The sequence below is a fragment of the Pelodiscus sinensis genome, chromosome 12 (genome assembly GCF_052426305.1).
Source record: "Pelodiscus sinensis isolate ZL-2025 chromosome 12, ASM5242630v1, whole genome shotgun sequence".
Classification (NCBI taxonomy): Eukaryota; Metazoa; Chordata; order Testudines; family Trionychidae; genus Pelodiscus; species Pelodiscus sinensis.
This window is the reverse complement of record NC_143063.1, coordinates 33,435,076-33,507,164: the sequence shown is the minus strand read 5'-3', so window position 1 is coordinate 33,507,164 and position 72,089 is coordinate 33,435,076. Positions and strand designations below refer to the sequence as shown.

The following is a 72,089-nucleotide window of genomic DNA, read 5'->3' as shown; positions in this document are numbered from 1 at the left end:
TGCTTTTTTTGTACCAAGCAGTACCATCACAAAAAAAAGCACTGGGTCATAACAGTATTTGCTGCTACTGTGCCTTCTTACAAATGACATTAACAGAAGTGGTTTAGGTGTTAGCCTGGAACTTGGAAGACCAAGGTTCAGATCTGTTCTACCATAGAATTCCTGTGTGATCTTGGGAAATTACAGGATCTCTCTGTGCCTCAGTTACCTATCTGTACAATGGGGATAACAACTCTGCCATAGCTCACAGGATGCAGGGAGGATATTTATGACTATGGTATCACTGTGGTAATATGAGCCACAGAAGTATCATAGGTAGAGTTGCCATTCACTCATCTGACTTTTTCTACATAGTCCATAAACCCCTATACTTTTTTCTTCATTTAATGAATTTAACTTTTTCTGTTAGGATATTGTGACCTTTGAGAGAGGAATTTAGCAGTATGTAATATGCCTGTCTGGGGTGTAAATAGTGCAGAAATCTAGCAGAGGTCCATTGAAAATTGCATGTCAGGAGTGTCCTGTCAGTTAATATCTATTCTTCCCCGGTCACTAGCAGAACTTATTTGCAACAAGAGCAAAATCACCTGTATTCACATTAACACCTTGTTGGATTATTGATTTCTTTATCATTGTACTTGGGGACATAAACTGATGTTTAGGAAAAGTGCACTAGCTCAGTTAATATGACATTCAGTTTTGGCATGACACTGGGATATGATTTCTGCTTTTGGCACAATGACTACATTTTTCATGATCTGGTTTCCCTTTCAGCAAAGGTATGTTTCTTACAGAGACTCTGATCTCCCAGTTACTCTGCAGCTTGGCAGAATTTTTGACTATTCCTGTACTTTAACTTTCCCTATCTGGCTGAAGTCCACTACCTTTCTCTCCAGCATCAGTGGGAGTATTAAAGTGCTCCTTCCTTTTTACAGAATCTGCCAGATTGAGAGAGATTCCTTTTACTTATAATGAGAAATACAGCTGGGACCAGTTGACTGTCAAAACAGAGACACTTTTTAAGCCTACCAACTGCAAGAGGAAAATTATGTTGGCTAGTGGGATGAAAACTACTATAACCCTCAGTTTCCAGTAAATAAGAATCCTTTCTATCCCTATTCTTTTTACATCTTCGCAAGATGATCTTGCTCTTTTCCCAGTTTAAAGTGAAATGTGAAGCAAGCCCTTAGTGTTATCAAGCTGTTTAGTTTTGAGCACTGATATTGCTTTCTTGAGATGCTTGCTTGACAGATTATATACCACTGAGCATGGGCAAAGATGCCACTGGTCAAAGCAATGACAACAGCAAAATACAACATACTCTGCTCACAAATGCATATAAACTCTCTACGAAAAATTTGGGTTTAAAATTAAACTATGGCTTCTAACTGTCAGAGGAATGAAATTCTGGGAACAGCCCAGCACAGTGGGGAAGTGGGGAGCAAAAAGTCTAGTTTTTTTTCAAGACTGTGCTTGACAGGTTTATTATATGATGGTGTCATGATGGTGCCTACAAAAGCAGATGTCTCTTCTATGATTACTGTTAGCAAATACCTCTGATGGCTAGAAATGGGACAGATAGGGAGGGCTCTGTGTGAGAACAGAGAATTCTTTTCCAGGTTTCTGACTGGTGGGTCTCTCTCACAAGATCAGGTCCAACTGATCACTATAGCTTGTGTTAGGGAAGGATTTTTCACCCGTGTCAGGTTGGCAGATTGCCGGGGGGGAGGGGGGGGGGGGGGGAGGGGGGGAGGATCTCTGCAGCACAGGGCATTGGTCACTTTCTGATCTGAACTGTACTAAATGATGGCTTCTCTGTAACATGAAGTCTTTAAATCTTAATTTCAGTAACTCAGCCAGAAGTTATGAGCCTATTATTGGAGTGAATGGATGAGGAACCTACACTGTACAAGAGGTTCAATTAGATCAAGCATGGGGAACTTTTTTGAGCCCACAGAGAAATCAGTTTGGGGGTTGCACACAAGTGAGAAACAAAACAAAACAAAAACGAACAAAAACCCATCACTGATGTGCCACTGATTAGGAGACACTCCCCACATTCCCCTCACACACCAGAGCCTAGGTGGACCCAGGATAGTAGATTTTTTGTGTACCCACAGGCTGGAGTGCCAGTGCAGGTTCCCCAATGCTGAGAGGGAGGCCTGATCCTTGAGGACTGGATTCAGGCGAGCTGGGGGCCATATCTAGCCCCAGGCATTAGGTTCCCCACCCCTGGATTAGATGATCATGGTGGTGATCTTCCTGACAGTCTCTATGTTTATGTAACTCTAACATGCTTCATTAACTAGCAGATCACACTTAGCGCTTGAAAGTACAATTCCCATAATATAGATTTTTTTTTCTCCTTCAATTTTATTCCTCATCAGCTCTGATATATGTGATAGGGCTCATGATAGTTCCAGGCTCCTAGAAAATGCAAGCAGCAGAGATTAGGCAGGCAGTTAAGGCCATGGCTAGAGTATCTAACAGTCCTTTTATACAGCAAAGGACCCAAAGAGCAAGCTTGCTAATCTAGTTCTCCATTCCTTTGTATTAAACAGTTAACGCTAAGGGCACATCTTCACATGCCGTGCCAGAGATCAACACTCTGGCATTAGATGTAGCAGCTCCAGTACAGATCCATAAATCGAACACTGAGGGCAGCTCCAGCCGATGCCCATACTCCTTGCAGTTGACAGAAGTAAAGGAAGCCCATGGGAGCATTTGCTCCTGTCAGCCTCCGGCAGTGGGGATGGTGCCAAGCTAAGCTTAAGGTAAGCCGACTCCGGCTATGTAGTCTACATTGCATACCATAGGCCACCCTTCCAGGTCTAGTTTAAACCTGACATAAAGGTTTGATTGGGAACCTTTTACTAATGGTGGTGAACTCTTAAACAAGGAATCCCATTGATTGCAATTTAAACAAAAAATCAGTGCTGCTTATATCAAAGCTAGAAATAGAAGCAGTAGAAGTGAGAGTGACAGAGAGGTAGAGCAACTGTTACATTTAAAAAAATTCAAGAGTGTACTCAATTTTCAGGGTTCTTTTAAAACAACAGAACAATACACAAAGCCGAACCAAGGCATTAGATAAAAAACAGTTAAGAGAGTGGAGAGTTAATAAGAAAGGATGGTTTCCTGGAACAAATAGGTTTTAGGGAAGGATTTGAAAGAGAAAAAAGTAAGTATTTGGAAGACAAGGGAAAAAAGAGAAAGGAGGAGAGAGTGGAATAAAGAGACAGGGATGATGAAAATAGTTTGGGATAAAGTTTAGGCAGAGGTAGGCAATAATTTGGAAGAGGGAGCATTCCAAGAATTTGGTAAGTGGTCAACAGACACATGTGACCCATGTACCATGTTTTGCCTATCGTGGGAGATGTATAAGGAAAGGTTTATAAAGCATGAACAGCTTCTTGCTGGCAATAGGAAGTACTTCCATAAGCATAAAAGTTATTCACTTACTAATTCTCTCCATTTAAGACAGATATAGAATTTGTCATTAAGTTGGATCTCCCTGTCAACTTCCCCCTTTGCTTTTATTTGCTTTTAAAAGTTCCTCAGTTTAAAAAGTTGTAAAACTTCTAATTTAATAGGAAAAAGTAAACCAAGACAATGACATAATTTTTATCTTGCACTTCTTCAAACCCACAGAACTGCATTTCTACTTTCTTAGTGTAGAGCATATTTATGACAATATCTGTCTCAGAGCAAGAAAATTCAGCAAAGCTCAAGAATCTCAGCAACCCTTCATTTGTATTTTATTCTAGTGTATCAATACAGATGTGGCACTTGAGTTGTCATACATTACTTCAGAATACCCTTTTATACATGGTCCTGATTCAACAAGTGAAGTAAATCAATGCTGAACCATAAGTTCATGAGTAGTCCCATTGAACAGTAAGACTACAATTTCTTTTTCACATTTTCCTAAGAATCCAGCACAGTGTTGGTCCATCAGCTCTAATCAGTTCCAAAACCTCAGTTTAGATGTACGTCTTTGAAGAGTTGCCCTTTTGAGATTGACAATAATCAGCAGAAGTCTGACCCATTACCACTGGGTTTGGAAATATAGCTTAAGACCAAACCTGTTTGGCCCATCAGTCACATATCACAGCATTATAATGTGAGAATGAAATCCTCCCTCACTGAGAATTTCCCTAAGTATCACAATAGCAGAAACATACTTTCTGAAATAATTTGGTTATGACCCATCCTGACTGATCATCAGCTTTCAACGTTTCTTGTTTCTTAGTATACTGCAAGTCAGGCTGCTACGTAAACTGTATTTACTCATAGTTTCAAGATCTCTTCAAGAATTTATTTCTCTCACAGCCTTCCAGGCACACACACGATGTTGTATTTCCTTCTTTTTATTTTGCCTAGTTGAATTTAATTAAGTCTGCCATAAGGCCAAAATGCTTATGAAGAAAAAAAGGGGAGGTTTTTGTGTGTGTGTGTGTGTGTGCCCTTGTGTGCATGTTTTACCAGGTGTAGGTTTCTTAACCATTTTCATCCCTAACAACAACTGCCTTTTTCAACATTGGGTAGCCCTAAAATAGAATCAAATGTGTTCTGGTCGAGTGGAAATAATTCATGTCAAACCACTTTTCTTTAGCCCTTATTAATACTGTCTTTTGAAAAATAACTATTATTTCACCCGTTCTTATTAAGATTGAATTGCAGGCAGTCATTGGGCCATAAGATCTCACTGATATGAAAAGATATAGAAAAGTGATTGCAAAGAAGGACTGCTTAGGTATTTCTTTATCATGACTATACCTGTATCATAGGAGGATTTAACCCAACAGAGATGAGGAAATTCTATATCAAATAAGCACTAAATGCATCCCATCTTACCAATCTTCCTGGGGAATTAGTCATCTAAAAGCTCACACTGACATGGGGAAAGGTAAAATGTTACATTTATTTCCCCCAAGTGTCTAACAAGTAGATCAAATAACTCTAAAATGAAATTGTCAGACTGGAAATGTTTTTCATCAGGATAACTTTTATACGCTATAAATAAATGTTTCAGCCATTCCGAGAAATAGTGCAGTCCAGATCTCAAAACATAGAATATCAGGCTTGGAAGAGACCTCAGGAGGACATATAGTCAACCCCTTGCTCAAAGCATAACCAAGCTCAACTAAATCATTCCAGCCATGGATGTGTCAAGCCAGGCCTTAAAAACCTCTAATAGAAATTTCACCCTCTCCCTCGGTAACCCACTGAAGTGTTTCACCACTCTCCTAATGAAATAGCTATTCCTATCCAGCTGAGACCTTCTGCACTGTAATTTGAGACCATTGACTCTTGTTCTAAGAACAGCCTAGTTCCATCCTCTTTGGAATATCTGTTCATGGAGTTGAAGGTTTCTATCAACTCCGCCCCCTTGCTCTTTTATTCTGCAGACTAAATATGCCCAGTATGTCTTCATAAGTCATGTGCTTCAGAGACTTCATAATTTCCATTGCCCTGCCAGGGGCTCTTCAATTTGCCCACATACTTTCTGTAGTAGGGTCCCAAAACTGGACACAATTCTCCAGATGTTGCCTCACCAGTGCAAGATAGAGGGAAATAAACACGTTGCTCAGTCTGCTGCGGTGTTCCTACTAATGCAGCCCAATATGCATTAGCCTTCTTGGCAACAAGGGCACACTGTTGACTCACATGCAGCTCCACATTTAATGCAATCCTTGGGCCTTTTTTGTGCTGCTCTGCTGCTGAGCCAGTTAGTCCTCATCTTATAGCAGTCCATAGGATTCTTCTGTCCTAAATGCAGAACTCCTCAACTGTTCTTGTTGAACCTCATACATTTCTTTTGGCCCAATCCTCCAATTTGTCTATGTTACTCTGAATCCTATCCCTACTCTCCAGCATATTTAACTCTACTCGCTGTTTGATGTAATCTGTGAATATGCTAAGAGTGAAATACATCCCATCATCCAGATCATTAATGTTGAACAAAACTGACCCAGAACCAGCTCATGAGGCATTCCACTTTGATACCAGCTGACAATCGAACCACTGATCACTTACCCATTGAGCTGGTGATCTAGCCAGCTTTCTATCCACCTTATGGTTCAGCCATTCAAGCCATATTTCTTTAACTTGCTGGCAAAAATACTATGGGAGATCATATGAAAAGCTTTGCTAATGTCAAAGTATAAGACATCCACTTTCCCCATATCCAGACAACTAGTTATCTCATCATAGAAGGCAACATCAGGATGGTTAGGAATTATTTGTGCTTGGTGAATCTATGTTGACTGTCCTTTTACCAAAATGTATCTGATCCCACATACATTTTATTGTACCTTCTTTTAGTAAATAACATATCTGAATTTAATGCATAATTCCAAGAACTAGATATTACAAGCTATTTTGGAACCATTTGGTTTTGGGTATTGTACCACACCAAACACATTACTACTGTTAAATAAATCATCATAATGTTAAAATGTATATGTTAGTGGTTAATAGTTACTGGGGCCCTGAATTTCAGTCTGGCATTCACTTAACCCAGGCACATACCAATGCAGTGCCCTTTTCCTGCATGAACATCAACACTAATAAGTGTGCTCTGGTGTGCCGCTCTGGCAAGGAATAGTCTACCCTCTGGGGGGTTCAGATGCAGGAGGAGGAGAGGTGCACTCCCAGCCCACCTTTGGGGCTCTCCTGCAGGCTGCTGAGCTAATCCTCTGCCCTGAACCCCTTCTCACCTGCCAGCTCTGACTCTGCATCCCTCCCCCACACCTCCAGCTCCCCAGCCCCGAGCCTCCTGCACCTCAACATTCCCCAACACCTTGCATTAAGCCCTCTGCCCTTCACCCCACACTAACATGTCTTACAAGTACTGTTGTATCACCAGTTCCCTGCAACTCCTGCCCGGAGGGCCCCCCTCCCAGGTGTTTTGTGGTAGGACAGTACATGTAAGAAACTTAAGTTGCTTTTGCCTCTGAGTCTAACATTGGTTATGAAGGTGAAATAAATTTTAATTACAACTCTTATTTGTCTCAGTGTACATGCCCAGTGTCAGGCTGCAGGCCAACTGAAAATCAGGCCTTACAATTATGTAAGGTAGAAATAATCACTGACAAAGATTGTTGTGACTATTTATATAAAGCCAGAAAGCACTGTGACATTTCCAGTGTTGGAAATATCTTTTTATACTTTGTCTTTTAATTTTCCACCTCTTGTGCTCCTGAGTCAGCAGCAAACTAACTAAGAGAAGAAAGGCGTTGCCTACACCCACTTTTAACATAAGGGCACAGCTCAGGCCTCAAATTAAAGAAAATCAGATAAAAATAAAATAAGCCATCTTTAGAAGTCTTGCTCAGAAGAATCTGCAAGGAAAAAAGTTGATGAGACAGCGCAGGAATGAAGCAACGTGTTTGATGGCCAGGGAATCCAAAGTTCAATACCGAATGCAGTATTTTAGTCAAGGACCATGGCTCCCCACTTCAGGAAACCAACCCTCCCTTTTCACCCAATCACTTAAGAAGGTGTTGCATTTGAAACACTTTCTGAGCTGGGACTTATATTTCCTGAACCAGGACTCTGTTACTGCTCTCAGAACAGGTGGGCCGGGAATGGGTGGGGCATGATGTGCAGTGGACCCACAGTGGGAGAGAGTGTGATTAACTGTGGTGCCGGCTAGGGGAAATTACCACCACTATAGAGCAGTGTTTCTCAACCATTTTTTTTTATTAAGTACCCCTTTAAAAAAAATTATAAGTACCGCCAGTACCTACAGTTTTCAGACACATACATTTTTTTCCTACGAGTGCAACTCATTTGTTTAAACAACTTAACCGTAGCCAGGTGGGTGATGAAATTTTTGGGTGTAAAAAGTACAAAAATAATATAAGTGCAGTAAAACAAACAAAAATTAAATTTTCTCCAAATTTCAGTTGTGTTCACATAACCCCCAGACTTCTCTCAAGTACTCCTAAGGGTACATGTACCACTGGTTGAGAAACACTGCTATAGAGGACTAGGGAAGCAGGGAGAAAATTGTGCCCTAGACTAGTGTCAGTGAGGCAAAATCCCTCCCAGCAGTGCCTTAGGATAGTGTAGTATGTACATCCACTCCTTGCTGTGGCATTGAGAAGATGGCCCCTTCCTTTTTAAGGCCTGTCTACACTAACCACCACCATCAATCTAATCTATGTGGCTGTGTCCAGACTCAGGGTTTTTTTCGGGAAAAGTAGCCTTTTTCCGAAAAAACTTCACCTGCGTCTAGACTGCAGCCGCGTTCTTTCGAAATTAAATCGAAAGAACGCGGCTTTTCTTTCGACGGCGGTAAACCTCATTTCACGAGGAAGAACGCCTTCTTTCGAAAGTGCTTCTTTCGAAAGAAGGCGTTCTTGAATGTAAATAGGGCTTCTTCGAAAGAGAGCATCCAGACTCACTGGGTGCTTTCTTTCGAAAAAGCGGCTTGCTCTTTCGAAAGTTCCACGTGCAGTCTAGACGCTCTCTTTCGAAAGAGCCTCTTTTGAAAGAGAGCGTCTAGACTGCACGTGGAACTTTCGAAAGAGCAAGCCGCTTTTTCGAAAGAAAGCACCCCTCCCCCACACCTTTCGAAAGAGGCTTGCAGTCTAGACCTAGCCTGTGACTTCAGCTATGCTGTAATCACCGCAGCATCTTCTGTGCAGTAAGGTTGGCGGGGGCTGTTCTCTCATTGACTCCAGGTACTTTTCTTGTCCTTGTGGAGTGCTGGAGTCAACAGGAGAGTACTCAGAGATCAATTTATCTTGTCTAAGCCGGCCCAATAAATCGATGACTGGTGGATGGATCGCTGCAGCGTCATCCACCATGTTTTGGAGACAAGTCCTTAATGTAGCATGTGTACAGATTTCAGATCTGTGCTGAGCATGCACAAAAGCAATTCAAGAATTTGCAAAGGCCACTGCTCTTTGTGTGGGTGGGCTGGGTTAGTCAGACAAACAGAGTTTACTTTGGAGTACATTAAAATACATCAACAATAAAAGGTTGAGAACATCTTTCTTACAGGCAAATGACAGAAAGATAGAGGAAGGAGATCTAAAAATCCAAAGCTGTTTTGAGAAGAATTTAAAAATTTCATCAAATAAAAAGTACTTTTATAAAACCCAGAAGAACAAAAAGGAGGAATATTGTATATTTATTTATTTTACTTTAACTTTTCAAGCAGAACTTCCAAGCTTTCTGTCTCTTACTCTGACACATTTACAGTATGAGCAAATAAAAGGAGGAAAAAGGGAAGTCAAAATGAGTAAAAAGGCAGACATCCTGAAAACAGAGCACTACAAGAGACGGATGTGGTGTGGGCTTGAGGTCATATTACATCAGAATAATGATTCAGGCTTTTCTTCTTAAAACAAACAGTAAGAAGTAGAATATGCAGTTTCTAAGAAGCACTGGTATAGTGACCAGAAAGCAAGCGTGAAAAAGCAGGATAGAGTGTGTGGGGGTGAGATGGGGGAGGGGAATAGGCACCTACATAAGAAAAAGCCTATATAAGGAAAGATGCAGGGCTAAGCAAGACAGTGTCTGAGATCTCTTCACTGGTTGGGAATTAGCTGTATATATTCCAACCTTAAAACAGAGTCTTCAAATTAAATGTATGAAAACTATTAGGTCAGAGAAATGTCACTGAATTTATTGATCTAGACCAATTTGCCAAATCTTAAAGGTCTGTCTGAGCACTACTGAAGTATCCATCAAAGCAGACAATACCATATCTTGCAACATAGCAATACCTGAGGAAGTTTTTCATTACCAGACATAATGTAAGCCTTAGATGTTGTACATTGACTTCACTCTGTTGATTTGAGCAGAGCTGTGGTGATTTATCCTGACTGAGGATCTAGCACTAAATTTAAGGAATGATGGACAGCAGAGTCAAGAGTAGTGGGTTTCATATTCAGTCCCTTTAAGTCAATGCACTATGGCATTCAAAGTCATATGATGTGTTATAAAATATTGGCAAATTGTAAGCCAACACAGCCAAAATTAGGTTTAGATTTTAAACTGCCAGACAGAGTTGGTTGGAAGTTTTTCATTAAAGCAGTTTTACAATGAAAAATTATATTTTCATCTTAATTGACATTACAACTCATTTGTTTCTGGTTTTGTTTTATTTTAAGTTTTTAATTAAAAGACATTTTGAAAATGCTGAAAGGTCACATTTTGAAAATTTTAAAATGGGTTTTAATTTTTTATATAAAAATTTTCCAAAAATGTATTAGAAGTTTAGATCCAGAGCCAAAAATTCCATTAGACCCCAATGATTTGTATTATTTATTTAGCATATTTTGTGAGAATTTTGTTGTTCTTGTTCTAGTTCCACGGCACAACAGAAAAGAAATCAAAGTAACGGAATTTCTTAAGAACTGGAAAATCCAGTTGCTGCTGAGCCTATGGGGAAGAGTTTTCTTTATTTTTCAAATGCAAATTGACATGGATCATAGTAAAATTTCCAAATGCACTTATTGATATTCAATGAGAATTGAATGAGGCAGATTTCTAAATCACTTGGTGGTTCTGAAAATGTCACCCAAGACATTAATACTTAAACCACAAATTGTCATCAAATGATTTTTTTAATTAAGCTTCCCTTCCAAACAAACAAACAAACTTCCTCCAAGTCTCATACTTAGAGAAAATGAATGAAACAGAGACTTATTTACAATTCAGTTTTTGATTCTCCAGCTAGTTAGTTATGTGACTGAAAACTTAATAGTTGCATACAATGCAGTTATAGCTTTGTAGGTCCCAGAACATTAGAGACAAAAGCTGAGTGAGGTAGTATCACAGAAGTTGGTTCAAAAAAAAAGATATTACCTCACCCACCTTGTCTCTGAAATAGCTATCAGTAGAAACTGACTCCAGGTGACCAATTTAACAGCTACTTCATTAGTTTGGGTCTGTAAAATGTGAGCCTTTGAAGTTTGCAGTCAAGGAGGTTGATCTTGCAAGGTGCCAAGCACTCACTTCAGCTCTTTATGTAGCCAGTGATGGGTGAAGATATTCAGCACATTCCAAAATGAGGCCCCAAAAAAGCCCACTTATATTAGTAGCTTCAGGGGGTAGCCGAGTTAGTCTGTACAGGATAAATTAAAAAAAAACACAACAAGTGGTCTGGTAGCATTTTATAGACTAACAAAACATATAGATGGCATCATGAGCTTTCGTGGGCACAGCCCAAGAAGTGGGCTATGCCCATGAAAGCTCATGATACCATCTATGGCTACGTCTACACTGGCCCCAAATTCCGGAAAAGGGATGCAAAGCAGGTAAGTCAGCATAGGGAAATCCGCGGGGGATTTAAATATCCCCCGCGGATTTAAATAAACATGTCCGTCGCTTTTTTCCGGCTTGGGGAAAGCCGGAAAAAAGCGTCTACACTGGCGCGATCCTCCGGAATAAAGCCCTTTTCCGGAGGATCTCTTATTCCTAGAAGAAGAGATCCTCCGGAATAAGAGATCCTCCAGAATAAGATATCCTCCGGAAAAGGGCTTTATTCCGGAGGATCGCGCCAGTCTAGACGCTTTTTTCCGGCTTTTCCCCAAGCCGGAAAAAAAGCGGCGGACATGTTTATTTAAATCCGCGGGGGATATTTAAATCCCCCGCGGATTTCCCTATGCTGACTTACCTGCTTTGCATCCCTTTTCCGGAATTTGGGGCCAGTGTAGACGTAGCCTATATGTTTTGTTAGTCTATAAAGCGCTACCAGACCATTTGTTGTTTGTTTAACTTATATTAGTGTTTGGAATAATCCTGTGTCTTCCGGACACCAGGTGAATTTATAAGGGTCTCACTAGCAACCAGCAAAGATCATAAATGCATGGTATTTTTCATTGCAGTTTGTCATTTCCTTGGTAACTCTTGAATCCTAAATTTCTAACCAGTGAATAAAACGGAGGCATTTTTTAAACTATGGTTTGATTAACAACAAGCAACTGCATCAGCTGATGTAATACAATGCCCATGCTAGGCAGATTAATGAATTCAAACTATATTTTATACACTTAAAGGCTGTTAATATATATAATTCTGATGCCAAACCTCTTCCAGAAAACAATAAAATATGTATTATATGGGCACCTCAAGTGATTCCTTTAAAAAAAAATCTTGTTCTCAAATCACTCTATAAACAAGAATAAATCAAAAACATTTCAGCTGTTCACTCCGTTGAGGTATGGTATGTACTAGTACTGTATCAAAATAAAATATGTAAGCACTTTAAAATAATTGAGTGACAGAACATTCCAAAACATCTATATTTATGTCTGTATTCATCCTAGTCCCTTACATGTGTAGCTCTTGCATAAAAAAAACTTTTTAATTACATCACACATCTGTATGTGAGCACTGGAAAATGCTTTATGTTCTGTGCAAAATCTAGTTAATATGTCTTTATTCTACTCCAGAAAGATAATGCAGGGAGATGAATAAACGTGAAATATAAATTACACAAGTGTGCTAGTGACACAAATTAAAGCTTCAGTCTACTCCAATCTAAATGGCTTCATGTGGGCTATTCAGCTGTGCTCTTGTGTTCTGTAGGAGCTACAACAGGAAAGTACTAACGAGTCAGTGACCTTTGAAATGATTCTTATATCAATGTTTTCAATCGTTTAGCCTAAACATCTGAAATACAATGAGGATTTCAGTAAACTAGAGGGGGGGAGGGAGCAGTTGCTACAGGTTGAACCTCTCTGGTGCAGAACTCTCCAGTCCTACTGGACCATGGATGTTGCTAGACTAGACATCCACAGCCCCAGAGGTTGCCAGTGGCTGGGATGTCAGCCAGGAGACAGCCTGCAGGGCCAGTGGCTTGGGGCAGAGAACCAGGACAGCAGACAGACCAGGGCTGGGTGGGGAACCCTCTGGCCAGGGCAGGGTGCTCTGCTGCTTGGAGTGGGGCAGTGGACTAGATGGAGCCCAGCTAGCAAGCGGCAGGGGAAGTGCACTGACTGGGCCAGTGGCCAGGAGGGGATCCCCAGGAGAGCCTAAGGCCTGACTTTCCCTGGTCCGGCAAACTCCCTCTTTCGGGACCATGCAGGTGCCGAGGGTGCTGGACAAGGGACGTCCAACCTGTATTAGCGAACACAAAGGGCCTGAGTGTTGAGCAGAAGTTTACTTCATGTTGACTTGAGTTGGGCTATTCATGGAGTAAGATATTCTAAAGTGTAGAGAGGGTCACAGCGTGACAGCAGAGTGGGCCATCCAAACCCAGATATACCAAGCCAGACTTCACTATCTCAAATAAATGAATGCCCCTTCAAGTAGTATCCCTTGAGAGGTGCCATTGATTGCAATTGGGTTTCAAGGAATAGAATATTACCCAGTGTAAGTGTAAGCCACAGAGAGTAATTTGCATAGCAGTAACTTTCACAGTTAGAGCTCCAAACACAGAGAAAACCATTTTGGATTCTGTGTTTGCTTAATGAGAGCTGACAGTGAGTGGCAGAGAAAATAAGGATAATTCTGCAGATATCTTCCTCTAAATTCTGTCACCTGCATTGCAATGAGCTCCAGACATTTGTGGCAGCTCTTCCGGACAGCCCTGAGATTCTGCCTGGCTGCTCTGTCTCTGGTGGCAGAGACAGGTTTCTTGCCTTCCTCCTTATGCTAATTAGAAGCATGCATGCTCTGCTGACCAGACTATGATTGAATACAAATGCTGGCTACATCCCTTCTATCAACTCAAGCATGCTCCCTTTCTCTTTCTATCCCTAGTTGCAATATGCTTCAGGCAAAAGGCAAGAGCATTGTAATAAAATGACATCTCCAGACACAGAGTCTTTTTTTCCAAGGCCCCTGGCTATCTCAGTTTCATTACATTTCTCAGGAGGGGGCATCACTCCCTGACAAGTAACATCTGGCCCAAGAGACCTCCTAATTTAAAACAACAAACTAATTATTGTCACTTCCTCTTTCCTGTAGCTTTTAGCTTTATTTTCCCACCCCCCAAAAAGAATTATATCATCAAGTATTCTATTTGCATGATTAATGCAATATTTTCCTCTTTATTATATTTATATTTCCATTGCTTACTGGAAATACTTGGTTTTGGAAGAACATCTTGATTAGAGATCTTGAAAATGACTCGATACTAAAATGACCACTCTGCTTGCCTGCATCTCATGCAGCACAATGCACTGCACTTTTTAAGTCATTGATGAAAACAAATAAGGAGCTGCAGGCATATATTTATATAGTGAGACTATTTTTTCCCATAATGTTTTGGAAAATATTAGAATCTTGATAGGCAGCTATGTGGGAATGTAATCCACTGGAATATTCTGATCTTAGAAATCTAATGTTCTAATCATAATTCTGCTAGTGACTTAGTATGTAATCACTCACCCTGCTTGTCCTTCAATTTCTCTATCTCTAAAACAGGGAAGAATTACTTAAGGGTGGTACAACACTTTGTAAATAGAGAATGAGATGGAAAATATAAATATTATCACTACTGCACACAAATTCCTGGGTGGTGGCTTCAAGGCCAACGCTTGCCAAAAGTTACTATGTGGCAGTGTTGGATAAGCCACTATTTTCTTCTGTGCTTTATACACGAGGAAAAGGATAAATGGTGAAATCTTGGCCCCAGTGAAGTCAATGGGCATTTTGCCATTGACTTGAATGGGGCCAGGATTTCACCCAAGCCTTCTATGCTGGAGCATTACATCTCAAAACTAAGGTGTCAAGGAAATATTTCCATTTAAAAAGGAATCCAGAGGAGTTACTTGGCAACTTGGCTTGGAGTCAAACATCGTATAAAAAGTATGAAAGAGCTGATGAGAAAAAACCAGAAGTTAAAAACTCAGAATGCCATTGTTCTCTGTGAAAATAAGGAGAAGAAACTGATATCAGCTCTGGAAAAGGTGCAGAAAATTAAAGGAGAAACTTTAAAAAAGGAGAAAAATATGAGGTTATGAATAATAAAAAGTGAAGTAGATGGAGAGATATTTGCAGTTACAGCCACTTCTGCTACTGGCTACACAATCACTGGAAAGCCTATTGATCAGCTTCCCAGATCTCTCTCTACATAAACAAAGTGAATACCCCGAGAGCAGACACTAGCAACTAACCATCTGTGTTCATTAAGATTGGGGCTTCTAGTCATCTTTTTTATCACATGCTGAAGTTTCTGTTCTTTGATGTATATGAAGGCTGGCTCTAGAGCCAAATGTTTTAAGGTGGTTAAACCAAGAGATAACTGACCTCAGGTTACTTGGGTTCAGTTAAGCTTCAAAGAATGTTTAAAGCTTTTAAGGAAACACTTATAATTGACTCACTTATTTTGCAAATGATAGTCATGTTTCTTCTATGCTTATGGTACCAGGCAGGGATAAGGGTTTTTCCAGCTTTAGCTGACATTTTTAAAGAAAGCATTTAATCCAGATATGTAATTCTCTATATCAGTTTGAAAAATAATGTTATGTTCCCTTAGCACTTCCATTCTGTAAAAAGATACTGTAGGATCCATGACTAAGTTTATTTATTTTTGCCAATGAGTATATTGGAAGACTCATCCCACATGCCTCATGCTTTCAGCAACAAAGGGCTCGCTTATGTTTAAAATGGATGTAGGAAGCTTTAAAATTATCAGTATAATTACTATTGTCTTTCTGAAGAACAATTTTAGTGTCACAGTGCCATTATAATAGCTATAAGAGTTCTCAAAGGTGATTTTACTTTCCTAAAGTAGGTTTTTTTCAGTTCATGCCTGCCTACACCACAGAGCTGGAATACGTACTATAGTCTGTCTTTTGTTTGGCATTCGTAGGCCCCAACCTCCTCCCCCCTCTGGAACAATCTGTGGGAGGAAGTCAGGGAGGAAAACTTTTAGTGGACTGTTCAATCACTCATTTTGGGTGGCAGGACGGGGTTGTTCCAAAGAAGAATGAGTCAGTGGCGGGAGAACAGTTTCATGCCCATATCCTCAGTTGCTGCTGTTCAATAGGAAGCCAGGACTATCCACATGGAAACTAGGAAGGTCTTAACTATTAGAGGGTTTGGGATTCCTGTGGCTTCCATGCAGTGCAGCTCCTCTGCAGTTTTGACACTGGGGTTTCCATACTGGAAATACCCCCAACACCTTGAAGATCCTAGTGAAAGAAGGGCTTGGAGAGGGAGAGGTAACCTGGTTACCATACACAGAGGTAATGAAAACTAAGGCTATATTAACTCTCATAGGGTACGTCTACACTTGCCCCCTACTTCAAAGTAGGGAGGCAAATGAAGGCGACCAAAGTTGCAAATCAAGCGTGGGATTTAAATATCCCACACCTGATTAGCATAGTCGTGGCCGGTCGCCATTTTGGAAATTGACTAGCCTGATTTAAACTTGCAGCGTATAGACACGGTACTCCAAGAAAAACCCCTTAACTCGAATTAACTGGTACACCTTATTGTACCAGTTAAAGTACAATGTTAAGGTACATTGTACCAGTTAAGGTACAATTGAGGAGTACCAGTTAATTCGAGTTAAGGGTTTTTTCTCGGAGTACCGCGTCTATACGTGGCAAGTTAAATCAGGCCAATTTCCAAAATGGCGACTGGCCGCGACTATGCTAATCAAGTGTGAGATATTTAAATCCCGCGCTTGATTTGCAACTTCGGTCACCTTCATTTGCCTCCCTACTTTGAAGTAGGGGGCAAGTGTAGACGTACCCATATAGAGGTTTTCAGCATGGACGGGGTTCCATGGAAGAGTTAATATGGCCCCAGTCTGCATTAACTTTTTATATTGTGACCAGGGGACAAATTCCTTCTTCATCTCCTCCCTTCACTAAGAGCTTCAACTCCATGCAAAAGGAGACCCATGCGCAGATGTGTGTGAAAATCCCAGGGAATGAGCCCAAAGCAGGTTGTTGTGTGTGTTAAGATTCTATGGGGTATGGTTTCTAATAAACCAGAGAGTATTTAGTGATAAATGCCCCAGGATTTCCCTCATACACATTTGAAATGCCTAATTACCTGCAAAGTGAAAACAGAGGTGATACAGCTATCCACTGCAGATGAAGAGGGGCAGGAAGTTATTTTATCATGTCCCAAGCTTATAACTTTGAATTCCCTTGGCTCCCAGCACATGCTTGCCTCATCTTTGGTCTGTGTGTTTGGGATAAAAGTTAGTTGTCATTTACAACTTACCCAGATAACTGGTGCATGCCAAAATGATCTCTCATACATTTTCCTTTTCTGGGGTTGGCTTTTTGCTCATACTGCAATGACCTTAAGAATAGTGCCAGCAATGATGCCACCTCTGTTTTTAAAATACTTGATTGCATAGATTTAAGTGAATAATAACTATAATTTTACAGTGGTTCTTGATAACACTGTTACAGCTAAGCATCATTTCTATTATAGAGCAGTTTGCAATGTGGCAGTTACTGATCAAACAGGTCTGAACTTTGGTATGTTAATTTAAACAAATATATCATAGACTAACAATTTTGTAAAAGGGAAAAAGAAAGAAATACCTTAAGTATAATAACAAGTCTTAGAGGAATAGCTGTGTTAATCTGTAGCTGCAAAACAAAACAAAAATGAGGAGTCCTGTGGCACCTTAAAGACTTTATTTGGGCATAAGCTTTCATGGGTGAAACCCGATTTTGCATCCCATAAAAGCTTATGCCCATGTATATCTGCTAGTCTTTTAAGGTGCCACAGAACTACTCATTGTTTTTCTGATGTATAGTAGAATCTTCCATGAAATCCACTAGTGACTTGACATAGTATTGAATTTATGTGGAAGGTTCTGATGCTGTCATAAATGGGCAGTAAGTATAAAGAGATAAACTTTGCAATAGAATATTCACAGAATCTTCCACTCTCTTCAATACATTATCTGCAGAATTGAACTCCAAGGCAAAGAGCTGCACAACAACTGTCACTCCTATTGACCTCAGTTGTAGTTAAAAATGCCCAGCATCTTGCAGGATCACTGAACAGCTGGAAACAGGCCACATGCAGGAATTAATTATGTATTGTAAACTAACATGGTTGCCAGCAAATAGCTGAATTACAAAAATGTTGGCTTTTTGAGTTTAGCAGAGAAAGGTAGATGGCATCGGAGAGTAATAATATTTCCAGTCTCATCCGTACAAGGCATGAATGGAGAGATACAGGAAGGAGATTGCAATAGCAACCAGAAAATAGAGCTTCACATGTATTGGTATTTCTCTTCTTGTCATTTCCCACAGATTTCATATCCACTAAATTGCATGTGACTAGAAAACACTACACAAACCTAACAAAATATATAATACTTAGCTTCATAATATGACAGCAGCCGGATATTTGGCTGCTGAGGGAAGGAAGGACAGATTCATGCCTTCTTTAGTCTCAGAAGGGCAGCAGTGTTAGTCTGTAACTTCAAAAATGAGTCATTCGATGGCACCTCAGGGACTAAAGATATATATATAGGATCATGAGCTTTCATGGCCAAAACCCACTTAATCAGATGAAGTGGTTTTACCCACAAAAGCTCATGATCCTATATATTTTGGTTAGTCTCTAAGGTGCCACAGGACTACTTGTCTTCTTTAGTATGATCCTACTTTATGATTCCTCTCGTACATGGTATAGAGGCATCCACAACCCCTGGCACTTGGGTCTCTATAGCATCTGAAAGACTAGGGGAGAGTCCTAAAGGGGCAGAGCTGTGACACCCAGAAATGACTGTAGTTGAAAACTGTTTCAATTATTTCTGTGCAAGTCAGAAAGGTTTAAGGTGGAAGTAATTTTTGTCTAATCACCTCTGTGACTATCCTGAGCATCCACATCTACCTTTTAAAAATTAGCCAGGATGGACTTGATCTCTCAAATGCTATTTGATGTTAGGAATCTTTACTTGCCCAAGTACATGTGCTACTCACATGAATAAGTGCTGTCACAATGGGGATCTCTGCCAGGAAAAAATTCTCTCAGCAATTCTAGACAGTGCTCCTCTGCACTCAAGTCATGTGATGAAGGGGGATTTTGGGAAGAAACACAAGTAGTTCATTTCACTCACATGAGAAAAGCAGACTGATCTGTAACAAGAATCTCATGGCTTGATTAAACAATCTTCTATATTCTCCAGGGAACCTCTAAAAATAATTTAGGTGATTGACACACTGGGAAATTATTTTAAATTGTACTTGACATGGAAAAAATAGGTGTTGTTAAACTATGTCATTCAGTAAATTATGGCTATTTTACTAATAGCATTCATTAGCATAAAGATACCTTAGAGTAAAATGCAGAAATATGATTTAGTAATAATCTTCTATGATAATGTTTATGCAGGTTGAAACTCTCTAGTCCGACATTTTCTGATCCACCAGCTTCTGTGGTCCAGCATGATTTTAGTTAGCCAAATGTCTCCTTATCATGGGTGTGGCCAAGTTTCCTGCGGTCTCATAAAGTTTGTTTACAGCCTCCAGTCCTGGCTCTTAGTGTTCTGTGCTGTTATTTAACTCTAATTTTCCCCTAAATGTCTTCTAAGAGCTCCGTAAACAGTGGGAGTGTTGGTAATGTTGCTAGATAATATTGACCTCCTGTAGTTTGGGAAATTCTCTGGTATGGCACCAGTCAATTCTCGAAAGGTTCAACCTGTATCTGGTCCAGTAATTGAGAACAAGATAAAGTACTAGTTTCTTAAATTCTTCTGGTGTTTCTAGCATTTCATTTTATTGAACTTTTATTTTTCTTTCTCTCCATTCCCATCTCACAATCCAGTGTTGACCACCCTTTTTGCCAGCATGATAAATGGTGATTTAGGGATGACTGTGACAGGAATGACAGGAGATTCCATTTTATATTCTTCTGAAAGATTCTAGCAGAGAAAATAGGGCCAAAGATGCATTGGGTCATGATATTCTTTCCTGGTCTTGAAGTCACTGTTCTTGATCTGAATCTCTTGCAGTTTGATATGCTTTTGTTATGGCTGAAAAATTAGTGGAGGGGGCATTACTTGTTTATGTATTATGGAGGAATTTTTCAAGAGGCTTTTAATGAACTTCCGTGAACTCCCCCTCTGCTGACCCTCTCATCATTGTCTAGACACATTTGTAATCAAAGCCTAATGTGACAGCTCAAATAATATTAGCTCATATAAACAAATTGATGCCCACAACAAAATATTACTCAAAGACCCCTCAACCAAACTCATCATGAAAAGGTTCTGAAAATATATATTAGGAAAAGGGGCACCTGGAGGCACACTCTATAGAGGATCCCAGATCTTCAGCAAGTTGGGAAATGTGAAAATTAAGTGTAGACCAATCTGATACATCATTACTCCTCCTTCACAAACAATACTAGAAATGCTTCAGTGGCATACAGGGTTTCCCCTGAAATCTCTCTATTATACCACAATGGAGAATAAAGGAAGAAGATAGAGCCCAAATAATGCTAAAGAGAGAAATTCTGGGATTATTCTCATTTGGTCTAGGCTCGCCCAAACATCCACATGCAAACTCATCCCCATATGTTTTCTGAGATAAAGTTTTTGGAATGTATGATACCCATAGTTATTTGTCACTGAATTATTGTTCCAGTTTGGAAGCCAAATGCCTAGTTTCTCTTTTGCTAAAAGCTATGCAAATTACAGAAGGGGTTTGATAACATTTGGTGTTAATTGGACTTAAAATGTTAATCTCCAAAATCAATGTGGTCTTAAAAATACATGTAAATTATCCCAGTATGTAAGAAAGCAAAAATTCAGACTGTACTGAATTCTTACCAAGGCATGGCTGAAGAAGACCAAGGTGATTTGTTGCCCTTTATGATGTTTATGTGTGGTACTGAACAAAGTATCTGTGTATATTTTACAAATATATTCAGAATATGTTTTCTACCAAAGTATAACAGTAAATTAATTTACTACTCATGAAAGGTATCAATTTAACAGAAGGATTCTCTTAATTAATTTAAAAAACAAGGGTGAGCGCTGGCTATATAATTAACACCTTCCCCATTAATGAGCCTTGATCCTGATGTGGGGGGAATCACCCAGTCACTTTGCACATATTTTTTTATTGTACGTATCAGATATGAGTATGCTCTTTGCAAAATGGACATTTATATGTAAGCACTGGATTGAGTTCAAACAGTTTTATGAAACAGACCTTTTGGTCTCATATAGTTGCTCAAGTTATTTTTTACTGTGAAATAGCACAGCAAACTTAGCCCATTTATTCACTTGCAAGTGATTTTGCAAGCCAGTCCAGACTTTCCCTATTAAAGGACAGCTGCTTGCTCTCTGGCTTTTTAACCCTCACCTCCTACCCTTTTATCCACCCTAACTTCATCTACCTTACCCACAGCCATCACTATCACTATTTTCCCCATCAAATTTAAGTTCTCGGTCCTCAGTTTCTATAGTCTGCATGCCTTATCCCACATCCTACTTTTGTGTCTTCATTCCCTTTCATTTCCTTCTTCACATCTTTTTCTACCATTTTCCTATCCTTGGTCCCAGGTCTTTTCTCACACGTCTCCAATGCCTGAAAGCTCCCTTCCTGGCTTTATCCCACTAGCCTGTCACTCTTCCTCTCAAATCTCTTTTCTGAAAGCACTTCTGCCACAAAGTTAATTGTCCCCTCTGTCATGTAGGAGAAACTTGAGGATATAAATTAGGTTACAGATGCATGCATCAGCTGCCAAAGTAGCCACCTGGCCTTATTGCTGAACCTCCACTATGCACCCACATGTGTACACGGATATTTACCCACACCCCCCATATGCTTTGCCTTAATACACAACCTGGTTCTGCCATGCTTACACATTGTTGAATAGTACTGCACTTTGCATGTAATCTCATTGGTTTCAGCTGAACATGATAGATTATACAAAAGTAAGTCCTACATTCCATTTCAAGCTTCTTGGGCAGGGTCATCTCACACAACTCTTTCTAAAATGCCACACACACTTCAGGCTAGTAGTAATATAAATAATAATTTTAAATCAGGCCTGTAGAGGTGATTAAGAATATGTTAGAGCTTCAAAATTGGAGCCAACCAGGCATGGAAATTTAGAAATAGGTATGCATTCATCCAGTCAATAAATCTTCCTTGAAATGTACTGTACATCAGGTTAATCTCTGAATATAATCAATTACATCTATTCTGACCATTTGTGGAATCCTCTTAGTGCTGGACTTGTGGCTTACCCATTCCTCAGGAACTTTGGGAATGAGTAAACATCAAGGTTAGACACAATACTCATAATTTTGAAAAAGGTGTTTAAACCATTTGGAGGTGAAGAGATTATTGAAAATGTAGGCCCAGGGCTCACTTGGAGAGCTTTTCAACTGTGACTTTTCCTAGCAATAATGGGTTATGCCAGGAGTGGTCAAAAGCCTCTCAACGGGCTGGATCCAGCCCACCTACGGCTTTGCTTTGGCTGCGAGGCAATTCCAGGCCCTGCCCCCAAATGGGCATGACCGTCTCCAGCAGACCAGGGGCACCGGGACTGAAGCCGCAGCAGCGGCGGGGTCCTGCGCCTCTGAGACTTTGCCAGAGCAAAGCCTCAGAGGCGCGGCACCCTGCTGCCACTGCGGCTCTGCTCCCCATGTCCCTGGTCTGCTGGGGGGGGGGGGGCAGCTAGTGTACCCCCCTCCCCCCCCCCCCGCAGACCAGGCTTTTGTTGTGGACCCTGGGGCAGAGCAGCTGGGGTGCTGCTGGGTTGGTCCAGTAGCGCCAAGGAGCGAGGAGCGGTGCTACTGGAGCAACCCAGCAGCACCCCAGCTGCTCTGCCCCAGGCGTCCCCAAGTCAGCCACTGCTGAAACTGACCAGCGCTGACTACAGGAAGCCCGAGGCAGAGTTGCTCTGCCCCAGGCTTCCTGGAATCAGCTGCTGATCAGTTTCAGCAGCAGCTGACTTGGAGACGCCTGAGGTTCTTAAGTTGAATCTGTAAGTAAGTCAGAACTGGTGGTCAGTTGCAGCAGCGACTGAATCTGGACGCCAGTTCCGACTTACATACAGATTCAACTTAAGAACAAACCTACAGTCCCTATCTTGTACGTAACCCGGGGACTGCCTGTAGTTTAGACGTACCTGAACAGATCTGGGTATCAGAACCTTGGTGTCCACATTTGAAAATGGAGTTCATGGTTTTATTTTAAACAAGGTAATAAAATAGCCTTGTAAACTACTGATATTATCTGTTTGGATCTGTAGATTGCTCATTGATGCAATCCAATTTCATATTTGGCTTTTTTTCTGACTCAAACACCATCCTAACATCTTAATGGATCTGTCTATAACAACATTTAGATCTTTCCTTGTCATTATGCTCATAATGTTCCTGTTGTATATACACTTTCTACTTTGGTTCATTGCCTACACCTCAATTATTTCCCATCGGTCTACGTTAAACACTAAACAGTATTTTCCACTTACTGACCTAGCCATTTAAAATATTCAAATCCATTTGAGTCTAATTGGTTATTTCCCTCATCTTTATTAGTTATACATTTAATTTTGGCAGCATTGATTTGGATGACATTTTGCCAGTCATATAGACTTTGGTATTTCTTAGCACAGAACCTTCTGCTAGCATGTTATCATGTTCTAAAGTATCAGTCACAATATGGTACTTTTGAAACTCCTGATTGATTCTATCATGCAGTGCACCCTTTACTAAATCAGACTGACTCTCAAAAAATACCTTTTCTCCCCACTCCATACCTCAAAGAAGTTACTGCATAGACTCCTTAGATGGCTAGAGATAATTAAATCAGAGGGAAAAAACACAAATCAGCACAAATCACAAAGTTCAGCTCTAGATTCAAATATTCTCACAATTCAGGTGTGTTTGGCATCCATGGCTTTTCTTTGGGCCTAGCTCTAGTAAGAACACATTTCCCCTTTATCAATCAGTTTTTACTTACAGTTTCTGATTGGACCTGGCACAAGTGAAAATACTCAGAAGAAGTTTGCTTTTGAGGTATATCTGGCTGCTCTCAGACTGTATTTTGAAGAGAGGTTGGAAGGACAGCATGCCTAATAGGCTGCCTTCTGAGGAGACGGAAGCAAACTGCCAGTCTTTCTTTCCCATGTCTCTTCAGCTGAAGATATGATCAGGAACCAGAGCCTGCTGGGGAAAAAATAGTGTATAGTTGGGAAGGGATCTATTGAGAAATAGCAGTCAGAGTGGTGGAAAGAATTCTAGAAGTTTGGATGTCATCAGAAGTTTGGACTGGAATCTGATTTGAATTCAAACTCTGAGCCTTTGAAAGTTTTCATTGATACAATATCTCAGGGCACCTGGAGAGAGTTAGTAAATCCTAATTAAGATATTATTTTCTTCTGCCTCATTTATTTAACATATGGGCATGTGAACCAAGATCCTTGTCCAAATAATTGAAGTCCTCATGCAAAATGGGAATGTTGTTCCCATTTCAGTAACATACGTTCAGTCTTTGAAAAGTATGAGGATATGCCCCTTAAAAAGTCTTGAACATAGCTTGTTACATTTGGGCATGTGTCAGAGCCTGCACTGAAGCTTGCGTGTCACTTCTGAAATCTCTTTTGCTTTTGTTTTTGAACTGGTAATTTTGAAATACTATATATAGGACATCACTGCCTGGTGTTCCAGCTGGCCTGACTGCCTTACTTACTGCCAAACCCTAATATTTCAGTTAATTTTTTTATGATCTTGTTGGCCTTTCATTATCCTGAGGCTGTGGGAATAAAGCTCTGTCTGTTTTATGTAATGTCCCTTGCTTTTAAGTTGCAACCTTTTGGCAGCCAATGCTTAAGGAAATGAGTTGGGTGTTTTTGTCCAAGGACTTCTAGTAGCTAATCCTTTTATTTTGGTTGCTTGTACTTTCTATTTGCAGTAGTGGTATGACTATTTGGGCTAAATTAAGAGCCATTCCAAACTACTCAAAACTTCAACGTGAGTCTGGAGTAAACTTTCTATTTGGGGGTGAGAGGGTGGGGAAAGATTTAAAAAATACAGATATTTTTCTTCACAGGTAATTGTAATGTCTCTCCCATTTTCATTTATGTTTCTGAGCTCTGGTTGTGGCTAGAAAGAAAAGCACTCAACTGTAAAGAAAAAGGGTATTTACATGAGACTGCCACCCTCATTTTACACTTCATATTACTCAAGATTATCTCTCTATTTTACAGAGTTTGTGCATCCATCTGTGAGTCCATTTGTTCAAAAACTCCTAAATGATAAGAGCTAGGGCCACCAAATTTGGTATGCAGCTTCCTTTTATCCAAACTTAAAGCAAAGTTAGGGTTGGATGTGCCAGGAAAATGGGATGTGCCTGGAATGGGATTGTTCTTCATAACATAGACTCATAGACTTTAAGGTCAGAAGGGCCCATTATGATCATCTAGTCTGACCCCCTGCACAGTGTAGGCCACAGAATCTTACCCACCCCTCCTATAATAATCCTCTCACCTATATCTCAGATATTGTGGAAAAGGGGGGCTGATCGGGTGGACAGCCATACTGCAAAGTGACCACTAGGGACAGCAAACATGGGAGACAGCTATTCTGCAGAGTAACCACAGGGGGGCAGCCATGCCAACAAAAGAGTGTCCAGCTGGGGACAAGGCTTTCCACATTACAGGCAACGGACTGGGACCTCCTGCCCCAAACACTGCTGTACAGAGAGGAGCAGTGCAGCCCAGATCCCTTAGGAGGCACCACTCCAAGAGAAGAGGAGATGCACACCCCACCCAGAGGGTAACTGTGGATTAGCCTTCCCGGAGGAGACACTGGGTTTGGGAACCCCAGTTATCACTCTGCAGTATGACTGTCCCTCCAATCAACTCCCTCCCTTTCTGTGCTATGGAGAATAATCCCTTTCCAGGTGCATTCCAAAGTTGTTTTTCCTACCCCTTCTCATTTACGAGTAATTCTTGAACAAACAGACTCACAGATGGATGGACAGAGGGACAGACTCATAGACAGATATACAAATTCTCTAAGATAGAAAGACAGAGATTTATTATATAATTATCTAAGAGGGGGAAAATATCATAGATTGTCTTTGCAGGTCTTTCTTTAAGTCAGAAATTCTTCTTTATGGTCTTTTCTTCCTTTGCAAAAATTTACAAATTTTATTTGTGTGTCTATCAAGCAATTAGAAGATATTTTCGGTTATAGTGTCATGACCACTGCTGTAAAGACTATTCTGAACATCTTCCTCACCTATGACTGCTTCAGGGCTTTAAGGATAACATGATGGATTTTTCCTTTGACCTCTTTTACTGGGTCAAGTCTAAGCCCTATTACTTTTTATAGTCCTCATTCCTTTCCACATCTGTATTTTCTTGATATCAAGCTAAAAGGGACACTATGATAGACATTTAGTGCCCTGGATAATTTAAACTTCACTAGCATGGGCCAAAAGTATTGTTCACATGGGTACTCCAGGTGGGAAACAGTCCATTATGGGCCAAAATCTTTTAAAACATGATCCTCAAGTTTTCATGAATGCCTATTTCTAAATGTAAATCCACTACTGATATAGAAAAATGACTTATTTTTTGGGTTAAATGCATGGCAATGTGCTAGTTTCAGTGAAAATCACAAACTTGAAGTGTAGTTTGAAAAACATAGACCCTCAGCTCTGTTCTTATCCTTTGAACATTCCCCTGTATTTTTCAACTTTAATAGCATCCAGAATAGCTTTTTCATAATTCTGACCCATTGTTATCTTTATACTATGCACCTCCACCTTATTTGAATAACTAGATCCTTGATCCAAGCAGATTTCCATTCTATACCTCCTCCACTGGAAAGTGAAAAATAAAATAACTTAACTGCTATTTTTTCATGCCTGTCTTCAATTCTCTGCTATCAATTTTTAGAGAACCAATTTTCTCTTTTATCTTTTATAACGATGAAAATATGTATCAAATAACATGAAGTTATGCAGCATAGAAATTGCAATTCTAATGGGTTTAAAATTTTATTTGTAAAATATTGCATTTGAGTTGACAACTTGTGTATGAAATGTAGCCCAGCACAATTTAGAAAGACAGAGTAACATAAGCCATTGAAAACTGGGAGTTCTAACAGAATTGCTGACAAATGTCACCATTCTCTTGTAGCATTACCTCTATGTGAATTAATTTTTCTCAGTCTATTTTACCTAGAGTATTTCTAATGCAAACCTAGTGTTTTAGCATTGAATACACAGATTACAAATATTATCAACATTATTTACAAAGGTGCTCACTTCTCTGCTCCCTCTTGTTTTCAATACCTCTTCCCCTCCCTGTATGCTACAACTATGTTCACTTATCTAACTGATGGAAGGTACATCAAGAGAATAGCTGTTAAAAAGTACCCTATGTCTTGAACTGAATGCTAATAAAGTGATGGAATCATGTTTAGAAATTTAAAAATTTTGGAAAATTCTTAACCATCATTGTGTTTGCAGAGGCACAATGCTATTAGAATATGCCCTGCCATTGTTCTATCACTTTCTTGTCATGGTTAAAAAGACAAGGCTAAAGAAGTGAGGGAAACAACTTTGAATAAAAAGCACATTTTCATACCTGCCTACCTACTACTGTTCTGTGCCTTCCTTTCCCCTTAGGAGCTAGTTGTCATTCTTACCCCATCACCTCATGCTGTTCACACTCCCCAAGTCCAGCTGTACCTTCTTTAGCTTGATGGATATACTTCTATGGATTCCTTCCTCTGTTCCACATTGCCACCTCAATTCTCAGCAGAAGCTTATCTCCCCTCCTAAGCACTTCACCACCAGCACCCATTCCCCACTTCCAATCTGTGTCAATGGGAATTTTTTTCACTTGATGGGCCCTCACTGAAGTCATACCACCATCTGGGCTGAGCTCCCTTCAGGTTGATAGCCTCCTTAATCTACCACAGCTGCTTCTCACTTCTAGCTGGAGTCTTAGCCTTCAAGCAATCAAGGCAGGAAGGGAAGGAAGAAGAGAGAGAGAGGTGACAAAGCAGTGTGGAATGGGCACCCAGCTAGTGAAATTAAAATGATTACCAGACATGCCAGAACCAAATCTAATTAATACATTTTAAGATCAGTATTATCATCTCATCTTATCTCCTACACAAAATAGGTTGTAGATAGACTGGACTGTAATGCTTTCTGATACTGGGGACCAGTAAATCCATTCACGAGCTTTTGGAGGACTGGTAACATTTATTTGCATATTCATTAAGCAAATGATGAATATGCAAATAAATTGTTTCTGGTCCTCCCAAAGCCCCCAGTGCCAACTTTAGTCCACAGAAAAGTCAGTCGGAGCCACACAAGTGAGATACAAAAACACAGCCCCTCCAAACTCCTCAAACCTCACTAACGTGGCCCCAACGGTGCTTGTGGGTGCTGGGACAGAGTTCTGGGGAAGGGTGCCAATGAGTGCTGGGGCAAGGGACAGGGTGCTTGTGGGTGCTGAGGCAGGGTACTTGTGGGGGTCTGGGAAGGGGGAGGGGACAAGGACCAATACCTGGGGATCCTGTAACTGCCAAAGTCCAAGAAGCGCGCGGGCTGCTCCCCCGTCCCCCAAACAACAGTGTGGTACCTGACACAGTGGTCCGTTGCATGCCTGATGCCTTCCTGTGCTGGCGGAGGGGGAGTCCTGGACTGAGCCAACCCCAACCACTCGGGCAGCACACGCCTTGCTTCTCTGCTCCCCACGGCAGCGCACACTGCCCAAGCAGCTAGAGCCGGCACGCTGGGGATTGTATTCCCCTGCTGCCTTCCCACGTGAGGGGAGGGGATAGGGGGGAGTCCCGGACCGCGCCTGCCTCAACCGCCTTGCTCCTCCACTCCCCACAGCAGCATGCGCCACCCGAGCAGCTGGAGCTGGCGCAGTCCCGGATCCCCACCCACTTCCCCACACGCAGGAAGGCAGCAGGGGAACAAAGTCCCCAGTGCACGATGGACCAGTGTTTTAGGTACCGTGCTGGCTGTTGGGGCAGGGGAGAGAGCAGCCCACGTATTTCCAGGACCTGGTGTGCAGCTGCAGAACTGCCCCCAATCCTGCAGGAAGCCTGTGCTACCTCCGTTGACACTGGGAGTTCAGCGCAGCGTTCATGTAGGGGGTTGTGGACAGCATGGCGAGCACTTGCAAAAATTTTTCTGAGACCCTGGTATTTTTTTTCCTAAGGATCGGTACTGGGCCATGGACCACAGTTTGGGAAACACTGCTGTAAGGTACTGTAGAAAGACATCTGATCTTAATTTAAAGGGCAAGATCTAGAAAGGGGACTGTGGCACCCATCGGCTCACCAGTGGTGCCACCTAGTGCCAGTGTTGCCCAACTCTTTCCCATCTCTAACATCCCTAGACAGCAATTGCTGTGACACTGTTAGGTAGTGACTCAGGCCTCTAGATAGTTTATCAATTGTGTTGGAATAACAGAGTCCAACCAAGTATATATAAGGCTTGATCTGCTCCTTTTAGGGAACCTTGGTTTGAGATTGCTCCATATGTTCCCTCTCCTGAAACCTACTGGTCCCAGGGACTCTCTCTCTCTCTCTCTCTCTCCGTTACTCCTTCAGTTATTTTCTCACCTGTTTCTGCTTCTCTAGTCAGATGAAATGGGGTTATTGTTTTTATCACACTACCCACTCTGGCTTTATAGGATGAGACCCTTGCTACAGGTCCCAATGAATGTAATTTTTGATAGTGCCCTTGTCTCCAATACACTTTTCCTTGCAACATGCCTGTGCAGTAGGAAATCACATTTGTATCCCCATTTTACAATGGGGAACTGAGGCACAAAATGACTAAGTGAGTTTTCCAAGGTTACACAGGAAATTTGTGGCAGAGGAAAAAAGTGAAACTGCATTCTCCCAAACCCTAGGCTAGCACTCTAAACACTGTACTATCCTCCCCACATTTGCCTTGGTTGGTACCAGATCTCTCTGTTAGAGACTGGCCACCCATTTAAACACTGTCAACACCTAAAATTTAGTGTTAAATTGCCAAATCAATGACAAGTGAGAAAGGCTCATTGAGCACAACTCTGCTAGTGTTGAACACTGTTTCCAAAATCATAATCATTTATCTTTTACGTATATTGCCAGACAACATGTTTACTGGGGAGGGGAAAAGGAGTATTTTACCAATAGCTATTTATATTTTCCAGTTGATGAGTATTTGCCCCTAGAGGTTATATGACAGTGGATGAGTTTTCTTTTGGAGAAAAAAATCAAGCAAGTGACAATGCCACAAAGGAAAATATATTTCCATTATGAATTATATTCACCTTTTTATACCCAGGAGAAAAGATTTCAATTTTTTTTTTAATTAATCTGACCTTCATCAAGAACTAGCGGAGAATAAACGCTCTCTGGCAGTGCTAAACACTTGAACTGCAAAGTAAGTAGTATTGTTGATCTGTATAAAATGTACTACAGTGACTACGCTATATTTTAGAGATGTGTGTGTCTGTCTGTGAGTCCATCCGTCTGTCTGTCTCAGAGTCCATTTGTTCAAGAACTCCTTGTAAAGGTAAGAGTTAGGACTATCAAATTTGGTGTGCAGCTTCGTCTTATCATAACTTAAAGCAAGGTGAAGGCTTGGTTGTGCCAGGGAAATGGGAAGTGCCTGGAATTCAATTATTTTCCATAACATGGAAAGGGAGAGGGCTTATCAGAGGGATGGCTATACTCCAGAGTGACCACAGGGCGGTGGCTACACAAGGAAGATAGTGGCCAGCTTTGGTCAGGACATTCCACATTGCCAGCCACTGGACCGGATAAGTATTTCTCTGTCCCAAATCCCTCCCCCAGCCCTTGGCTGCAGTGCTAGACTGGGACGGGGAGGGGAGAGCCCCACTGCTTGGGAGCGCCGTTCTCTACCCCAAGAAGCCATAGGCCGACCATCCTCAACACCATTGGGCACCCAGTGTGCCTGCCCCTCCTCTCCACACCCAGGCTGTGTGGCCTCTTCTGTCCCAGTCTGGGGCCAGGGAGCACCCTTCCTGCCACCCCAGGATCCTGCTGCTCCAGCCCAGACCCCAGGGAAAAGTCGTTGGCAGGGTACACAGCCTCCCTTGCTCCAGGGATAAGCTGGTGTATGGTGTGCACCTCCCTCTGCCCCAGATCTATCCTGGGGTGAAGTCAGCAGGCAGAGTGTGTGGTCCCTGTCATCCTGGGCCACTCCCAGAGAGAAGCTGGCAGACACCCCTGCCCTGAGCTCTCCACCCTGACACTGAGCTCCAGCACCCCTGCCCTTACTCCTGCATCCCCACCCTCTGCCCTGAGCCACTCCTCATGCCCCAACCCTGACTCCTACACTCTCCCTACATCTTCAGCCACCTGCGCTAAACCCCTCATCAACCCCCTCCCTATCCTGACATCTGCACCCCCCGACAGCCCTGGCCTCCTTCCCTGAGTCCCTCACATCCCCAAGGCCCTGCCCTGACTCCTGCACCCTCCCCCCACCAGTCTCCTGCTCTTGAAGGACCCAGGTAAATCTTCTAATACATACACACACACACACACACACACACACACACACACACACACACACACACACACACACGCTATTGTAAACACTATGAATTATATATATGGCTACTAACATGGCTTATTATATATGCTTGCCTGAACATGTGATAGATTGATGATGTATTCCAAATTATATTAAGGACAAAATATCATGTAAATAGAGGCATTTCTTTATACAGTGAAAGCTTTGTTATCCAGCACTCTTTAACTGGAAAACTTTGTTAACCAGCATTGTTTTCCACCTTCAGGTGCACACACCTGACTCATGCCTCCCCAATCAGAAGTTGTGGGGTTTTTGACAGGGCAGTGTGGCACTGCCGGTGGCTGTCATCAGCAGGTCCCTCCTTCCCCCTCAGTCTGCCTCAAGCTGCTGGGGGCCAGATCTGCTGGCAGGGGCAGAGCAATAAGCTTTGTTATCTGTCACATTTCATTAACCAACATCTTCCATTCCCCATGAGTGCTGTACCTGCTGCACTGTGTATGTTACCAGGTTAACCAAATATGATATTGCATATATGGGCCCAATGCTACTTCCATTGAGTCAAAAGCAACTCTTCAATGGTTTTCAATAATGGTGGATAAGGTCCTATATTAGGCTTTTGATAATAAATACAGCAAACTAATTCACCTTCTCAGAGTGATCTATAAAGGTGAGCAATATTTGTTCTAATAGTGTGTTTACTATTGTAGTTATTCACTGGATTCAAACTGAAAACACTGGATTATCATATTTCCCAAACCTAAATGGGAAAAATGCAATGTTCATAGAGGTTATATATAGTGAAGTTAAAATGGGCAATAGAAGTATACCTGAAAATGTTATAACATAAAATGAACATATAAAGCTAGAATCATAATGAAGAACTTGTAATATTTTTACAGGAAGGAGGCTCTTTTCTTGATTTGCAGTATAATCCTCAAGTGCATATATCCATCTTGTGAATCAATAGACATATCATGTTGAACAGGCTCTTTGAATGGCATTTATAAACCCCCTCCACCCCAGGTTCAGAGGGGTCAAGGGCAGAAAATAATGGTGCTCATGAAAACAGGAATGCTAAAGCAGTGCTTAAAGTTCACCTCAACTAGTTAGCATGTTAAAATTACAATGGCCTTAATAAGAATATAAGAATGGCCATAGTGAGTTAGTCCAATGGTTCATCTATCCCAGTAGCCCAGGGAACTAATAGTGCAAAGAAATTATTGAACAATCCATCCCCATCTCCTGGTAATCTGAGGTTTAGGAACACCGAGAGCATGGGGTTGTGTGCCTGACAATTATGGCTAATAGCCATGGATGGACTTATCTTCCTTATCTTACCCACTTATGCTTTTTGCCTTCATAGTATCCCCCAGCAGCGAGGTCCACAGATTGCCTGGGCATTAGCTGAAGAAACTTTCCTTATGTTTGTTCGAAGCTTGCTGTCTACTAATTTCAATAGGTGATACCTGGTTCTTATATAATGTGAAGGGGTATGTAACTCTTCCTTATTCACTTTCTCCACACCATTCATGAATTGATAGGAGACTATGAGGTCTTAGTCATCTTTTTTCTTAAGATGAAGACGCCCAATCTTTTTAGTCTCTCCTCATGAGAAAACTGTTCCATACCCCAATCACTTTTGTTACCTTTCTTTGAACTTTTCCAACCCTGAGATGAGGCAACCAAAACTTCATATAATGTCCAAAGTGTGGGCACATCATAGATTTACATAGTTGCATTATTATGTTTTCTATCTAATTTTCTACCGCTTTTCTAATGAACAACATAAGAGCGGCCATAGTGGGTCACACCAAAGGTCCATCTAGCCAAGTATTCCGTCCTCTGACAGTGAACAATGCCAGGTGCCCCGAGAGAATGAACAGAACATGTCATCATCAAATGGCTTCCAATAGTATTAGCTTTTCTGATTGCTGATGCACACTGAGCAGATGTTTTCAGAAAACTATCCACAAATGCCTAGATTACATTCTTGACACTAACTCTTGTGGGTAAAAACACATTCCTTTTTCTGTGTGGGGACATGACTATTCACCAGCCAAAATATATAATCTGTATATATTAGGGTTATATCTTCTTCTCTATATTTCTCAGACACTTAGGCTGTGTCTAGACTGGCAAGTTTTTTCCGTGAAAGCACTAGCTTTTGCGGAAAAACTTGCCAGCTGTCTACACTGGCTGCTTGAATTTCAGCAAGAACACTGACTTCCTACTGTCTGAAATCAGTGCTTCTTGCGGAAATACTATGCTGCTCCCGTTCGGGCAAAAGTCCCTTTTGCACAAAGCTTTTGCACAAAACGACCAGTGTAGACAGCTCAGATTTGTTTTGCACAAAAAAGCCCCGATTGCGAAAATGACGATTGGGGCTTTTTTGCGCAAAAGTGCGTCTAGATTGGCACGGACGCTTTTCCACAAAAAATGCTTTTGCGCAAAAGCATCCATGCCAATCTAGACGCTCTTTTCCGCAAATGCTTTTAACGGAAAACTTTTCCGTTAAAAGCATTTGCGGAAAATCATGTCAGTCTAGACGTAGCCATACATTTCTATCAATACCTAAGGAGAAAAGGAGACAGAGAAGTGTCAAGTGTTGGGATTTTGCGGTTCCCAGAGAGTCAGGTGCTGGGCAGAATCAAGGGTCTTCAATACTTCAATTCAATTCAACAAGACTTTATTCAATGTGCACAAAGAGAGAGCCTCTGGTACTAAAATCTGCCGAGCCCCTCGAGCAAGGAGCCCCTCCTCTTGCTGTTTTATAGCACATGGCAGTTACATAACAGGTTATGTAACACAAACTTCTAAACCAATCAGACTCAACCTTTCCATATATGGCTATGTTTGTCACATGCTTGTACTTCTCCACTCCACATGTTGAGTTCATCCCCCCTCCCCTTAGCCTTTTCTAGGCTGTTCCTAGGGTGGTGAGCCACAGCATGCTTCTTTATGCATACCTACTTTCCAAACCACATTTTGTTTAAAATGAACACATGCATACCCTTCACAAGGTTAATATTTTTTAGCTTGTACAAAAAACTGTTTTTTCTCTCTGTCTCATATCAACATTAATTAAAGTTGGGGAAGTAAAGCACAGCATACTCAAATGAAAGCAACATTAATATGTTACATTTACCTACCTAGTATCTAATCAAAGGACTTCCACCCCAAGACATTTTACAAACTATTTCTGTAACTATTTCCACAGCAAGGGCCCATAAGACATTTTACATAACTATTTCCAGTTCCCCCATTGCCAAAATGCAACCAGTTCCTAGCTGGAACAAAGAAGCTCCAAGAAATGAAAATATAGCACAGAACAATTTAACTAGGAAGTGAAGACTCAATTTAAATGGAAGGGGATGGGAGCTGATAGGTATGTCACACTGGAATTAGGGAGGACAACAGAGCTAACATTGCTACTTTTGTGAAAACAGTCTTCCCTATGAATAAAATCAAAGCATTTGTCAAAAAATAACGTAAACCATCGTCTTTACTGTAGAGATTCATAAATTTAAAATGCAAGGTTATCCAGACATTGTTGGATTCTGGGAACATCATAATAAATCAAAAGACAGGTATTTGAAAGGCTTTTATGCTTTTAGTACAACCCAAAGTTGTATTTCCAGCATTTGTTTTTTCTTGTCTTCCTTTTTTTGTCTTGCAGAATGCATGCTGCCATCTATATTTAAGTCCAAATACAAAACACAGCCATTATTACAAATCAGAAAGAGTAATGTTTCTGCTTGTTCCTATGCGCTCTTCAGTTCATTCCAACACGTCCACCCCCTCACTGGCGTCTTGGGTTTTTTTTCCATTCCACATGCTGTTTCATTTATTCTCACTTCCCCAATTCTTTCAATTCCCTGTTGTTCCTTTTTTCACTCCTTTCAGCTCCAAATCTTCTCATCCCAGATCCTGCTTGTTCTTCTATTCTATTCTCAAAAACACCAGTCAAGTATTAGACATCAAAATCAAAAGCTCTCATTACAGCTGGCCTATTCTATAGCACCTAACTAAACATTGTGCCACCTTTATCTTCGGGTTTTTAACACTAATCTTTTATCTTTTATTGTGTTTATGTCATTTGAAAATAGTCCAAGTTATTATAGTTTAAGAGTATGGGGGGATGCAGCTGTGCTGATGTTGATGGCTGAATTGGCTAATTCAACTTATGACATAATATCGGTAATTTACCACCTTTCAAGGTAAGTCCTGTCCATCAGTCACATCCTGCTTTCTGTTATGAAATAGATCAGAGACAAGATCAGAACTCAAAGGTCCTATTTTTCCATTCAGCTGAAATCTCAGGAGAACAATTTGTTACAAAATGGTCCCATCTCATAAAAACATGAGAAAATAAAAACAACCATACTGAGTAAAACCAAAGGTCTATCTAGCCCAGTATCCTGTCTAATGACAGTGTCCAGTGCCAGGTGCCCCAGAGGAAATGAACAGAACAGGTAACCATCAAGTGATTCATCCCCTGTCACCCATTCTCTGCTTCTGACAAACAGAGGCCAGGGACACCATTCCTGCCCAGCCTAGCTAATAGCCATTGATGGATCTATGATGAATTTATCTAGATCTTTTTTGAACCCCGTTAAAGTCTTGGCCTTCACAACATCTTCTGTCAAGAAATTCCACTGGCTGGCTGAGTGTTGTGTGAAGAAATACTTCCTTTTGTTTGTTTTAAACCTGCTACCTATTAATTTAATGCAGTGACCCCTAATTCTTGTGTTATGAGGGGTAAATAACTCTTCTTTATTCATTTTCTCCACAATATTCTTGATTTTATAGATTTCTACCATCTTCCTCCTTAGTTGTCTTTTCCAAGCTGAAATGTCCCAGTTTTATTAATCTCACCTCATATGGCCTGCACTCCATACTTCTAATCCTATCCATACCATAGCTTTGATTCTGACTCACATTATAACTGTCAGCTAATCTGGATCTGTGCAACACCTTCTTGGCCCACTTTGTACATAGATGGACAGACAGGATTACATACTGACGTTACCATGCCATACAAGATTTCAGACACATTAGACATACAGTTGTGGGCACAAAATGCAAGTGCAATTTTATGCTTAGTTTGGAAATGGTGTGTGCCAATTAGCAGATTTGTCCATTGCCACTCACAACTGCCCAATTTGTGCATGCAGTCATGGTACATGGACATCTAACTTACTTGGAAATCTGGCTCAGTTTATACTTCTCCTAGAAGCATATCCTTTAAAGCACACCAGAGTATAAAGTTTTAATGATTCTTACTTGAATGGGTTTTAAAGATTTTTTTAAGTGGTTGCCTCCAGGGATGTGTAAACAATTCTGTTTAGAGTAACTGATTAGCATTCCAAAGTATTAAATTCATTGGGCACATTAAATCACTTAGATTCTGAATTCCTTGCATACCTCAAACTCTAGGGTTTGGGGTTCTCAAAGGTTATGTGGAAAATAAGTGTAACCTAAGATATCATGTTTCCTTTTGGAAAAGAAACACACATACAAGCAAGGGAAAATCTCAATTGTTTGTGCCTCTTCCATATCTTGTACACTGTAAAAAGCAATTTAAGAATACAAATTTTTGAAAAAAGCACAAAAACAGGATTTTGAAACACATTTGTAGGAAACTGCTACTTTCTTAGAAATAATATATAGAGTGTAGGCTTCCCCACACCCATCTGAGAAAAGGTTGCTTTCTGATACCTTCTGGAAAAATACATCAGCGTTAAGGATCATTTTCAGTTGCATAGCTGGTACTATACACTGAAGTACTTTGTGTACTGTCAGTTCTCTGTGACAACTGATATCTTGAATGAAGATGAACTGTGCTTCTTCACTGACATTTTCAGACAGTGAGAATTTGGGTGTGAACAGAATTCTGCCACTATTCTAGTCTGATAAGAATAGGCTGTTGTGTTTTTGTTTGATAGAGGATAGTGTACAAGAGCACTCCATCGTCTCTATTAGAGTGTCATCTTTGTGAAATACATATTATCTTACAGCAGGAGCGAGCTTTATAGGGTACAACATCATGGAATTCAGGGACAACTTAAAGGCTGTGGGACAATATAGTGATATCTCTAAACAAGAGGATAGGCAGCTCAGAAACTTGTTATTAGGACAAGTTTTCTCCCTCCTCACCCCCCATTTGTTTAATAATCTTCTAAGAATGGTTGGATAGGTTTTATTATATATTAAGAAAACCCCCTTGAAAGCACTGCTTGTGGGAAGTAGAAACAAAGATTAGGTTGTGGGGAGAGGTGCCTGTGTTCCGTCATTGAATGAAGGTGCCACCCCTGCAGCTCTCAATGGCCAAAGATTCTGACCAGTGGGACCTGCAGAGCCAATGCTTGAGACAGAGACAGTATGAAGAGCCTCATGGCCACTCCTCCACATAGGAACCAGAAGGAAATGCTGATTACTTCCAGGAGTCACTCAGAGCCTGGGAAGGCAGGGAGCCTGTCTTAGGACTGCTGTGACTTTGACCAACTTCAAAATGGCCCAGCCAGAGGTGCTGACTAGAGCCACCAAGATCCCTTTTCAACTGGGTGTTCCAGTTGAAAACTGAATGCCTGGTAACCTGGGGCCTGTGAGAGACAGGTGGTCAGACTACATGATTCAGTCTGGCCTTCAACTCTATGTCCCTGTGAGTTCTTGTATCTCCCCAGCCTTCACAGCTAATGATGTGGAATAAAACAGTCCCACAAGAAGATCAAAGAATTCTGAGACAGAAAATTAATAGACAAATCTATAGCTCTGCTCTGGGCACCACCCTGCAGGTTCTTCTGTTAGAATAAGTGAACCTGCATTTAAAAAGCATGCGGAAGCCTGAAAAAGCATCTGCTGTGCTTCTGTCCATCATTATACAAGTTCCTCCCAACTAAGGAACATCTGAGGAACAGCACAGTGTGTCACTTCTGGCAGAAATCCTCAACAACAACAAAAATCACTTGTTTGAACAATACCAAAGTCTGTGTGGAGCTTCCTTTTGCACATAATGAAAGGATAAATAAAGCAGAAGCTCGCTCTGTTGCTCAGTTCAGAACCATGATAAAAAACAAGGCATATTGAACATGTTGGATAAGTATCATGTTACATCACCCTCTAGAAGCTGGGGCACACAGATAACAACATTCTACTATTACAACCAGCAGTCAGAATAATGCCATTAGTTGACTTGGCAGAGACCTTTGTTTTTGATGCAGCACATCCTAGGTTCTGTCCTGCTGACAAACCATGCTGAGGGATATTATGTCTACAAGATGCTGCAGTGTTCTGGACTGAACAGCAATAGCTGCAAGAGCATTAGTAACTTTTAGTTTACTACAGTGTACATACATTATTGTACATTAGGTTAGCTTACATATGGATGTCCTGGACACTTTTATAAGAGCATTGAGCATCTTAGATGTGCCCAAGAAAACCAAATCTTCTCTATGTTTATATCAACCGAAGATTATTTATTTAAGGAATAGTCTAGAAATGTTAGGAAAATATTTGATGTTCATATAATTTGGCTTAGAATTTATAGAAGTTGACATTGGCAAGCTCTGGTTAAAAAAAAAAAAATACAGTTCTCTACCTGAATTTTTCTGCATTTAGTGAACATACATAATGCATCCTCAATGCCAGGTGAGCTTTATTTATTTGATTTATGATTATCAGCTGTGACTATGCAATGATGTATGAAATAAGCCCCCCTGCACAATGTACAGGGAATACAAACTGTGTAAACTACCAAACGTGCTGGATAACTGCTGTTTATTGCACTCAACAATAAGGGAAAAAGACTGTTTATTCTAGCCAGATATGAACACCAAGTACATAGAAAACTTTTCATAATATACAAATGCCCTCTTTAATGTGCATTATGCATTGCAAGATAAGGCTAAACAAGAGAGTCATAGGGGGGATCTTTATTCAACCTGGGAACATATGATTCTGAGTATCTGTTCCAATCCCCTTTAAACTAGCAGGGACACGCTATTCTATGCCTGCACATACACACTGCCCTGAATCTCCGGTGCTCTCACCTTGTACAATCATTTATACTAGGTCAGAGTGACTATAAAATGCTGCCAGTTCAGACTGGCAGTGTTTTACATTCATTTCCTTGGTGTAAATGACTAAACAAAGTGTGGGGCAACTCCACTGTCTGTTGTCATTTTACTGCAAATATAACAAGTTATTCCAACCTCTCAGTATTTAACTGAAAAGCAAAATGAAATGGATGACTTGAACTCTGCCCTGTGCCCTGAGCACCAAAATAGAAGATTAATAGATTGCTACTCAATATTCACAATGTTCACTCCTAGCTATAAAAAACGAAAAACAAAAACAAATCCTCTAGAACTTACCACCATTTCCCTTATTTGATACATTTTTTTTAGGCACAGCTAAGCATGTTCCAAGTAACATATCCTTAAGGGCCAAACCAAATTCTTTTGTATGATACGTGTGACGTAAACTGATTTTTCTTGTGGTATCTTTTAACTACAGCTGAGTGCATATGATGATTATTCTGCTGACTCAACAGTCCATACTGGTTGCACCTCTATAAACTGGTCCAGCAACTAAGGTTTCCTCTAAGGTGCATGGCATCATGGCCTTGCAGATGCTTTATAAGCCCCGCTCAGGGTTGCCGCACATAGAGCTGCCTGGCTGAGGGAGGGGCACTTTTCTCTCAGCTACAGCAGCAGCTCGCTGCTGAGGACAAAGTAGTGAGTCTTCCCCAGCCATTAGATTCCCAGCATGCTATGGGGTGTGGGAAGGTCATGAGCCCAACTCGATGCAGGGGTGGTAGTGTGCTGCTCAGCTGGACTACGGGAGAGGGGAGTCAAGACCTGGCACACAGCTCAACTGGGCTGAAAGGGAGGAGCGAACAGAAGCCAGAGTGCTACTCAGTAGGGCTGTGGGGAGAGAGGGAGGCAGGAAGCCCTGTACACGAGCCAGTGCATGGCTGAAGGAGGAGAAGCGGGAGAGAGGGGGAATCCCTGCATGTGATCCAGCTGGCCTGCCTGGGGGAGTCAGGAAGCCGGGGGTGGGGAGGCAGGGCAGAGGATGGGGCCAGCAGTAGGGGGCACCAGAAATGACCTCCTTGGTCCAGCAAAATCCCTCATCCAGGACCAGTCAGGTCCTGAGAGTGCGAGAACAGGGATGTCCAACCTATAGTAGACTATGAATATTTGATGATGATGAATAATGAAAAAAAGTCATATTTTCTCCATATATTTAAAAAATCATAATACATATGTGTGCACATCTATGGCAGTTTTGTGCTCTAAGCCAATCAAATAGTGGAAAATATTAAGTGAATAAAATATTTGATGTAAATTATTCTATAAGCTGTGTCTAGAACTTGATGGTAACATTTAGAAGTCTTAGACACACTTTTTGTGACTTCTCAAAATGTTAAAATCCTTCCTGATCATAGCCATCAGAAAGTTGCATGGAAGCATCGAGGGTGCATTTTTCTCATCCACATCGATTTATACAAGAATAACAGCTAAGTTGCTTCTCTACAGGAGGATAGCCTTGGTTAACACATTCCTTTTTCCGTATATGAAAGTTTGTCTTTCCTTCTCTCTCTATACATTTCCTGGGGGGAAAGCATTGATCTTAGTGTTCATGTGAAACAAGAAAAAATATCTCTAGTTTTCTAAGAACTACACATACATTTGCTCAACTCCTGTTATTAATCAGTTAAGATAGAAAAGTCATCTGAGGAATGGTGCTATAAATAATAATCTTCTAATAAGGGTAGACTATCATTGTTCTATTGACACTGTTTTGATGGATGTGATTTTAAAGTATAAACAAATCTAAAAATTATTAGACATGATTACCCCGAAGACGAAAATTTCATTCTTTCTAAATGGGGTGTTCTATTTGAAAGGGATCTGTGAGGATCCCCACTGGTTGTTCATGGTTCACACTATATTGATTAAAAGGAGGTGGGGTATTCAGTAATGATGAAAATATTGAACACCATTAAGAGCTGCTTCTAAAATTGAAGGATTTGTTATTGACTGTTTATATTAAAATAGCTCAAGCAAGTAGACAGTGTAAGAGAGGCATATGTATTGAAAAATGTACATGGGGATTCTGCAGAATGTACAGCTTTGAAGTAAGGTCAAATTCTCTATTTTTTCATATTAATCTACACTGTGTAATGATTCACATTTCCATAATCTTCTATAAGGTGCTGCTGAGAGAGGGCAATTTGTGGGCTCTCCAGCAAAGGGCACCTACTGGATATTCTGTATCCATTCAAACCTTGCTGCACTATCCATGCTTTAATAAACCCAGGAGCAACAATACATATTGTTTTTTTAACAGGTGGGAGGGATGAAGGAATCTGAGGAAGGTTGTAAGCAGGGCTGTCTAATTTAAAAAGTTGACTCACTGATGTCTGTGCAAACTACTGTGCATCCACATACAAAATTTCCTTTCATTGATGGGTTCTCTCATACTCCCTTAGTTCTCATTTACTTTTAGCATCCATGGAAGTTACATTGCTGTAGTGGAAACATGGTGAACACAATTTTAAGTAAAAGAATAGGTGCATAGAATAGGTGCTGTCCCATCCAATATGGGGACTGAAGGGTTGGCCTGATTGCACACATCTCTGGCACTCTGCAGCCATAGGGCAAGCATAGCACAGATCTGTAGAAAATCCATCTTATGTGTGCTGAAATTTTGAATCCGCTTCTAGTCAGGGTCTGCTGGCTTGGTGCTGGCAGGCTTGCAACTGGCACAAGCACTATAGCCAGACCGTGCCCCTTTAAGGGCTCTGGGATAGGGAGGGGGACAGAAGAGTTTCCCTGGTTTGGCCCAGAGTGGCCACCAGGGCAACCTGGGAAGGACTAGCCTCCAACTAGTTCGAATTAAGTGGCTACACAGCCCTTAATTCGAACTACTTAATTCGAACTAGACGTTAGTCCTCGTAGAATGAGGTTTACCTAGTTCGAATTAAGCGCTCTGCTAGTTCGATTTAATTTTGAACTAGCGGTTTGTATGTATAGCCGCTATTAAAGTTAATTTGAACTAATGGCTGTTAGTTCAAATTCACTTTGTAGCACAGACATACCCACTGAGAGAAGTAAATCTGGAACTGAAGTTAGAACCAAGCGAGTTCTGGGATACAACTGAGGGTATGTCTACACTACAGCACTAATTCAAACTAAGCTAATTCAAATTAGCGCATCTAGTCTTAAAAACTAATTCGAATTAGCATTTTGCTAATTTAAACTAGCACGTCCACACTGATTGGATGCTGGGTCGCATTTAAGGGCAGCTGAAACCGGTTCTGGCAGGGCATCAGGTCAGTAGTTGTTTTGTGTGGCTGCTGTCTCAGGCTATCTGAGGCTCGTGCTTAAAGGGACCCTCCTGGACAGCCGGTTCTCAGCTTTTCCGTTTGCTTGCCTACCTCGCTGAGGGACAGCAAAGCATTTTTCTCTCCACCTGTCTGTGTCAGTGCTTCCCATTGGGGACGCCGCTGCAGTTGGCAACATGGAGCCAGAGCTCACCCTGGGCATGCTGCTCCAGTTTTTGGACTTGCTGCTGCAAGCCTGCCGGCAATGGGTGGAGGCTGTCTTGCACCACCTGGTGCAGACCAGCCCCCTGCCTCTCCCCCGGCCTCCCTGGGGGTTGTGGAGGAGCGGCAGCAGTGCCTGGACGCCAGCGTGCCCCGCCGCATCTGGTGTCTGGACACCAGCAGCGACTGGTGGGACCGCATCATCATGGAGCACTGGGGAGACAGACAGTGGACCCAGAACTTCACGATGAAGAAGGACACCTTCCTGGAGCTCTGCAAGAGGCTCGCCTCTGCTCTGCAGAGACGGGACACTCGCATGAGGCCTGCCATCCCCCTCCAGAAGCATGTGGCCATCACCCCATGGAAGCTCTACATGCTGGACAGCTACGGATCCATCAGGAACCAGTTCGGCGTGGGGAGATCCACCGTCAGAGCAGTGCTCATACAGGTACAGCACCCACCAGCCATTGGGACGGGGGGGAAGGGAGGCTGCAAGGAGGGGATGGGCCGCCCCAGGGAAAACGTGGAGGGGAGGATGCAAAAGTGCCCTGCACTGGAGGGTTCGGTCTGTCCCGGCCGTACTGCACTCCACCCACGGGGGTTGCTTCTGGGAGTGAGGCACGGGGCAGTGCCAGGGCACGAACACTCCCAGCCACTGGGTGCACCAGTGATTCGCGGATTGCTGTGTCCCTCTGCAGGTGGTCAAGGCCATCAACCGGGTGCTGCTCCGCAGGGTGGTCTGCCTCGCTGACCCAAAGGCCGTCATCCGGGGGTTCGGTGCCCTCGGCTTTCCCAACTGCAGAGGGGCCATCGACGGGACGCATATCCCCATCCGTGTCCTGGGACACCAGGCCTCCCAGTACATCAACAGGAAGGGGTACTTCTCTGTGCTCCTGTAGGCCATGTGTGACCACCGGGGCCAGTTCACGGACATTAATGTGGGCTGGTCCAGCAAGGCACATGACGCCAGGGTGTTCCGCAACTCCTCCGTGTGCCAGAGGCTGCATGCCGGGACCTTCTTTCTCAACCGCCACATCAGGGTCGGGGACGTGGACATGCCCGTGTACCTGGTGGGGGATGCAGCCTACCCCCTACAGCACTGGCTGATGAAGCCGTACACGGGGCACCTCAACCCCTCCCACCAGGCCTTCAATGCCAGGCTTACCAGGGCCTGCATCATGGTCGAGGGGGCCTTCGGATGCCTGAAAGCCAGATTTAGGTGCCTCCTCACCCGCCTCAACCTCGCCGACACAATATCCCTCCCATGGTGGCAGCATGTTGTGTGCTGCACAATTTATGTGAGCAGAAGGGGGAGGCTTTCCTGCCAGCCTGGATGGCTGAGGCTGACCGCATGGCTGACCAGTAAGCACAGCCCCGCACTGCCGCCGTCCAGGAAGCCCAGCGGGGGACCATCCGAATCCGAGAAGCCCTGAGGGAGAGCTTCCAGGTGGAGGAGGAGGACTGAACTCTCCCTGCATGCCCCACTGGGGCCTTCTTCCACCCTCCCTTCCTTCCCCTCCCTAACTCCCCTTCCTAATGTCAAATGAAGACACCTGCTTTGCCAACAAAAATCTCTTTTCATTTTACATAACTGGGGTGGGGGGAAGGAGGATTGAGGGTGGGAGAGGGGAGGGGGAAATCTGGGAGGAGGGAGCTGGAAGGGGGTGGAAGGGGAGGAAGGGAAGGGAAAGCTCAGGGTTGGGGGTCCTGTTGGCTCTCCCGTCTCACAGCACTGCAGGTGTGGGGGCGTCGGGGGGGAGTGGGTGTGGAGGGTGGGGCAGGAGGTGCAGAGAAAGCGGGAGGAGGTGTAGGAGTGGGAGGAGGAGCAAGAGCTGGGACGGCTGCAGGGGCTGGAGTAGGAGGAGGCAGGAACCTGTCAACCAGGGTCTGGAGGTGACCTCTGAGGGCACGGCTCTGCTCCTCCAGCACCTCCAAGCTCCGCTGCCACAGCCGCAGGTCCTCCTGGACACAGTGCTCCTGGATGTGGATCTGGTGCTCCAGTAGCCACAGGCGCTGCCGCTGGTAGTCCTCCAGGTTCCTGGTGTGCCTGCTGGCCCGGGTGCAGGTGGCTGTTGCAGGTGGGGTGGTGCACCTTGCAATCCCAGGTGCTGCGGCTGAGGTGAAACAAGAGCAGTGGTCAGTTCTTCCTGGGGACACAGTGGGTGAAACCCAGCCCCCCCTCTGCAAGGTGAGGTCGGCATGTGGGGAACAGGCCAGGGCCCCTGCATGACACCCAGCTGCTGCTCCATGGTGGGCAAGGCCCAGGCTCATGGTCCCTGGGCTCCCTCTCCCCCCACGTCCCCCATACACATAAGGGGAGCATGATGGCACTCACATGTGGAGCCCTCCCTGGCCTCGGACGACACAGCCAATGTGCTCTGTGAGGTGCCTTGGGGATCCTGGGTCCTGGGCAGGCTCCCTGCAGGCTCCTGGCTCTCGGCATCCTCCTCCATGTCCATGACGGGTCCCTCTGCCCCGGGGTCGATCACCACCCGGGAGGCATGGACGGCGTGAGCCCCCAGGATGCGGTCCAGGGATTCAAAGTGGGAGCAGGCCTCTGGGTTGGCCCCTGGTTAGCAGGCCCTGGAGTAGGACTGCCGCAGGTCCTTGACTTTGCAGTGGACCTGCTCCCAGGTCCGCATTTGTCCTCTGGTGGCCAGGCTGTCAGCCATGCGTCTGTAGATGGCCGCGTTCCTGTGGCTAGTGTGGAGATCATGGATGTTGGAGGCTTCCCCCAAACCCTGATGAGGTCCACGATCTCCGCACTAGCCCAGGCTGGCGCCCGCCTCTTGCATCCCCGGGCAGGCTCCTGTGAGGGGTCCCATCTATATGATCAGCTTACCCATCTTTTACCAATTTCTAAGCACTGCTGCCAGTCATGTAGATGAACCACCAATAGCAACAGCAGAGAATGTCTCCAAAATTCCCTCACAATTCCCATTGTGTTTGGTCTTGGAGGTAGCCAGTAGTTAGTCTTTGGTTCTCATCACATTCACAAAAATGCCTAAGTTCATGAGGTAGGAAAAAGCCTCCTGAGGAGTAGAATGGATGCATATTGGGAGAAGATAATATAACCGGGCGTTAGTCCTCCCCAGTTCTTACTCTTCTCTTTCAGAGAAACCATTTATGTCTTCTTATTCTTTTACCCAAACAGTCTAGTGCTATTTCAAATTGATATTTATTAAAATATCAATAAGTATCATAATAAGTCTCCTCATAAACTATGGAAAAATGACCTACATAGAATAGTTGAAGTATTACTTTACTCCATGGTGAATATCTGAAATAATATTACTCTATTGTATTGTATTTGTACGAGAGAGGAAATGAAAATTCAATGTGTGTGCATATTTATTCATTGCTAATCTATTATGATAAACACATGTTTTCATGGGCAGTTCAAAATTTCTCGCCAGTCCATTGCTATAGTAGCTCAGGATAGGAGAAATTTCAGATTACAGTAAGTTTTAAACAGATAATTCTTCTTTCATTAATAACAGGTTAGGAGGTAAAGGCTTAATTAAATGTTCATTCTTAAAGGCCACAATAAAAATAGGCCATTGAAATCAACAGAAAGACCAAGTAAATTGATGCAGGAAAGTGACCATTTAATTTTTGAAGTACATATTGTGATTTCCCAAACTGGTATACAGCGGGGAAAAAATCTTTGCATGTAATCACACCAACATTTTCATTCTATAGATTATACAGTGAGAACAGTGCCATAGAGAAGTAATCCTTTTGGATTGGGAGGCTCAGTCAAAAATAAGAATCATACATTAATATATTTTAAAAAAATGAAATTTCATGAAACAGCCACAGCATTAAAGCCAAAAGTTGGCAATCAGTGGAATGGTATGGAAATTGTAAGTAACACAGATCTAAATCAAAATATGCATGGAGTGGGTTTTTTATTTATTTTTGAGAAGTGCTTTGCAGAGGGTATGATGTATGAGTGTCAACCGCAGAAAGGAAATATCAAAGTAGTAAAGGGAACTGAGCTTAAGATTTCTCAATACGTTCATTTTAGTTACAAAAGATTTTTATGCTCCATTTCAGACATTATTTAAACATTGTTATTTCTGCAAACATGCCTCACTGAGATAAGGTTTCAAGCTGTATCACATCAGAATGCAGATTGGTGCAGAATGTCTGAAATTGCCTTTATTGAGGTAACTGTTTATTAAACCTTAGAGGAATTGAAACTGCAAACTCTTAAAGAAAGGTATTGAGGGGTAGTAAGGAAAAAGAAAGATTTGTAATGTTCTCCTTAAACATATTATTTGTACAATATTAGTACAGCTATAATCCAAATAAAGTTTCCTGAGTCATCAGGATATCATGCTGTAGCTGAATCATTTAATCTAATGATTTACTTTTGTTTTCCTGAATTTTATGCTATTTAATGACTACCTTCTTTTGGTTGATTATATGTCAGAACCTTTATAACACTTTATTTGCAAGACTTGGGATTTGAGCACAACCTTATGCACACTAAAAGAGAGTTAGAGTAACTTTGATAAATAAGTTACCTGATACTGCTATCACTAATAAATGTTGCTATTTTACTACAACAGCAATGCTTATGTTTCATAATATGAAATAATATTTAAGAGAATTTCAGGGCATGAGTTTGGTCTTGATATGGGTTTATTTCATTGCAAATGAGAATGCTAAACATTCAGATTCCAATGACCTATAAAAATGGACAGGAAACTTGAGCTGTACATTTAAAAAAAATCCCCAAATCCAGACCCAAATTAGGATCCAAATAAACATAAAGCAGACACTCATTTTACACCACACAGCACTGCAACATGAGCAATAAAGGTCAGATTTGTATCTGAGCCAATCCCTTGAGTCTCAGGGCCCCAACCCCACCACAAGCTTAGCAGCATTCTCTGATTACAGCTGTGTGGGCAGCATTACAACTTACTCTTAAAAGTTTAAAATAACAAACAAACATGGGCTTGGTCCTGAATTTGCATAATTAGGAAACTTAGAAGGCATTGAAAAAAATGTCAGCGCAGGAGGATAACAAAGGGGCTCTAAAGCAGTATTTTATATATAGATAGATCTGAATAGACTTAGCTGTTAGCAGATAATGAGGTCATGAAGTTCAGTCTGTACCATGTAAGATAATCAAACTAAGTACTAAAAATGCAATCTATATAAACTTTATAGGCTAAAAAACACTATGGTAGACAGTACAAATCTAGAGGTAAACATGGTTAACTCTCTGAGGGTATGTCTACACTAGCCTTCTTCTTCAAACTTGAGAGGCTAATGTAGACATTTAAAGTTGCAAATCAAGCCTGGGATTTAAATATCCCACACTTGATTTGCATCTTCCCGACTGGTCACCATTTTTTGAAATTTACAAGACCGGACTAACTGCCTGCATCTACACGTGGCAGGGACCCGGTAGCTCGAAATAAAGCCCTAGTTCAAACTACCTGTTATTCCTCCTGGAATGAGGTTTAAAAGGTAGTTCGATTTAGGGCCTTATTTCAAACTACTGGGTCCTTGCTGCATGTAGACGCAGGCACTTAGTCCGGACTTGTAAATTTCAAAAAGTGGTGACCAGCCAGGACGATGCAAATCAAGCATGGGATATTTAAATCCCGGGCTTGATTTGCAACTTCAAATGTCTATATTAGCCTCCCTAGTTCGAAGTAGGAGGCTAGTGTAGACATACCCCAAAGGACTTTGGGTCCTAAAGTTCACTGAAAATTTTAACCATCTTGATACAATATATGGCAGTAGAGGTTTATTAATTTGAACACACAGTATATTTATTAGGGGTGACAGGAGAGATTTGTTGTTAGCAGCATCTTATAAAATATTGTGTTTATCTTTGTTCTTGAATAGGGTTTCCTGTCTGAAAATCTCCCTCCCCCATGGTCATACAATTATGCTTGATGGTCCCTGGGAACATTCTTTTGTTTTTCATTCCTTTCTGGTCTCCAGCACTTACCTTTGGACGTGTGTGTGTGTGTGTGTGTGTGTGTGTGTGTGTGTGTGTGTGTGTGTGTGTGCGCGCGCACTTACCTTTGAGTGAGAGAGTGAGGAGTATTAGCACTTGGTGATGGTGCTAGAACAACAATTGTGCTGATACACAAAAGTTGTTTCTGAATTAAGGAGCTAATCCAAAAGATTTTTATTACATATGGAAGTAGTGCTTACTATCTGTATCATTTCCATGTTGTCTGTAATAAAGCAGTTACCTTTGTTGACATAACAAGTGCTACTGTGTTCTCATTGCTCCTGGCCCAAACCACTCCACACCAGCAATAAGAACAACAAATTAATATTTCACTTCATTGCATTTCACATATACATTTTAAAAAAATGTTAATCAGGAAAAAAAGTCACAAGATCTTTTTATCAGTAGGTCAAAACAGCAGCCCTTCTCATCCTCCCAAGGTTGACAATATAATCTGAAATCTCTCAGTATTTCCTCTAGTAACTTCCCACCAGGAGGGCCAACAGAACATTTTGCAGTGACAGGCTCCCTAGAAATGTTTAAATGAGAAGATAGAACAGATGCCTGCTGAGAAAAGGCCCTTGGGATGGATCAGCAATTACCTAACACAGACCACTGAGACCCCTGAAAAAAAAACAACCAAATAACGGAGTCACTGAAGAATAGTCCTGTCCCTCCATGATAGATCCTACAGAAAAGGCAGCAACACTGTACAGTCAACAGCTTCAAATGTTGCTGCCTATTTTAGCAGAGTCTTTGAAATTAGTCTCCTATTTCCTGACTAAAGAAATATATTTGATATATTTAAACACAGACTGGCAAGGTGGGATTTTGCTTGCTCTAATGTCTACTTTAGATTCCTTCACAAATGCATTTCCCCTCCCCTGCAGATAATGGGTGCTATGTAAAATGTCCACTGGTTGGGAAGCATGAGTTTGTATGTTACATCCAGCATGCAATGCATTAGAACCTTGGTACATTTCTGACAGAGTTTCATGCAGCACATAAAGAATTCAGAATTAGATAGTAAAGACCAGCAGCACTCCATTTGAGAAAAAGTGTCCACAAAAAAAAAAATAAAGCACTACTGAATATTTCAAACATTTTTAAAGAACACACAAAAGACATCAGTGCCCTTTGAACTCTTACAATGTTCAATGAAACAGAACACACAGATAAAATATTATCAGGTGATTAGTTAGCATATTTAAATTTTGAATGGTGAGAGACACACACACAAAGAACATTCAATGAAAAAGCTACATTCTGATTCATTCGTAAAATTATTAAGTTCCCCATTAGTCAGAGCCGACAGAACATAAGCATGGGCAAGAGGTCAATTTCAAAAAATTTTGCTTGTCAGCAAAACAAATTTATTCTGAATTTATAATGAGTCTGCTTCTCATAATGATTAATGGTAATTAACTTTTTAAAACTTAGTCATTTACCTGATCATTTCCAGCCAGGCCAAGTTAAAATACTTATTGCACAAAGGTTTCCTAGTCTTCTCTCAACAGCTTTCAATAAAGACAGAATAATTAGGCTCTGGAAATATTCAAAAATAAATTAATTATTAAGTCAAATATCCAATGTTTCAGAATGGGTAAACTCCACAATAATTAAGCTACAATTATAGGGACCGAAAGTAACAAGAACAAATATTAACATATTTCATTGAATTGTCACAGCAGAGGGGGAAATTCATGGGCTACGTCTACATTGGCACCCTTTTCTGGAAATGCTTAAAACGGAACAGTTTTCCCGTTATAAGTATTTCTGGAAAAAGCACATCTACATTGGCAGGATGCTTTTCTGGAAAAGCACTTTTTCCGAAAAAGCGTCCATGCCAATGTAGACGTGCTTTTTCGCAAAAAAGCCCCGATCATCATTTTCGCGATCGGGGCTTTTTTGCGGAAAAGACTACTGCAGCTTGCTTTGTCGACAGAACTTGCTGTAGTATAGACGCTCTTTGTCGACAGAGGCTTTGTCTACAGCTGTGGTCACCAACCAGTAGATTGTGAGCTACCAGTAGATTTCAGGGGCTCTAAGAGTAGCTCTTGAGCCCTCTCTGAAATGCGCACCTGTGCAGTACATTTACATTAGATTTCCTCATTTGAGGAGCAGCTACTCACTGAGCAACAACACAGGTGAGTAGCTGCGAGGAATGGTGGGAGCTGGGAGGTCAGGAGGGCTGACACACCCCAGCGAGCTGACTGTGGCTTTCACAGCTGGAGCTAGGTGCAACCTCCCTGGGCTGAGCGCAGGGCAGCCGGGCTGGAGGGAAGAGAAGCAGCTGCCCGGCCAGCTGGCCATGGCACTCAGCCAGAGTGCACCACGCTCTACATGGGCTGGCGCAGAGGAGAAGCTGCCTGGCCTGCTGGCTGTGGCGTTCAGCCCAGAGGAGGCTGAACCGCGCTCCAGCTGATCAGGAGGCTTCCCCTCTGCGCCTGCTCACGTGGAGCTTGGTGGCACCCTGGCTGAGCACCATGTCCAGCTGGCTGGGCAGCCGCTTTTCTTCACTCCAGCCTGGCTGCCCTTTAGTCAGTCCAGAGGGAGCGCGGGTCGGAGTCTTCCCTCTGTGGCTGGTGTAGGGAACTCCCTGCCCCCAACCTTGTCCCCTGCCCTCCTGGCCCCCTGTTCCCTCTCCCTTGCCCCCCCAACCCCACTGCAGAAACCTGCCCCCCCCCCGAAGAAACTTTTCCCCCGGTACCCTGCCCCCCCTGCAGAAACCAGTTCCTTCTGGCACCCTGTCTCCTACTACAGAAATCTGTCCCCCTGCTCCCCTCTGCAGAAACCTGTCCCCCCCCAGCACCCTGTCCCCTGCTGAAGAAACCTGTCCTGGCACCCTGCCCCCTCTCCCCTGCCCCCACTGGCACCCTGTTCCCTGCTCCAGAACCCACTAGCACCCCTCCCCAGTACTGTGTCCCCTGCTCCCAAATGACTTTTCTATGGGTCAGTGACCCCTGACTCAAGGCAGGTTCCCTGCCATTCTCACAAATAAAGACAATGCAGAAACATTTTGCGTTTAACATAGTATTTTATTTAAAAATGAAGCCTGGCCAACAAACCCCCAGTTAGGGCCAAGCCCCCATCTGGCCACAACCACTCCTGCACTCCCCCTTCCCCAGACCCTAGATCTGAGCCTATCAATCACTGGAACCTCATGCCCTCAGCCCCTCACATACCTCAATCCAAATTCCTGCACCCTCACATCCGCAAGCCTGTGGCTTGCTTAGTATCCCAACACTGCCCAGCCTGAAGCCCCCTCCCTGAGCCAGTGTCCCCTTCTCCACCTCCTCCTGCATCCAGATTTCCTCCCAGAGCTTGCACCTCTCACCCCTTCCCACACCCAAATCCCTCATTCCCACTCCAGAGCCTACACATCCTGTCTCAACACAGCAAGGGTCCAGCTAGACTGCAGGAGTTTTTCAGGATTCGGGAGATATCCCAGAAAAACTCTTCTGCATCCAGGGTTGCGTTTGTTCTTCCGCTTTTTTAGTGGAAGAGCAAACAGGCTCTTTTGGTCACCCCTATATTCCTCTTTCCACAAGGAATAAGGTGGGTTCCAAAAGAAGGGTTTTTTTTCTGACATTTGGTCCAGTGTAGACAGGCCAAATGCTGGAAAAAACTCTTCCTACAGAAGAATAAAAAAATAAAATAAGCAGCAGTATAAGGATTGGGGATAGCAAGTGATGGAGAGAAGGAGAATAGAGAGGGCGGGGCTTCAAGGAACAGGCGGGGCGGTAGATCTTGGCTTGGTCTGTCATTTAAAAAGTGATCTTGGGTATAAAAATGTTGGAGACCACTGGTCTACAGTATCTGTCAACAAAGCCTCTGTTGGCAAAAGCCTGTAGTCTAGAAGTACCCATAGACTTTGCTGTGTGTTTTGTTGACAGAACAGGCTTCTTCTAGTATCCCACAATGCCCGCCCTGATGGCTCTGCTCAGCTTTGATCTCTGCTGCCCTGCAGGCATGTCTCCCTCCTCTTTCAAAGCTCCAGGAAGTGTCTGACAGCTAAGTGAGCTGCTTCCTTTGGGGAACAAAGAGCAAATCATTGGATTTCTCCTATTCTTCCCTGCACTGGCAGGCAGACTGCTGCTACAGGGGGAGGGGAACAGACTGCTGTGCTGCTTTGACATTCCTCAGCAGGGAGCGCTCACAGATGCTCTCTGTGATCTAAGCTCATGATGCAGCTCCCAGCAGCTGAAGAGGTTGAGGGAGAAGTTGGGGGAAATCCCAAGATGTACGGGAATCAGCTCTGCCTTCCCACAACATGACATAGTGGGACAGATACCCTCAATGCATTGTTCACACTGTCAATAACAGTGTCCCCAGTCTGGACATAGTCTGTTGACAGAGAGAACAAGTGTGAACACCCTTTGGCAATTTTTGTTTTGTTGACTTTTGGGTGTTGATACAAGTTAGAAGACAAAGGGACACATCATCCAATATTGCAGGTTCAGGAAGGTCTTTCGGCTATGACATCCACTGGGGAATAGGAGTAGGGCTTGAATCCCCAACATGGCAGGATAGTTGGCTCCCAAAACTACAGATTTCAGTTGATCTACAGAGGGAAAAGTGAGTTTCTGCAGCCCATTTTCCAGACCCCAAAGATTGCTAGTTCTTGAGGCATGTAGCCACTGTGTCTCTGGAAACTGCTGCTCCTGCCTACCTCCCAAATGAGAGGATGCCATAGAAGAATCCCACATAGGTGATGCTGATGGCCAGGGGTGGCCCTAGACTAGCTGCCAGCAACGGGCGCCCTAGGCGAACCATGCAATCGGCACCCCCACCTCCAAACCCCTCAATGATATTGCACCACCATTTTGCGCCCCATTCAACTTGGCGCCCTAGGCGACTGCGTAGTTCGCCTATATGGACGGGCTGCCCCTGCTGATGGCATTAGCTTTAAGATGATGGTGTGGAAAGCTTCTCTACCTTCTCTCCCCCAAGCCAGTCCTGCTCCCTTTCTCCAGTAAGGAATCCTAGTCCTGATCAACACTGGCTTTCTATAGGGCTGGGGGAAAGAAGACAGCACAATTTGGAGCTGTGATTCCCCACTTTCTCTTCCACTCATACCTACTGCTTATTGCTCTGCACCATTAACATGAGTGAAGGGGAGAATTTGGCCCTAAATTAAAGGCAAGAGGAAAGAAGCCTGTCATTCATCCTTAATTAGTCAATAACTGAACCATTCAGCTTCAGACATTGTAGTGCTTAGATCTAGATCATGGGTTCCCAAACTGGGAGGCATGCCCCCATGGTGGGCATGAAGAAATTCCAGGGGGGGCACGAGGTAACCTAGCCCCCCTCCCCAATCCCCCCCTCCAAGTTTTGCTGCTATTTTTGTTTTTTTTTGGCCCTGATCAGTTCCTTTTTTTTTGCTCAACAAATTTTGCTGCTTTGGGGGAGGGAGGGAGGGAGGGCGGGGCGTGAGGGTTTCTCAAAAATCAAAAAGGGGGTGTGATGCCGAAAAGTTTGGGAACCACTGATCTAGATGAGTGGTTAATAAAAAGACTAGCAGGCAGTTTATGGGACTCTGCTTTTCCTATGAATACTTTGCATTGCAGAATGCACCTTTGCAACCAAAATGGCATGATATGAAGAGATAAAGAGACACAAAGACATTTCAATGATGCTTTCTAATGTTATCCTTCTAACAAACTACAGATACTTCTTTTTTTTTCAACTGACTGTATTTTTCCTGAAGTAAATAGGGGTATATTTTAGTAGTGAAACAAAAGATGCGGTTTTGGTTGAATAAAGCATAAATAACATGTTTTTAGTGTTGCCCTATGCTCACACTTATTTTTTGATAGAGCAGAGTTGCTGCAGGACTATTTGACTTCTACACTACTCTAAGTTCCACTATATGAAATGTCTGCGGCCCCTCTCCCCCCCCCCCCAAATGCTCACTACAGAGGAGTGCTCACTACCAGGGTAGGTTGTATTTAAGATAATTTCTTTTCAAATAAAACACTTCTTATAGTGGTAACTCCCATCCATTTCTGAGTTACTACTCAGACAAAAGAATAGGACCATGTACTCGTGGCATTCCAAGAGCTAAAAGTGTGCAGAGATCCCTGATAACAACAGATGTTTGTTATTACTGTGTGGTATGACATGCACATTTCCTGAGCATAGCTTTCACACCTCACACAGATTGAAACTTTTGAGAATATAAGATCAAATCAGAGGGGCAAAAATTCTGATCTCCAAAGTCATGTGTAGTGACATCTTTCTTTACAGGTAATCCTACTGAAATCAGTAGGATTATTTGTGGAACAAGGCACCATTCAATATAAACCAGGGTATACTTGTCTGGCACAAGATGAATGAAAATACATGCTAGTCTGCACTTAATTTTGGTCTTAATTAAAACTTATCCCAAAAAGGGAAATTGTAGAATAAAATTGCATTAATAAGTATAAATTACAAAAACCAATGCACGTCTCCAGAAATCAGATTTCCTCACTATGTAAAAAGTTGGAAATATGGAGGAGATGCATTTATAGTTTTTACTGTGTTTAAATTTTTACCTGTTCTCTGGATGGTCTTGTGTCTAAGGAAACTCTCTCAAACAAGGAATTTCTTCCAGACAGGTAAAAAGAATGTTTTAATTGTGCCCACTGTCACACAGTTTTCTGTAATGTGAGTGATGAATGTCTGGAAATCAAATGGAGGAGCAGGAGGGTTCTTAAATGCACTTTGCTGCCTGAGATTGCTTTCGTGTACCTGAGAAACATGGAAAGCATTGCTAAATAGTCTCTGCTATGCAGCATGAATACATCCCTAAGGGGAAAAAAAGAGAGACTCAGCACCACATGCTGCACACCCAAGATTACAACTGCTACCTTAAAATCGAGGATCATTTGCTTTAATCTACAATTCAATTTAAAAAACACAATTAGAGTCATGTTTTGAGTATTTCCTGGGCTGGGCCAAAAGGCAATTAAAGATGACAGCAGGCTAAGAATGGCTCCATGCTCTGGAAACATTTTCAATAAAGTGAAAGATGGAATCATGTTCTCAAGCAACTCCCTGCTCTTTGAAAATGTTAAATTGTAGGTAAGATGCTTTAACAAAGGATGCTTTAATGAGACATCCCTGTAGTTCTTGCCATTGCTAAGGTCATGTATGTTCTGTGTCAGAGTCAAGCACTCTAATAAAATAAGTGCTTGTGATTTTTGTATCTGACAAGAGGCTGTACTGTTAATGAAGCAACTACATAACCATCATTTTTTGCACTGCCCTAAAGCTAAATGCAATCCTGGGTGGACTGACTTGCACTACCTGGCTTGAGGGAGTGATCTATAAATAGTTGTCTGGGCTGCAATTTGCACTCTTAAGCCTAGGGGAACAGCTTGAGAGCCCAAACTGCAGCCTTGGCCACCACATATAGATGGCTGACCAATAATCCTTTGCAGGAGCATGGAAGAACCAACAATCATGCAAACTCTGTAAGGCAAAATTCAGCCTTGCCCAACACTGCACCACGGACCCTGACTGCACCACAAAAGCCTGACAACTGTCATGCTTAACAGAAATGGGCACTGTAACCTCACATATGGGTTTACAAACAAGCCAGCACAGAGAAGTGGGGCAGGATCTGCACTTTGGATTTGGTTGCCAAATACCAGAGTAGGATACAATGACTCCAAACTGCAGCCACAGACATCAGTGGGAAGACATAAAAGGGAAGTGGCTGCTCTTGTTGCCCTGTTATTCAGGTACTGGGTTTTCTCTCTTCGCATCACCTACACAGCCATTCATAGAAAATTTGGATAAATGCCAATTGTTTGGGTATTGTGTCAGTTTCCAGAATTTCAGCCTAACGAATTTTGTAGTCTTTTATTTGTATTTATTTCCAAGAGTGAACCAAGAATCTTCTCTGTCTTTTCTGCTCCACAGTACTGACAAAGCCTGAATGTAGCATTTAAAACAATAATAAACAGGGCAGCTCTTATACTAAACTTCACGCTACTGTAAGAATTTGCAATAATATAGATTGATACAGCTTGTGTTTCCTTACTCCCCTCCAAAGAGGCCAAGCACTAACATCTTCCTGAGAAAAGGAAGCACAGCAGAGAAAATTATTTTAGCAGACTGTGAAGTTAGCTGGAGGTACTGGCTTTTAGGACGTTATTCACTTGCAGTACAATGAAAGCCACATCAGATAGTTATTAGAGGAGATTTATTGTCCCTGGCATTGTTTCCATTTTTGTGGACTTGCCACAAATTTTTTATCAGAACCACAAATACGTGCAAAAGAAAAATGTTAAATTCTTTTCCACCCCTATCCCAGTGCTGCTGGTGCCTAGAAAAAATAATGCAACACATTTGTAGACTCTCTCTACTGTTTTACTCTCTCATAACTGCTTTACAGATGATAACTGTTTTCATCTTCTAAGCAATGATTTTTTGTCACGTCCACCATGCATAAAACAGAGGGTTCAATTAAGTGGTTTTGTGGGATCTTCACAGCACAATTTATCCAGTAATCACTGTGGGTATGTCTACACTAGCTCGTTAATTTGAGCTAGGTAGGCAAATCAGGCAATTGGAGTTGCAAATGAAGCCTGGGATTTAAATATCCCGGGCTTTATTTGCATGTTCCCATCCAGCCGCCATTATTAAATCACCCTTAGTTCGAACGAACTGCATGCGGCAGTTTAAAGTTAATCCTAAATTAAGTCCTTAGTTCGGATTAACTGTTACACCTCATTCCACAAGGAGTAGCAGTTAATCTGAACTAAGGACTTAGTTTGGATCAACTTTAAACTGCCACGTGTAGCCGCAGGCAGTTCATTCGAACTAAGGGGGATTTAAAAATGGCGGCCGGAAGGGAAGCTGCAAATAAATCCCATGATATTTAAATCCCGGGCTTCATTTGCAACTCCGGTTGCCTGATTTGCCTACCTCACACGAATTAACAAGCTAGTGTAGATATACCCTGTGTGCGAATGTCTATGGCTTGGTTTGGGGAAAGCCAGATTAGATCATCATGACTCCTTCTGACCTTGAAGTCTATGAGTCTATAAACTTGCAGAAGAATCTATGAGTCAAATTTTGAATGGTGATGAGCATTTGCAGTTCACAGAGGAGTAAATGGAAGGTGATGGGACTTGGCAGCTGCCAGAATTTGGCCCAGGATGAAACATGAGAGTCAAACCCATGCTCAACTGTGGGGCAGTTTCTGCCTAATGTACAAGCTTTACTTTTGAAGTTTCTATATTAGTATTTTGTGACTTGTCAGGCATGCCACAAAACCTATCTATTCAACAGGGTTTCTGGAGAAGGCTGAGGTTGTGCCTCCTGGATAATGAAAGAATAGAAGATACAGGTCTCCCTTTCCAAATTCCTGTGGAAGTGATCTCAATGCTGCTGCAGTTTATTCCATTGTATTTATTGTGTGTTTAATTATATAAGGGCATCTAAGATAGGACCCTTGATTACTTTAAAATGAACTCAGCCAATAAAAGAAAGGTGTATATACACTACATCTAAAATGTAATTGATAAATCCTGTGCTGTCCTGCCCCTTTACATGTCTGGCTTCTCTGCATTGCAAAACCTACTTCCCTTAGTTTTAGTTTTGTGGGCAGAACAATAAAGGAAGTACAGTACACAGCTGTGTGTCTATCAGCTCCCTCTGTATCAGTCTGACTATCTCCCTCTTGGCTGGCTCCAGAAATATAAGATTCTCATCTTTGCTCCCATAATTGTTTCATTTCACTCCTTTATTACCTGGAGATGTCTTTCATGACTGATTTACAATGTATCTCATATAGTTACAACCAGCCAGATGAGAGTACGGTACATTCAGATACACATATTAGGACTGATAAAGTTAACAAAAGTTATGTGCCCACCTCTGGAGGCAGAGCTGATGCTCCTTAGAGTGTGGAACATAACACTTAATAGCTACTCAGTGGTCAGGTTTGCTAATAAATTGCATGCTGGATGGATGTTAGACAATTCAAAGACAAGCTTTGGATACAGAGTCACGGTAGAAAGAAGCAAAGAGCCAGATTCTGCTTTCACTATCATCAGTTTAAGAGAAATCAGAATCTGACACAATGGAAAAGATTTAGGCCCAGATAAACTCCTGTGAGGTTCCCGGGGCCCTATGGGGAAGTAGGAATAGGACTTCTGTACCCTTCCAAGCATGTTGTAAGAGGCGACTAAGGAGGGTTGGGCATGGGGCTAGCAACCCTATCCTGTAAAAGTAAACATATGCTATAAAAGCATCAACAATTTCAATTTCAACTTGAATAGCAAGCCAGCCTCAAAGGATTATGATGCAGGGCAGCCAAACCCGAAAGGATACTGAACTGCTGATTCCCTTTCTTTCAGCAAGAAAAATTTCCAGAATAGGCACCTGGAATATGCGAACATTGTGGGAAGTAGGTAAGACAGCCCAGGTAGTAAGAGAAATAAACAAGTACAAGCTAAACATCATGGGAATGAGTGAGACAAGATGGGTACAGTTAGGTAAGGTAGTAGTTTCATCAGGGGAAATAGTGCTCTACTCGTGCCATGAAGAGGAAAATGCACCACATATGGAGGAGGGTGCACTCTTGCTGTCATCAGCTCTTATAGCATGGGAACCTGCAGGGCCAAGAAGTATCTTTGCAACATTCAGGATCATAAACAAGAAAATTAATATGCACGTCGTTCAGTGTTATGCACCAACAAATAATAAAGAGGAATCAATACAAGAAGAATTTTATAACAGACTACAGCATGTGCTATACAAAACCAAGAGATGTCATTGTAGTCATGGGCAATTTTAATGCCAAAGTAGGAGATGACAACACAGGATATGAAGAGACTATGGGGAAGCATGGGCTAGGAGTTATGAATGAGAATGGGGAAATGTTTGCTAACTTTTGTGCAGTTAACCAACTTATTATAGGAGGAAGTATTTTTCTACATAAGAACATCTATAAAGCAACATGGATATCCCCGATCATCAAACACAGAATCAGATCGACCACTTCTGCATTAATCAACAATTTAGACGATCCTAAAAGGATGTTAAAGTATATAGAGGAGCTGATGTGGCCTCAGATCACCATCTACTGATGCCCAAATTGAAGCTAAAATTACGAAAGAACAGGATAATACAAAACTATAGACCACGTTATAATCTAGGATTTTTAAAATACCAGGTAAAAAAAGAAATGTTCTGTATCACGCTTAGCAATAAATATCAAGCATTGGAACATCTAGATAAAAATTTAAGTACTGACAGCCAGTGGCAACAAATAAAAGATGCCTGGACCAGTACATGTGAAGAAATATTAGGCAAAAAGGAATGTCAGCACAGAGAGTGGATATCAGTGGAAACAGTTAGGAGAATTGAAGAGAGGAGAGAGAAGAAAGTACTCTTATATAATAGTAAAACCAGAGCTGCTAAAATAATAGCCCAAGAGAACTATACAAATGCAAATAAAGGGGTTAAGAAGAGCATTAGAGCAGATAAGAAAAATGATATTGACAACTTGGCAAAACATGCTGAGGAAGCAGCAGTTACAGGAAATTTGAAAGGTCTGTATGATTCAACCAAGAAACTCTCAGGAAAATATTTACAACATAACCGACTGTAATGGGGTATGCTCACCGCCACAGTGCCACCAGCTGTCGGTCTGGGGAATTAGCTTGGACTGCTGGTCACGGGGTCCTTTTCGGGACACTGCCCTCCGGCAGTGCCCACAACAATCTCTGAGCTCCCCACTTCTGGGGGTTGGCTGTAGGCTGGTAGGCCTCCCGAAGGGGTTCCTCCACCTCTGGATCCGTGGGCGGTACGCCTGACCCACTGTGCAGCCCCTGTCAATTGTCCCCCAAGTCTCTAGTTCCACAGTTGGGTCTTGCCCAGGATGGGTAGAATGGGTCAATAATTCATGTGCCCGGCCTTGCTTCAGGTCCAGACCATAGGGGAAGAAGTTCAATAGAGACTCAAGTCTCTCATCTCACCGTTCCGGGAAGGGCAGCAGTCCTAGTACTGCCCTTTAAGAGGCCCCAGCCTGGGTCCAGGCTGGGCGGTAACCATCCACAGTACATTAACCCTGGCCCTGATGCAGGGCAGGTCACCAAACACAATAAGCAAGCCCTGGCCCTGGGGCAGGGCGGGGCACCAAACACAGGGTTGAGGAAGCTCCTTGTTCAGGAGCAGGACAGGTAGAGCACCTTCAGCAGTGCCAAAGGGGAGACTACCGCCCCGTAGGTGGGTGGCAGGTGGCGCAGGCCCGCCCACTTTATTGCGCCCCGGCCCAGAGGCCCTGGATGCTGCTACTGGCTCAGCAGGGCCTCCAGCCCGCAACATGCTGGCCTAGGGCTGCTCTCAGCCTGTGCTACCCCCTGGGCCACTACTCATCTCCCTCTTCGCAGGTACCTGTGTCTCCAAGGGTATGTCTACACTACAACGTTAATTCGAACTAACTTAGTTCGAATTAGTTAATTAGAATTAATTAATTCGAACTAAACTAATTCGAACTAACGGATCCAGACTAAAAAACTAGTTCGAATTAGCATTTTGCTAATTCGAACTAGCAAGTCCACATTAAGTGGACCCTGAACCGGGCTTAAGGATGGCCGGAAGCAGTGCCGGCAGGGCATCAGAGGAGGACTTAGAGTGTGGAGATGCTGTCTCAGGCTAGCCGAGGTCTGTGCGTAAAGGGTCCCGACCCCCACCCCGGACAGACAGTTCTCAGGGGTGCCCCGCTTGCAAAGCAGTCCTGGCTTGGAGTGCCCGGACTACCCACACTGGGCACATCACACCACTCGGCCATCAGCCCAGCTGCACTTGCCGCAGGCTGCCATCTGGGGAGAGGGAGCAATTGGGGGGCTGCAGGAGAGCTTCCACCCCCAGAAGCCCACAGAGCCAACCCAGTCCTCCCCATCGGGGGCTCGTACCCCATTCCTCCCTCACCTCCTTCCACTTACCCTTCCCTAGCCCGTCTTCTTGATGTACAAAATAAAGATAACGTGTCTTCCAAAATGGAATCTGTCTTTATTGAACAAAACTGGGGGAGACTGGGAAAAGGAGGTGGGAGAGGGGAAGAGAGAGGCTGGGAGAGGGGAGGGCAACTCAGATGATCAGGGGTTGGGAACAGGTCCCATATGATGAGAGGCTAAAGAGACTGGGACTTTTCAGCTTAGAAAAGAGGAGATGGAGGGGGGACAGGATAGAGGTCTCTAAAAGCAGGAGTGGGGTGGAGAGGGTGCATACAGAAAAGTTCTTCATTAGTTCCCATAAAGAAGGAGTAGAGGACACCAAAGGAAAGGAATGGGTAGCAGGCTTCAAACTAGTAACAGAAAGTTGTTCTTCACAAAGCAAAGAGTCAACCTGTGGAACTCCTTGCTGCAGGAGGCTGTGAAGGCTACAACTGGTACAGAGTTTAAAGGGAAGTGAGATAAAGTGATGGAGATTGGGTCCATGGAGTCCTATTAGCCAGAGGGTAGGAGTGGTGTCCCTGCCCAAAGTTTGTGGAAGGCTGGAGAGGGATGGCACGAGACAAATGGCTTGGTCACTGTCTTCGGTCCATCTCCTCCAGGGTCCCTAGGGTTGGCCACTGTCAGCAGACAGGCTACTGGGCTAGATGGATCTTTGGTCTGACCCAGGACGGCCATTGTAAGCTCAGGGCTCAGGGTCGGGGGACTCAGTGGACCCCCTTGATTCTCTTGCACACCTGCTCCTGGGTGGCCAGGCTGGCAGCTCTCCTGCCCTAGCCGGCCACTTTCCTGTGCCTAGTCCGGAGATCGTGGACGAGGTCCACGATGTCTGCACTAGCCCAGGCGGGTGCCCGCCTCTTGCGGTCCCGGGCAAGCTCCCAGGAGCCGCCAGCCTGGTCCCGGGAAGAGGGGAAGGGCTGGGAACATCGGGTGGGTGGCTCAATCCATGCCAGGTGCAGGGTCTGCTGGCTGGGTGCTGGCAGGCTTACACCTGGCACAGGCACCGTAGCCAGCCCGTGCCCCTTTAAGGGGTCCGGGGCCGGGAGGGGGGCAGTAGAGTTTTCCTGGTGTTGGCCAGAGTGGCCACCAGGGAAAGCTGGGGAGGGCTAGCCTCCCACTAGTTCGAATTAAGGGGCTACACACCCCTTAATTCGAACTAGCTTGTTCGAACTAGGCTTAATCCTTGTAAAATGAGGTTTTCCTAGTTCAAACTAAGCGCTCTGCTAGTTCGAATTAAGTTCGAACTAGCGGAGCGCTAGTGTAGCGCCTATGAAAGTTAATTTGAACTAACATCTGTTAGTTCGAATTAACTTTGTAGTGTAGACATACCCCAACAGATCAGTCAGGGAGTCGAGGGTGGTGTCATCCCAGCAGGGTCTGGATGGCCCAATCCAGGCTTCAGTGGGTTGGAGATCTGCAGCAACCACCAGGTTCACGAGGCCCCAGGGTTCAGGCAGGCTGGTCCACCGGCTCCGGTGTGCCCTCAGGGTCCCCGGGAGTCGGTTGGTCCTCTGGCTTGGGCAAGACCTCAGGGTCCCTTGGTGTCCATAGGCATCGGGGCTCAAGCAGGACCTCCAGCTCAGGCTAGTCCTCAGAATCCCCAGGCACCAGCAGAGCCCTGGGTTCATCTGGGTCAGAGGGTAGCTCTGCCAGCCGGCTTGGCCAGACCTCGGTGGCCCAGACAGGGCAGTCTTTGCTGGCCCTATGGAAGGCAGCTGTGGGAGGCCCAGGCCAGGTTTCAGTTTCATCAGCCAGGAGCTCTGGGCAGTCCTATGTCTCCCTCAGAGGCTGGCCCCTGACTGAGCTCCCTGGCAGAGTTCTTATAGTCCTAGCCACACCCCTTAGCCTCCTGTCAGGTGAGGGGGCGGGGCTAGGCTGTGCACAAAATGGCTTCCAGGGGGGTATTTTCTTTCCTCTGGTAGTGGGAGACGTCTCCACCCCACTACACTGACCCATCTAGGATAAAATGGGGAGAAAGTTTACAAATGTAGAAAACCATATGGAAAGATGGGTAGAACATTTTAGCGAACTTCTAAACAGACCAGTTCCAGAAGATCCCCCAGAAATCCAGCCAGCTGAAGAATCCCTTTGGTCGATTGTAGCAAACCAAGTAAAGAAGAGATAAAGGAAGCAATTTGACTACTAAGAAGTGGGAAAGCTGCAAGTCCTGATGGAATACCAGCAGACGCTATATAAATCAACAGAAATACTCCATGGCTTTATTGGTAACATTTGGGAAAAGGAAGAATTACCGAAAGACTTGAGGGAAGGATATTTAGTAAAATTGCCAAAAAAAAGTGACCTACAAGAATGCAAGAATTATAGAGGAATCATGCTTTTGTCAGTGCAAGGCAAAGTATTAAACAGGGTAATTCTAGAAAGACTCAAGAAAACTGTAGATTCCAAGCTAAGAGATGAACAAGCAGGCTTTCGTCAAAATAGATCTTGTATAGATCAGATAGCCACATTGAGCATAATTACTGAACAATGTTTAGAATGGAATGTTTCTTTGTAGGACATTTGTATCAACTTTGTGGACTATGAAAAAGTCCACAACAGCTTAGATAGGGAAATGCTGTAGAAATTATTATGTGACTTTGAGATCTCTCAGGAGCTCATAAATCTCATAAAAAAGACCTATGAAGATGAGATCTGTAGGGTCTTGCATGAGGGTCAACTTACAAAACCCTTCAGAATAAAGTCTGGCATTCGGCAAGGTTGTCTGCTGTCCCCCTTCCTCTTTCTTTTTTGATCATGAGAGAAACAACAGCTAGTAACAGGAATGGAATCCAGTGGACCCTGTTTAAACAGCCAAAAGACCTTGATTTTGCAGATGACTTAGCTCTTCTGTCACATAATCAACTTCAAATGCAAAATAAAACAGTGAAGCTGGACACGATTTCACAGCAGATGGGACTGAAGATTCATGAGGGGAAGACTAAGATCATGAAAGTGAATGCAGCAAATAACAGACGCCCAATTGTCCTGAGAGGAACAACACTGGGGGTATGTCTACACTACCCCGCTAGTTCGAACTAGTGGGGTAATGTATGCATACCGCACTTGCTAATGAAGCCCGGGATTTGAATTTCCCGGGCTTCATTAGCATAAGCGGGGAGCCGCCATTTTTAAATCCCCGCTGCTTCGAACCCCGTGTAGCGCGGCTACACGGGGCTCGAACTAGGTAGTTCGGACTAGGGTCCTATTCTGAACTACCGTTACTCCTCGTGAAACGAGGAGTACCGGTAGTTCGGAATAGGCACCCTAGTCCGAACTACCTAGTTCGAGCCCCGTGTAGCCGCGCTACACGGGGTTCGAAGCAGCGGGGATTTAAAAATGGCGGCTCCCCGCTTATGCTAATGAAGCCCGGGAAATTCAAATCCCGGGCTTCATTAGCAAGTGCGGTATGCATACATTACCCTCCTAGTTCGAACTAGGAGGGTAGTGTAGACATACCCTGGAAGAAGCTGATACCTTCACTTATTAGGTAGTATTGGAAATAAAGTGGGAGGTATTGACGAAGATATTAAGACCAGAATACAGAAGGCAAGAGGTTCTTTTATTATTTTGAGGAACATATGGAATTTAAGAGAGATCAAGTTACACACCAAAATAAGGATCTTCAGCTCAAATGTAAAATCAGTACTTCTATATGGCTCAGAATCATGGCGAACAACAAGGACAAACATCAAAAGATTGCAGACTTTTATTTATAAATGCTTGTGTAAGATCATTGGCCTGGAGTGGTCTGATAAGTTTACAAACATTAGCTTATGGGAAAGAGCAGGGCAATACCCAGTAGAGCAAGAGATTTTGAGAGGAAGATGGTGATGGATTGCCCATACACTGAGGAAGCCACCAACTAGCATTACCAGACAATCCCTATCCTGGAACCAACAGGGAAAATGGGGGAGAGGAAGGCCAAAGAATAGTTGGAGAAGAGACCTGGATGTGAATGTGAGGAAAACAGGCAAAAGCTGGAGAGAATTAGAAAAGTTGGCACAAGACGGAGAGGCTTGGAACGAAATTGTTGATGGCCTGTGCTCTCATAAGAGCTAAGGGAAAAGAAGACACTCCTGTGTGTAATAGTATGCACAGAAATAATGCACCTATATAATGATAATGGAACATGTGAATCAGATTATAAACAAAGAACTTAATTGAGAACTTGTGCATCATAATCTTCCCAGCCCTTCTCACCCTTCATCAGCAGCCCTGGAGCCATGATATCACCAAGTCAACCTCAGTGCCATTTCTGCCATGTTTTCTCTGGTATATGTTCTAATGTAATCTAATTTAAACACCCTAGTAGCAATAGCACTGACCTGAAAACTTCCCAGAGTTTAAGATTATTTGGATCTGGATCTGTGGTTTTATTTTCATGTAGGGAAGGGACAGGAGCCAGCCACAACATATCCATATCCAGGATTTTGGTTTAGACTTTCCTCTAGACGCAAACAAAACAGCTTCCAGCACTTTACTGGAAAGTCTATTTCTGAATGTAGATGCTCGCAGACACAGGTTAGAGTCATGCAGACAGCTATGGAAAGTAATAAACAGTCAACACATAAAGTGTTGTATGCAAATAAAGTGTCACATGCAATGTGTTTTTCTAGTAATTGTAGGAAGAAATGGGAGAAACCTTCCATTCCATTTCATGGCACTCTCAATATTTCTTATGTCTGACACAGAACACAACAAAGGCCCAATTACAGTTCCTTGAAATTTGATCCACTTCAGTGCTTACTGGATCTTTTCTATTAAGAAAGGGGAAATAATTTTCCTTTCACTCTGTTGGGGGAAGCACATGAAACTTTTGGATTTCTGGGGGCCTAATCCTACAAATGCAGAGCACCTAGTGGGAACTCTGCACTCCCTTAACTTCCATTGATATCAGTCGGTGATGAGGTACAAAACAAGATTCGGGATTGGGCCCTGTGTGAGCATATAGTGTGGAAACACTTTCATGTTTTCTTTAAAAACATAAATAATAAATATCTGACTTAAGAAAACCTTTTACCTGCTCAAAGGCTACTTGTGATAGGATATGCAAATTTCATTGCAAAGTGGACTAGGTATGTTCATCTGAATGCCAGTGATCAGAATGATCTGGTAGCTCATAGATAACTCAAAGCATTGCTGGTTGCGAGAGAAATCAGTCTGAAATAATTAGATGTGCATTCATAAAAAAAATCAATTAATTCATATTCACAAACAGATCAATGACAGAGGTTTTTGACCATCTCTTTGCATTTCACTGTGCATTCAACCTTTGTTATACTGACTTGCCAGCTATATGGATTTCAGTAACTCAGCAAGAGGTTATGGGTGAGGCTCTGAGGACTGTGATGTGTTCTGTTCATCAGAGCAGATGATCATGAAGGCCCTTCTGGCCTTTAGGTCTTAGAGTCTAATGCTTGTTAACATGATTATATTTATAATATTTTTGCTTTTCTGAGGTCCCTCTACTATGATTGAGGGAACCTTTCTTCAATAAATTATAAGCACCTATTTTGAGAATATAAATGTATTAGTATCCATAAGCTCTGACTCGGAGATCTATAATTTAATTTTATCACAGAAATTAATCCTCATCTCTTATATCCTTCATAAATATAATCTTAAAATAGTTTTCAGGAACCTAATCATTTATGATAGACCATTTGGTTTGTTTTTAGTAGTGTGCAAGTAGAAATATTTATTGCTGAAATAAAAACATCATAAATTTAAGGACCTTAAATCTCTGATATATATCATCATGTTTTTTTGGACAACTATCCATGCTAATGCTAAATCTCTTTCCTAAAGTAATAAAGAAGTTTACTGTAACCTCTTAAAGTATAATGTATTAAATGCAAGTTCTGGGAGCAGACTTGAAAGTTGACTAACAAGGCAGAATATACTCCAAGAAATAGAGAGAATAAAATAAGAAAAAAATATGAGCTGTGTAATTACATCTCCTTATTGTTTCCAGCCTTCATTTGTCTTCCTTTCCCATTACTGGAGATAGGACATGACACAAAGTTCTCACTTTGCCTAAATGACTTTTATTAATGCAAGCATTCCTCTAGCAAAAGACTTATTGCTATTCAGCATTGTCCTTTATCCAGTAAAACACTTACTGATATGTTTAATATTAAGCGTCTGAGTAAGTCCTTTTGACTTCTGGATGGAGTCTGATTGTTCAGAGGTTGGTGAGGACTTCTGGTGTGAGTAGCTCCCGAGAAAGCATCAATATAACTTAGGGCTTCACAATTGGCCAGGGTTCATTTATGGCCCTTTCCTATATTATTAATGGTCCCCTGGCATTTGACAAAATAAAATCTCTGAAATATTTAAAATATCTGAAAGTAGTCAAAGTCGCATTTCTACTTTTAGGACCAGCACAACTTCAAGCTCCTGTGACTGACTTGGTAACATCTTGGCATACAAACACCATGGTGATATGTGCCCAGATAACTGACAAACTTTTTAGTTAATTTGCCAGGACCTGCTAATAACCTAATATGACAACATGCCAAGTATTACAGCCCGTATCAGAGTTATGAATGCTAAAATTTGGCCCATGGTCAAAAGATAGCAGGATCCACAGCCACATACCATAAAAATACCTCTGTGATCTCTCTCACAGCTTTGTTCAACCCAGCGTGCCAACAGATCTGACAGTTGCTTAAACAGTGTCACAGAATCTTTTGCAAACTTTATTTCTTGCTAATGTTTAATTAAACATGCAGCTTGTCACAGCTCACCATCAAGGTGCACAGTGTCTCAAAATACTATGATTATACTGGCAGATAAATTAATCAGACATTGTCAGTATAAATGTGAGTTTATATTATGCACGACTCAGGTCAAGAATGAAAATAGTGTATACCCACCATTACATTAGTAGAGTGAGAAGAACCAAGACAGCACACTGAACATTCTATAATATTTCCTGTTTCTAATTATATGTTAATAGCAATCTCACTGAAATGAAATTGGTAAAAAAGATACACAAAACTGTAAGATTGAGAATAGCTGTAGATGGAAGCTTAGATTTAGTTTTTAAATCTCACGGATATTCTTAAATAAGTTGTCTAGTTCACAGTTTTTGAAAATCACCTGATTTATTTATGTGTTTATTACAGTTTCCTTTCCTTATTATTAATCTGTCTTAGCAAACTGTTAAAAAAAAAAGTCAGAGTAATCCACGGTGCCAAACTGGTTATCCAACATTTTATGATAGTGATACATGTGTTCACTGTATCACAACACTCAGTGTAACATGGATGACATACAAGCACATGCTCCTGCATCTTTGTAGGCCAATTCTCAGAGTAGATTCCTCCCTATTGCATTAGAATCCAGATGCTAATTGTTATTGCCATGCCCCAGTGTGCCTATCTCTAAAAGAAATCAAACCAGCTTCTTAAGTGTAAATGAACAGTTAATTCAGACTGACTCACAAAAATGTTAATCCAAAATCATGTCTGCATTGCAACAGTAGTAAATGCACAGATTCCAAAATCAGTGGCATCCCGTGTTCACGCACTTGCACTCATATTTATATTTAAAAGGATACCACAATTTTCAAGCTAAAAACAATAAAACCTTTATATTTTACTAACAACATTCTTGTACTTAAATAAAACCTGAAAACATTGTATTGCTTTGATGTGACTGAAAAGAACTCTGGCCAATTTCTCTATAAAAGGGCTGTATTTATGAATCTCATTTCAGTACAGGATATAAAGGGATTTGTCAAAAACTGTTGCAATATCAGTGATGCAGAAAAACTGCAGCGCTATTTGCTGAGCTAGTTCAATGACCAAATTACAGATATAGCTATGCTTTTTCCACTGCATTGGCTCTGACAATCTCAAACTTTCCCTCTCCTGCATATCCTGTGTGTTTCTGTATTGGTTACTATTATGGTTTTAATCTTTAAAAAGGGAGAGCCCTAAATATGAGCTTTACAGTCTATTTAACAGATCTTAAAGCTTCGCCTTCAGAACAGACATGCTAAAGGGGTTTATGAAAAACTATGTAAATTATCCAGCCAGATTAGACCATCTGATAAAGATTTAGATCACAGTACACAGCTTGCATCTGTGTTTCAATCTGCCCAACACTAATGGAAAATTTTAACATATTTTATTGTAGAATCACCAGAACTAACTGGAAGATCCAGAAACAAGAATTAAATCTGTTCTCTGTTTTCAGAAGAGGCTGATGGAATTTATGTTTGATGGGGTTTAGCCAGGAAAGAAAAATAATTTAAACTTATTTTATCAAAATCTTGGAATCAAGTTAATTTATCCTTATAATAAATCCATCCTTTGGTTCACTTAAAATAATCTATACCTATGAGTTAACCAGTATTTTGAGTATTACTATCAGTCTTGGAACAATTGCCCATTCATAAATCTTAATGAGTGAAATTGGTTATTTTATATCACTAAGATATTTTACAAACACAGTATGCCATTGTTAGCTGAGTGAAACAACATTCTCTCAGGGCCTCATTTTGCAGTGGGTTTGTACACAAGACCCTTCCTGAAGTCAGAATCTGATGATTATTCCTTTGATTTGTTTTGATTTTGTGTTTTTGGTTTTTTTTAAATCATGACATGCCAAACATATGTTGACTGAGGGATGAATATTTTGAACACATGGTATGACATTATGTCCAATACTTGACCTATACCAAATACAAATGTCTCCATTCAGGCAAAACCAATGCCATTGGTTCCAATTCATGCAGAGTAATGGACTGTCAACACACAACCAGAATGAGAGTTCCTCTGGAACTCCTTGCCAGAGGATGTGGTGAAGGTTAGGATTTTAACAGGGTTCAAAAAAGACCTAGATAGATTTATGGAGGTTAGGTCCATCCATGGTTATTAGCCCGGATAGGTAGGAATGGTGTCCCTATCTTCTGTTTGTCTGGAAATGGATCACAGGGGAGGGATCGTATGATGATTACCTGTTGTGTTTCCTCCCTCTGGGGCATCTGGCATGGCCACTGTCCACAGACAGGATACTGGGCTAGACTGACCATTGGTCTGAGCCAGTATGGCCGTTCTTGTGAGACCCTCTCAGTTCACCAAATTTCAGCTCAACTTTAGTCTGTCACCTGCTTACAGTGACTAGTCTCACCTTCTAAGCTGATCCACACCTAAGAGGATAAGTGCAAAGGAGGTGAAAATGCAGAGGAGAAAAGTGATAATCAGTTTGAGTAAAAATGGAGGAGCAGAGGACCAAGTTGTTAGACACTGAAGAGAAAAGGGAAGGGAGAGAAGATGAGTTGTGGTGAGTAACTAGTACAGAGATGGGAAATGAGGACAAGAAGATAACACTGAAGGTGAGAATAAATTTAGCCTGAGGGAACAACCACAGCACCCGAAGAGGACAAAAGACAGAGGGCAAAAAGGTGAATGGGGAAAAAATGAAACAAGAAACTTTAATGGCAAAGGAGAAGAGCAAAGCTAAGTCTAGAGCTACACTAGAAATCATGCAGCAACACAGTTGCATCACTGTAAGCTCCCTACTGTAGCCTCTCTAAAAGAGAGAGTTCTCCAGTTGATTTAGATACCCCAGAGCAGTGTTCCCACTAAGCTGGGGGGCAGCCCGGCTTCACAGGTAATTAATCAGCCCGGCCCAGTCAGTCAGCTACATGCACAGAGCCCGGAGTCTCTGACTGGCCTGGGCTGATTAATCACCTGTGAAGCTGTGCTGCCAAGCAATTTAGAAGGAACACTCCTGTCCAGTTTAGAGGCCCTCCTGCTGACATAGCACTGTCCACACCTACACTTAGATTGATGTAATTTATGTCATTTGCAAGGGGAAGGGGGAGGCTTATTCACATCCCAATTGGTATAATTTATACCAGCACATGTGGCAGTCTGTACATACTTTAGTGACAACGGTGGCACCTTAAAGACTAACAAAGATATGCAATTATGAGATTTTGTGGTTAAAACCCACTTTATCAGATGAGTTGGAGTGGAAATTACAGAATCCAGGGTATATATAACAGCAAAAGCAGTGAATTGTAGGACCAGTGTTAATGTAGCTAATTAAGTCAGTCTGGATATGTCCCGTTCATAGCATTTAATGTGGAAATGCAAATATCAAAGGCAGGGGAAACAGTAGTGCGTTAACCAATA

General features: G+C 42.4%; 1 pseudogene; it reads left to right on the top strand.

The window, feature by feature from the left end:
• Positions 1 to 59,279: 59,279 nt before the first annotated feature.
• Positions 59,280 to 65,997, top strand: LOC149523742 (uncharacterized; annotated as a pseudogene).
• The last annotated feature ends 6,092 nt before the right edge of the window (positions 65,998 to 72,089 follow it).